We start from the raw sequence: 72089 nt of genomic DNA on the forward strand, positions 1-72089 counted from the left end.
GGGGCCTTCTTAGTTCTGGAGGCTAAACATCACATAAGAAAGTAAACACACAGTGATCCAACTCCTGACAGACTTCTGCTTCCTCTAAAACTTGCAGATTTACATGCAGACTTTGCATATTGTTTGTCCCCTCTGGGCTACTTTCCCTACATGCAAGTCAGCATCCACCATTTTGCATCTAATTTCCTTCTTCTCCTGTAAGGTGAACCTAATGAGCTTCAGCAAACTAACATGTCGTCTGGGCAACTGCAGCCTGTTGCAGACCTGCATGAGGTTTTTGCATGGGAGGATGTTTGTGTGAGGGTAATCTCTGTGGGAGATAGGAGCTGCTGTGTCAGGATCCTGAATGGTACATGACCTCAGCATTAACAAGCTTGACTACGCCACAAATAGCCTGTTAATGAGGCTCTGACGGAGGACATCCATTGATCCTCCTCGGTCAGGTAACTAAGAGCTGCAAACCAACTGGCCCACTTGGTCTGTGAAAAACAGTCCATCTGACACTTGAAAAAAGGGTTAGTGATGCTTTTAGTGAATTTCATTCCCAGACTGATCAGTTTGTTGCAGACAAGGTGTCAGATCTCACCGTATTAGTCTCAAACTTGTCTAAGAAGGAATTTTATGCTACAAACCAAGTGATTGGGAAGAATGATGAGAAATGGTTTAGGATACATCCAATTATATGGACTGAATTTTGTTCCATTATTTTTACAAGCAAAGAACATTTTTTGTAAATGGAAACTAACTTTAAACTTTTAAAAACATTGAAACCCAGAAAAGTTGATTTCTCAATTTTCTTTGTTTACAGATTTTATATTTTCAAATTTTTTTTTTAACAACTTTATATTTTAGAAAAACAAAAATTTCAAACTACAAATACATTTTTTTTCCTCATTTTGTTTTCCAGATCATACTCTCTTCACTTCAGGGGGTGGGCTTCGCCTTTGGAGTGAAGACCAAAGACGTGTTTCTATTGGTCTGAAGGACATAAGCAACTATTTCATTGGTAGGGATTTAAGTACATAGAATGTGAACAACAAAATACAATTTGTAGAACTGCTTTTATAAAAACAATTTGGGGAAAAAAAAAATCTGAGCAAACAGCTTAGTCCATTCATCCATTATTGTAACCTTTTATTCCATAATGGGGTCGCAGGAGTGGGACTGGAACATATCCCAGTAGTCAATGGGTGCGAGGCGGTGTACACCCTGGATGGTCGACCAGTAACGTTACTCTCGAAATCTTTTAAAATGAGTTCAAAGCCTTGTTTCTGAATTACATTTTATTTGAATTTCTATTTACAGAAGGCATCCTTTACTGAAACATGATGGAGCAAAATTCACTCCGTATCTGTAAAGCCTAACGATTCGATTCTTTTTACATAATTTTTGCTGAAGGCCTTTTAAAGTCCATCTTTAAATGTTTTGCCTCTTTCTCAGACTGGATAGAGAAATTTGACTTAAGGCTTTTCATGATATTCCTCATTGGAATAAGATTAACTTCTGCTTGTTAACCCCTCAGCATGACACTGCCACCACTATTTATGTATGGTTATGAAAAATGAACTTTCTTGTTAAAGTTGGTCTATTTGAGGCTTTCCTTCTGCTTTCACTCATGATACAGTTTATGAAAGCAGCTTCCTGAATGCAGATAGTCGCCACGAGCAGCATGATTCATCAGTGATAGTAATTGGAAAACAGCCATAAATGCACCGCCTCTGCTGCAGAGCGTGTCCTTATATGGAAGCGAGGAGCATTCCAATCATAGAGGGGAAAAAAGGGAAAAGATTGACTGGAAATTCTCCCCACGTGATTTTATTGTACCAACAAATGCAAAAATTAACTGTACAACAATCATGTGCACATCCATTCAAGACTACATAAATATAAATAAAATTAACAAAAAAGGAACATTTCAAGTATCTCAAACAAACAGAAGAGCATCGGCTTATTTCCAGTCTCAAACACTTTAGTATAAAAGAAAAATCCCCCCATGACTCTAATAACATCCCAGTCCAGTTCCACCATATGTACACCAACATTTACAGAATATTAACAGTAGTGTAACAAAAATAGGTGCTTCTTTTTGTGCATAGCAGTCAATGACGGCGAATAATGAAATCAATCATATTTTCCACAAAAAAAGGTTAGAGAAACTACACACAATTTAAAAGACTAAAGAAAAAGTAGCGCATTGAAATCATATGTAGAGTTATTAGGGGAAATGTTGAAATTCTGAGAGTCCAGACGGCGAGAGGAGCAGCGTCTGAATTACAAAGCGAGCGCTACAGGCACTATACGGCGAAATAAAATAAAATATGTGCAAAATGTTGCTTGGTTTGTAACATGTCAGCATACAGAGGATTATGCCATGATTTATAAACACGGCCTTTATGACGTTAAATAGGTTATTAACTGAACCGCAAGGTCGTAAAGAAGGGGGGGAAAAAAACAAAAAAATGGATTTAAAACTATTAGTTTAGTCTTTGGTCTGAAACCATCATCCAGTTGGTCAGTCAGTAATAAAGACTAAAGGAGCCACAGAGTCTGCAGGGTTGAGCAAAGTCTGACAATGAGGCAAAAAAAAAAAAAAAAAAAAAAAAAAAAAAACCAAACATCCAAGTTGTGTTGATAAAGATGAAGCAGGTGGTTTCACTGGTTCCGCCTCAGGATCCCAGCGGTCCGCTCCCGGCGCTAGCAGGGCTGCAGGATGTCGTGGCAAACGGACGAGCCTCTCAGGTTCTGCAGAAACAAACGGAGAGTTCAGCTTCCCGCGGCAGAGACGCCCTGAGGCCAGATCACACCTCAAACCAACTTTATGGGCGTGCCCGCAGGTTTCTATTCTACAAGCTCATTCTTTCCCAGTGCGCCACCAGAACCAGCTCAAACTGGTTAGCTCCGGTAGCTACTGAAGCAGGCAGCTTAAAGAAACAGAAACTGGAATATTTAGAGGGGTTTTCTTTAAGCACGAGGTTGAGGCCATGCATTAGTATTCACACCCCATTAAATCAGCAAGAAAAAGGGTTGAATTTGGGGAGAAAAAAAATTAAATCTGATCTTAAATGAAAATTTAGCATTTTTAGTTTTTCTCCAAGTTAGATTCCTTCTATCAATAATCTGATTAGCTGATCGTTTTAATCAGTCATCTGGTTTGATTATGGAGGGTGTGAATACTTGAACCAAGCGGATGCAGATCCACATTTACCTTTGACAGCTAAGATGGAAAACCACCTTTAGATAGTGGAGGATGGTGCGTCTATGAGGAGCAGAGGTGAACCAGAGACAGAGAGACGGACAGTGACGACACAGCAGAGGAATGACAGGAATGTGATGCTGGGAAGTCTCATTTCCATATGAATCTGCTCTGGTTTTCACTTCCACAACAGCAGATTGCATCATTTCCCCCCCAATGATTCAGCTCTGAGTTATGAATGAGCTTCATCTGATACTTACAGGCAGACTTGGCCCAGCCAGCGCTGCGAGGCGTAAAGGAGGGCGACAAAGGAATGAGAGAGAGCGGACATGCAGAGAATGACGGTGAGGGAATGCATGCAGGAGGAGTTTGGAGGCATACCTGTCCAGCCAGAGCGAGGGGGAATTGTGAGGAGGCGCAGAGGGCGAGCGACGCCACCGAGCTGGGCAGCTCCTGGATGGGAGCCTCGTCCAGGTCCTCAATGCGCGGCTTCTTGATGTTGGACTCTGGGCTGGTCAGAGGGGTGACGCTGTTCCTCCTGATCAGCGTGCCGGGGCCCCTCCTCACCTCCTGTAGGGCGGAGGAGGCCGTAGCGTCAGATAATCCAGGTTTAAAGCCTTAATCTAAACTGGCGGCGGTGGGAGGTCGTACCTCGGGTCTGTCCCTGTGGGTGTTCACCGCCTCCACGTTCAGACTGATGGACTCCACCTTGCAGCCGTAGGCCACCGGGGTCAGCTTCAGCACCGTGTGGAGCGGACACTTCAGGTACGGCATCTCATCTGGAAGCAGCACAACGTTAGAAAGCAGGAAAGGATCCGGATTAATGCAGATGCCGGCGCTGGTTCCTACCTGCACTCTTATCCAGGAAGTAGGCGAGCAGGCAGCGCATCACGGCCTGATGACAGATCACCAGGACGTTCTCCTGCCTCTCCAGCTCCATAATCACCGGCTCCACCCGCTGGACCAGGTCCTGGTAGGACTGGAATCGAGAGCGGACAGTTAAAACTCCTCGTCCTGCTCACATGTCACCAAGCCAACCCTTTAGGGCTGCCGTACCTCTCCGGCTGGGTAGCGGTAGTAGTATTTGTCTTCGTCTCTCAGGGCGAACTCCTCCGGAAATTTCTCCTTCACTTCGTCATACGTCATCTCCTCACACATCCCCTAAAAACACAGATCATCTCCATCAGACGAAGAATGGCGGCGATTGGAAGGCGTTTCTAGGGGCGACACTCACCGCGTCAATCTCATTCAGCGCCTTCCACTGCTCGTAGGGGACACCCAGGTGCTCCGCCGTCTGGATGCTGCGGCACAGCTGGCTGGTCCACACCTTCAGGTCCTTCAGCTGCTGCTCCTGGACGAACCGAGCCAAGGCGGCCGAGAACTGCAAGAAGGAAGCAGACGGATGTCAAACACTGGGTTTCATCGGTTAGAGAACCGCTGGGCAGCGGGTCGTACCTGTCGGCCCCGCGGCGAGAGCCCGGCGTCGCCTCCCAGACGTCCCTCCAGGTTGTCGGTGCTCTCTCCATGTCGACACAGGTAGATGGTGCGCGGCTGGACGTGGATGTTCATCAGGTAGTAGACGATCTTACTCTGAATGTGATCCTGGATCTTGTTGACCAGGAAACGCCGCCCCACATCTATCACCTTGATGAAGGAGTTATCCCTGCAGAGAGGAGAGGGTGAGCGGTCGGACCGGGAGGATGCATCCGAATCAGCAGGCGGAGCTAAACTCCATACCTGTCGTAGTGATCCGGGTCCAGCGGCTGGTAGCTGGTTCTGTAGCATTCGATCCTCTTCTGGAAATCCATCATGGCCTCCGTCTTGTTGCAGTCCTTGTAGTCCGGACAGGACACCTTCACTTCCTGTACGGGGAGGAAAACTGTCAGACGGCAAACGACGCGCCCGGTTCCAGACAGAAACAAAGACGTGATGAACTATTTCATTGATCAGCGGGCTTTTAAATGACGCAGCCCTTCATGCTGAACAAAAACAGGCAGAAGTCATGAGGTTTAACTCACCATGATGTTTGATGCGATGACGCTGGGATCTTCACATACGGACTCGATGAAGAAGATCTGGAGATTAGAAACAAATTCAGATTTAATCAAACGTTTGAGAGACCATTGACCCAAATATAGAGAGAATTCAGTTCCAACATTGATGCAAAGAACAGATTTTGTAATTGGAAAATCCAGAAATGACACTCGTCCATTAAAAAAAATAAATAAAACACACACACACCACAACATATTTTTTTGTTTATATCAAATTTTACTAAATGCAGCCCAGGTGCATTTCTATTGGTCTGTTAGCTACAACATGTTTATTGGTCAATGGATTTTTTTGAAATATGATCTGGAAAGCAAATTTTGAAAAAGAATACACACTGTAAAAACAAAACAAAAAGTTTGGATCAGAAAAAAAAAAAAAATCTAAGAAAAATATACTCAACTTCATTTTACATTTCATTTCTGGATCGCATTTTGTTTTTCCCCCCAAACCATGTTCTTTGCAACAATAATGGAACAAAATTCACTCCATACCTAAACCAGTACCTTAAAGTCGTTCTCGATGCCAAACTGGAGGATCAGATCCCGCCGATCTCTCGTAGTGTTTGTGGCGTCAAAAACCTGGAAGAATCATAAGAGTTCATTTAAATTATGTTCTGGTTTAACGTCGTCTTTCTGAAAGCGGCAAGCAAACTCACCGCCGCCTGGCCTCCCTCATCCTTCAGGTAGGATTTGACGTCCCTCAAAGCTGCTAAGGCACACTGCCTGAAAATAAAAATATTTAATGATTATTAAAGGGAGAGAACCATATAGGAAGTAAAGCAATGTGACTAAAGGAGAGACTTACTGTCTGATTTTCACGGCGGACTCGTTATCAGGCTTGAAGAAGTCATAGGAGCTGTAATTCTTTACAGCCTCCCTGCGGTACTCTCCAACGTTAAAAACTGCAGAGGACACAGGAAGAGGGGAGACGAACCATGAACGCTATGTCCCTGACAGAAACATGACTCCAAGGGGGGGGGGGTCGCTATGTACCTTTGGTGGGTATGCCGATCCAGTTGAGGTAGCGGGTGAGCTTCTTGGAAATGTACGTCTTTCCTCGAGCAGGAAGCCCCACCATCACAATGACGGTCGGGGGGTTGGCGAAGTGGGGGGCTCCAGTTCCTGCAGAGAGGGAAGGAGTCATGAATAGTTATCCTTCAATTCCACCTCACTACATTTGACCCACTTCAGGAAATAAATAATTATGCACAATTCAAACAAACTGATGGCAAATATGCAAAAATCAGACAAGAAGTGCACATTTGGCACCATTCCTGCTGCTCCCTGATGTTCTCCCAAGAGGCTCGTTTACACTTCGTCACCGCTTTGGTTAATCTTGTTTCCATAACATTAGACCTCAACGTGGAAAAACAAACCAAACTCTGAACTCATTCATTTGAATCAGATATTCCAGCTGGAAATGTCAGTTCCCATCAAATAATAACAAAACAGCAAAAATGGGTTTAAGTCTAAAATAATTGACTAGCAGAATTCTGTAAAAGACAATTTGTCATTTCCCCCTAGTTAATATAGTAAATGCATCAATCCTTAAATGAGTCAATTTATGAGGATTCACCAATAAATTATTAAAACAAGTGTTACTACTGATTCTGTTATGCAAGTGTATAATTTAGCCATTTCTTTACACATTACACCAGAAACATGCATATATCATACAGTATTAAAATGTAAACATATTTCCTACTTTTTCCTCCCTCAACTTTTCACGTTTTTTTTTCAAAAGGTTTTAAACTAAAAAGCAGATAAAAATCGGGCTCCCATAGCTTGAAGCTAACACAGATCTGTCACTTCCTGTTTTATTCACTTAATTTAGCATCCGCCCGCTACGTCACTGGTTGAATAACTCATGGTTTTGTCTTTCATTTGTTTGCTTTTCGTAAAATATATATCTATATATAATATAATAATAAATAAAATACAAAATAACAGACTCATTTTATTTAACTGCGTAGTTTCGAAACAGTTCGTCAGAAATTCAGAAACCCGGGCTGACCAATAGCAAAACTTCTCCGTCGTCATGTCCAGGAATCTGAAAGCAGGGGGTTACCGTTGCCATGGTAACAGGCGCTTCCTCCAGCGGCACAGTTCACCGGGTGCACGGTGACGTACACAATGTGCCGATAGGGGCCACCAATCACCAGGCTGCAAATTTAAAAATGCCGGTGGTTTGCGTATAAAAAAAGAAAAAAAAAAAAAAAAAAAAAACGAGGTACGCTTGCTACGGCACCAAATTTTAAGGCCGCCATCATACATGAAAAAGGACAAAGCTGACATAATGTGAAAAAAAACGCATAGTTCCGCGGGATGAGCATCACCTTGAGAGATTTTCTTACCTCTTCGCTTGTCATCCTTGGTGGGAACCCAGATCTTTTGGATCCTGTTCTGAGTGAGCTCTCTTGGCATTCCTTTAGGAGCTGAATAAAAAGCACACAGTTACGACGGAAGTAGGTCGTTTTAATCCCGAGGATTGAATAAAAATGATTCAAGAGAAGCGGGAAGTAGTCTGAGCCGAAGCTTGACTGGCCTTGTCCTTCACTGCTCACTGAGCTAATCTGCCGGTCTGCGGCACACATCCGCTATTTAACCCGGCAAAGCAACGCGATGGCTGTGACGAAGCCAGCCGTAATTCACGCATGCGTAAACAAACATACGAGACAACTGATGCAAGAGGGTTCAGGTTTCAACTAGGACATCACAGCGCCACCTAGCGGTGAATATATTAATAGCCAAGCTGCTTTATTTAAAAAATAAAACCTGTTTTATAAACTTTTTATTTTTATTTCAACCTTTAATTCTTAAAGTATGTTTTTTAAACAATACTATTAGATTTTTTTAGGAAAAAAAAAACCTTTATAAAACAAAGCTTAGTTTTAATTTTTAATTATGACCCATTTTTATCATATAATCATATTTCTTTTATTTTTAATTTTTTTTATATTTGACGTTTATTTAAAAAAAAAATATTGCTTTTTTCATTGTGGTAAATGCAAAAGCCTTTTAAAACGTCCCCTCCTTCGCAATATTTTGTAATTTAATCGTTACATAAGGTTATATATATATGAAACACTTTAGGATTATAATTAAGAAATAATTTAAATTGAAGTATTTTAATATATATATTTGTTTTTATGGGTTTTTTTTCAAACGTTTTGTAAAAAAAAAATACAATTCCTTGATTTTTATTTGAAATTAATCAGTATTGTAAAATGACCTTAATATATATTTCTATATTTTTCATTTAAATGCTTTTATTTGTGAGGTAACTTTCTGTCTTTACCGAGGAATCACCGCTGGTGGCATTTTTGGGTTTATTGTTAGACCTTGCAGACGTGCAGAGCCGCACGTCCCTCACACATTGGCCCCTGAGTCATGATGGGCATAATTAAAACTATAAGGTTCATCTGCAAGCGTTGCTGATATAAAGGCTTGAAATTTTGTGAAAATTATGAATTGCATGTTGTTGATTTTTTTTTTTTTTTATACTACGATAAATAATGGACTTTGCACCTAATAAATGTGGAGTCATGATTCAGAAAATAATTTATGACCTGTTGCTTTAATAGAAATAATATCCTCAAAGCTTTATGGGATTTTAAATTGTCTTTCATGCGTGCTTTTTATGGTTTTTCTTTTTTTCTTTTCTTGCATGCTCTTCCCATTCAGACAAGCAGCTGGCTGGGGATGAAAAAGAGAGAGAAAAAAACGGGGGTCAAAAAAGGGGATGTGCTGCGTGCCGCTGCAGAAGTCTGCAATGGAGATCTGCGCTGCAAACGCTCCTGCACCGACTAGGCAATGCCTTTAACCCTTTAATGCCTGGACCATTAAATAGCTTTCATGAAATTCGATTTTTTTAAATTAATTTTTTTCAGAATTGGCATTGAACTTTCTGAAAAATGAAAAAAAAAAAAAATGCATTTGGTATTATTATTACATGTGTGTGAAAGAGGATTAGGGCCACTGAAAAAACAAAAAAAGTTAACTGATTTTTAAATTTTATTCCAGTGTATTATGAGAGAAAAGTCAGAATTTTGACTTTAATCTCAGAATTTTGGATCTTAATGTAGATGGGAATCATGAAGGAAGAGACGTGGGAGCACTCAGCTTTACTGACAAAGATGTGAGTTGTTTGAGAGGGCCAGCGACACATTGGGGGAAAATGATGGAATTATGTGACTTTTTACATGTCTGAGGGGTCCCCAGTGATGCTATTTCATTAATGGAAGAGCAGAAGGTGATTAAAACAAGAGAGCTAGCTAGTCTCTTAAACAGACATGGCTGCAGCTTGATACTAACATGTTTGTTAGCTGTCAGAATTCAGTCAGAATTCTGAGATTAAAGTCAGAATTCTAAGAAAAAAGTCAGAATTCTAAGATTAAAGTCGGAATTCGGAGAAAAAAAGTCAGAATTCTGAGATTAAAGTCAGAATTCTAAGAAAAAAGTCAGTATTCTGAGAAATAAGTAAGAATTTTGACTTTTTTCCCATATTAAACTGAAATAATATTTAAAAATCAGTTAACTTTTTTTTTTCAGTGGCCCTAATCCTCTTTCGTACATTTGGATAGTTTTCTTGCATCACTTCTCATTCAGTAGGCATTTCTCTATGATCTTTTATAGATGTTTTGTTCACTTTGTATATCTGTTTGTATAAATCTGGGTTTTCAACTAAAGAAATATCACACTGATGCAATTGGTTTTAAACGGCTAAATTACTTATTATTATTAGAAAAATTTTTTTATTATTATTTCCTTTTTTGTTGTTGATTCCTTAATTTTCATATATTAGATAATTTTCAGCGATCACAGCTTTGGCCTAATTCATTTTTAACTTTTTTATATTGATGCTGGATTTGATATAAATAATATTTTATACACTAAAACAACATAAACGTGTTTTGTTATTTTACAAACATAAATGTTTTATTGTCTTGTAGGAATAGAATCATTTAGTTAGGAGTTTTTCAGTCTATGTCAGATTTTAAAGTCGAGATGATTCCCAGTCCTCAATAAAAATTTTATTTTTGTATTATATTTATCTATGTGGTGTTAATTAAAGCACTACATGGCAAAAGTTTTGTACAGACTTTAAATTCCTATGCAAATAGCAGAGTTTCTGGTGTTCTCTTTTCAAAAGCTAATACCCCATCCTTTTTTTCCAACATGTCTAGACCATAAATTCAGGCTTTGAGCCAAACAGGGAATCACTTCCTTCTGTAAAATAAAAAAATGACATTTAATAAATTTCAGGGATCTATGCAAGATTTATGAGATTAGAAGAGGAGATTTTTTTCAAAGTTTTTTTAGCAGGGAAATGATGACCCCTGACTTAGTGTTAAATCCAGGGATAATGCAGGTCTTTATGGATGCACACACTGGTACAAATACAAAAGGCATCATTGGCAAGATTTATCGAAATTTCCCAACTAAGAATAAGAGGTTAACAGATTATATCAGACAGTGGTGGGAAAAGGAAGCCAACATTACAATCTCAGAGGAAGTTTGGTCTCAACTGTGGAAAAACACATTTATTTAGCTACTAACTCTACAGAATGGCTGGATTTTGCCTTATCAGTTTTATTTATTACACCAAAGCAGAATTCGAGGTTAAGTGGTGCCCTGCTGGAGAGAGTGTGGGGTGGTTTCTGCAGATTATGTGCATATTTACTGGTCCTGTCCTAAATTAAAGGTCTTTTGGCACAACGTTAAGCAGATAATATCTGAAACAGTGTTGGACTTTTCTTTCACCTCCTTGTACCTTGGTAAACTCCCTGAAGGTCTAAGTTCAAATGACACATATTTACTAAATCATTTCTTGATTGCAAGCAGAAAGAAAATCACCAAATGCTGGATCCAGTCAACACACACACCTTGAGATTCTTCATAAACATTACACACACCGGATCCACAAAAAGGAAACATTGACTTTCTCCCTGTGTCTCCGGAAGGAGAAAGGAGAGAGACTCTGGGAAAAATGGAACAGTTACTGAACTGAAAAACTCATAACAAATTGCTTTTGTGAATTGGAAAATATATCTGCCTCTTCTGATTCTTATTTTTTTAAATCTTTATTATATTGTATAGTTGGATGTGTGTATATATTATATAAAACTGTAACTGGAGCGTGTAACAAAAGTAATTTCCCTCTGGGATTATTAAAGTATTTATGATTCTGATCATCAGTTGTATACCCTGCTCCTTTATTGTGATCTATATGTGTTATTTATCTTTTTATTCTTATGATTCAGACCAGTAATGCAGTGTAAAATACACTGATCTATATACAGAGATGGGAAGTAACGAAGTACAAATACTTCGTTACTGTACTCAAGTAGATTTTTCTGATATTTTTACTTTACTTTGCTACTTATTTTTATGGCGACTTTTTACTTCTACTCCTTACATTTTTACACAAATATCTCTACTTTCTACTCCTTACATTTTAAAAAAATTGGCTCGTTACTTTAGTTTTGAATCATTTCAATGGAGTTACCGTTATTATTTTTCACGTCATCAATACCAAATTCAATCTAATTGGATGGGAATCTACGTTGCATTTGACGCACCACTACAAGATGAATCGACAGATTCGGCGGTATTCATTGGCGGCAAATCATTGCAGCTTGGTGGCGGCGGCGTTAGCATAGTAGCATGGACGACGAGATGATTGAAAATGAACACAACGGAGATCTAGTCCTATTTGCAGACATCCATTTAAAATGTAGGCAACGGCATGAAAAAAGTGGTTTCTACTTTTACTTTTATACTTTAAGTAATTTTACAAGCCTGTACTTTGTTACTTTTACTTGAGTAAAGAAGTTTAATCAGTACTTCCACTTTTACCAGAGTATTTTTTAACACAAGTATCTGTACTTTTACTCAAGTACGGAAAGTGAGTACTTTTGCCATCTCTGTCTATATACTGTATGTGTGCTCTAGCCCTCACCTGTTTAAAAAAAAAAAGCTAATGCCATGCCAGGAAAAAAAATCACTCCTGGTGATGAGCCTTTTCGGTCCAAAAAAAAAAAACACTAACCAACCTTATCATCATTATCATGAATAGTGTCTTGTACACAAGATTTGGCCCCTCTATTAAACAGAAAAGTAAAAAAGGCAACAAAAAACATAATCCTGGCAAATGATGCATAACTGTTTTTGTAACCCCCCTCCTGGCTATGCTGCCCTGCTGGGTAAAGAGCCATACTACATCCTGTGTTAAAACAACACTTTAAGGCATGACTTTTTGCACTTCTACTCACAGAAATTCTAGCATTGCATCAGCTTGAACTTTGAAACCTCCAGGACTCTCATCAGCCTCTTCTGAGAAATGACTCATGCCCATTTATTCCCACTCCATAGAGTTTATGGGTGACACACTTTTTCCCTTCGACCACCTGAACAAAGGCTGGATGAGTCAGAAAAAGGACAAACAATGCAGCACAGATTGAGTCAGTCAGGCATGTGAGGAAGAATGTAAACATTAACTAACTGAAAAAGAGGAATTCCAGAGTTGATCCGTTACTAAATCTGTATATTTAATAATTTCCACACACTGATTTCGTCAAGTTGTTTCTCAATATATTACTATCCAAAGTGTTTATTCTTGAAGATTAACATAGATGTATTTTACAATCATGGCGATTCGCATCCTGATGTATATCTGGCCAAAATATATATTAAAATACATGAATATTAATGTTAAATAAAATAAGTAGATACAACTTCTCAATAAATTTTCAACTTTTAAGGGTTAATTTTAACATTAAGCAATTAGCAGAGTTTCTCCTAGAATGTAAACCTATCTGTGACCCTATAAGTTTAATAACGGTGTCAGGGGACCAGAATTTTTTAGAAGTTCTTCCTACAACTAGGGTGTCACGAGTTCAAATCCTGACCCTGTCATTGTTTCATTGTGTTTTGGTAAAGTCCTGATGGTGTTCAGAGAGAATCCGGTAGCAGCTCTGTACAGCAGCAAATAGGCAGCTGTGGCTACTATGTATCCAACAGCATTGGATTATAACCAGCTATGCTGATGACGCTCAGCGATATTCGTCCAAAAATCCTCCGTTGTTAACACTGCTGTGTGGTGTTAAGTTTTAACACTATAGTGTTAAATACATTCAACATATTTAAATTAACCCTCTCAGGCTCAAATTAAGTTGTAGTTGCAGGAAAAATCTGATATTTGGAGAAAATGATCATAATGGTTAGTAATATACAGTTCAGACTTTGTTTTGAGAGAGACATTCACATGCAATGAATTCTGGGATGTTGCAGATTTGCAACAGTGGCCTGGAGTGGTAAATTAACACTGAAGACTGAATTTGATATGAACGTTAACTTTATTTGAACGTCACAAACTAAAAATTTTCTCTTACAAAATTAGAGACAACTATTCTTCAAACCTTTTCTCCACCGACATCTCAAAACCTCTTGAGGAGGCCGTTTCTGTGAAACTGTTTTTTTTAAATATAGGCAAACTAGTAGATAAAGCATGTAGCATCCATTGGTCCCTTTTTGGACACACGTTGCGAATCCACAACATTGAAATTGAGATGCCTCTGGTGAAAAACCCAGAGGAGATAAAATCTACTAATTGGCATGTGTCATATCTATACACATTCATGATTGATTTTATGTAGTATTGATTTCAAAATAGTGGAAATTGGTAGTGATACTGTGTGTTTCCTGGACGGGGCCGCCTTTTACAGCTGCTTTTTGTATCTCTGCTTCTGTCTCCTTGAACCCCAGTCGGCCTCGGCAGATGGCCGCTCACACTGAGCCTGGTTCTGCTGGAGGTTTCTTTCTGTTAAAAGGGAGTTTTTCCTCTCCACTGTCACTACAAGCATGCTTAGTGTGAGGGATTGTATTTGAGTCAATGAGTCAATGCAATCACTTGGTTTTCCTTGGATGGAAAAGTTTGAATCAGTTTGACTGTATGATCTGGTTGAAATGTAAAGTGCCTTGAGATGACGTGTGTTGTGAATTGGCGCTATATAAATAAACTGAATTGAATTGAATACTTACATGAAATTGGTGCTTAGAAAATCTGTTTCAGTGACACCAAGGACTCAGCCATGTTGAAAGTGAGTCAGCAGTGCAATCTGGTGAGCTGGAGAAAAACAGTTTGTTGCAAATGCACAACTAAGTCCTTCTGAGTAACAAAAGCTATTAAAATATGCATGTGGAGTAATTAGCTAAGTGGCATTTAGCTGTTGCAAATCTGCAACATCTGCCTGGAGAGGGTTAAACTATGAAGAGTGTTGTTTCAATTTTCCCACAGTTGTTCAAAAGTGTTATTTTAACTCAATCCAGTACGGACCAATATGGGCACTTTGAAAGTGTTGAATTTAACTTCATAGGAGTTAAAATAACACTTCCAAATTTGCTGTGTATGTAGGGTCTACAAAGGCCGGGTCAGGTAATTATCATTGCCATCACTGCAACTGTACTAACACAGTTATTAAATGGTAGAGTGGATTGAGACAAATATTGGTGCATAAATACAGCGATTGAGAGGTTAAACCAGGCCCCATCACACCAGTTCTCCAAACATAACTTTTTTTAATGAATGGGTTTAAAAGTCACGTCTACATAATGAGGCTTTAAAGTCAGGTCTATAAAAACAGATATACAGGTGCTGGTCATAAAATTAGAATATCATGAAAAAGTAGATTGATTTCAGTAATTCCATTTAAAAAGTGAAACTTGTATATTATATTCATACATTACATACAAACTCATATATTTCAGATGTTTATTTTGTTTAATTTTGATGATTACAAATGACAACAAATGAAAATCTCAAATTCATCATATCAGAAAATTAGAATATTGTGAAAAGGTTCAAAATTGATGGCCCCTGGTGCCACACTCTAATCAGCTAATTAACTCAAACCACCTGCAAAAGCCTTTAAATGGTCTTTCAGTCTAGTTCTATAGGCTACACAATCATGGGGAAGACTGCTGACTTGACAGTTGTCCAAAAGACGACCATCGACACCTTGCACAAGGAGGGCAAGACACAAAAGGTCATCGCTAAAGAGGCTGGCTGTTCACAGAGCTCAGTGTCCAAGCACATTAATAGAGAGGCGAAGGGAAGGAAAAGATGTGGTCGAAAAAAGTGTACAAGCAAGAGAGATAACCGCACCCTGGAGAGGATTGTAAAACAAAACCCATTCAAAAATGTGGGGGAGATTCACAAAGAGTGGACTGCAGCTGGAGTGAGTGCTTCAAGAACCACCACACACAGACGTATGAAAGACATGGGTTTCTGCTGTCGCATTCCTTGTGTCAAGCCACTCTTGAACCACAGACAGCGTCAGAAGCGTCTTGCCTGGGCTAAAGAGAAACAGGACTGGACTGCTGGTGAGTGGTCCAAAGTCATGTTCTCTGATGAAAGTAAATTTTGCATTTCCTTTGGAAATCAAGGTCCCAGAGTCTGGAGGAAAAGAAGAGAGGCACTTCATCCACGTTGCTTGAAGTCCAGTGTAAAGTTTCCACAGTCAGTGATGGTTTGGGGTGCCATGTCATCTGCTGGTGTTGGTCCATTGTGTTTTCTGAGGTCCAGGGTCAACGCAGCCACATACCAGGAAGTTTTAGAGCACTTCATGCTTCCTGCAGCTGACCAACTTTTTGGAGATGCAGATTTCATTTTCCAACAGGACTTGGCACCTGCACACAGTGCCAAAGCTACCAGTACCTGGTTGAAGGACCATGGTATCCCTGTTCTTAATTGGCCAGCAAACTCTCCTGACCTTAACCCCATAGAAAATCTATGGGGTATTGTGAAGAAGAAGATGCAATACACCAGACCCAACAATTCAGAAGAGCTAAAAGCCACTATTAGAGCAACCTGGGCTATCATAACACCTGAGCAGTGCCACAGACTGATCGACTCCATGCCACGCCGCATTGCTGCAGTAATACAGGCCAAAGGAGGCCCAACTAAATACTGAGTGCTGTACATGCTCATACTTTTCATGTTCATACTTTTCAGTTGGCCAACATTTCTATAAATCCTTTGTTTTTATTGGTCTTCAGTAATATTCTAATTTTCTGATATGATGAATTTGAGATTTTCATTTGTTGTCATTTGTAATCATCAAAATTAAACAAAATAAACATCTGAAATATATGAGTTTGTATGTAATGTATGAATATAATATACAAGTTTCACTTTTTAAATGGAATTACTGAAATCAATCTACTTTTTCATGATATTCTAATTTTATGACCAGCACCTGTACAAGTGAGCAGCTTTTGCAAAAAAAAAAATACGCCTTTTAGCTGACTAATTGCCACCTGAAACAGCAGCATTCCTTCCAGTTAGCTGGTTGAAAGTCATATGTGTCAATATGTAGGTCAGGTCCCATTTTCTAGAATCCATAAAACTATGACTATTTCACTAATCAGTCAATCTCTTGGTTATGGTTTTGATTAATAATCATAGTCACAGGTGCCATAAAGGAGTTTATATACACAATTTAATCCATGTGAGGCTGGAACTGCCTCCTGAGCCGTTCTGGAAAGAGGATTTTTAAAGATAAAAAGAGATTTTCATCTTCCGATTAATTGGTTAGGGCTTACTTTAATATTTAATTAATCATGATTAATCTGATTGTTTCAGCCATAACTGTAGGTAGACCTGTTTAAAGTTCAAGTCCTGCTTTAATGTTTGCTCCTATTGGTGCTTCCAAGAATCTTCCATCTTAGCTTCTGCTTTAGTTCATTCTTCTTCCTGAAAGATTTTTTATTTAGACACAGAGGATTTTCAAACATGAGGTCCGGGATCTGTAGTCTTGTTTTTTAGGAATGGAAATTGACCTTTTAGGAAACTTTAAGCATAGCTTTGACTAAAAATGATGATGAAAATACTGTGAAATGGTTAAATATTCTCTGCTGCTCTTTTCAGAGAGTTAAACTTAAAACTTACTAATTCATAAAGCAAAAAGTGAACATTATTTCACTTTATGTTAAACTATAGTTGATATAATGAAAACCAAATATTCACTCTCTGTAAATTAAAATACATTAGACTCAGTGCAAGAGGTGGGAAAAAAAAAGATCCTAACTAAATGAAGATCTCTGTTGGATAATGTCTCCAACCCCGTGCAGGAAGCTGTTGCAGAACTGGAGACCTCCTTCAGCCACACACCGCTGCCCCCTAAATGCACCAGGGAGCGTCATCACAGATCCTTCCTCCCAGCAGCTGGAAGAATCTATAACCACCACTGTTCCCAACAACCTCAATAAGTTGTTACATTCATGCTGATTTTGCAGTTTCTACTTTAGTCAGTTAAATAACATGCTGCTGTCATTTTGCACATCTCAGATGTTGCTATTTTCAAATATCCATTACTGTAAAATGTTCACAGCTGTATATTGGTTATTTATTCTCCAGGTGCAAAGTATTTATATTGTTAAAACACTTTACAAAACAGTATTTTATAATTTATCTTTTAACTCTTCACTATTATGTTATTCTTATACATTTTTCCACATTGGTGTGACCATTTCTTTCTATAATCTTTTTTACTGCTGTAACACTAGAATTTCCACATCTTGGGACAATAAAGGGATTTTCTATTGAATTCTATTCAGTAACATCTCTAATAAAGTTGATTTCTATGCACTCAGTTCATGGTTGAGGATAATTTTGTATGAATCACAGCATCATTGTAGCATAGAGGCAACCAGCATGTTTTTTTTTCTTTCCAGTAAACTTTCTATGAATATGTCTGAATTGAGTAAAACCAGGTCAACCATAACCTTTAGTGGAGGATGTCGGCGTCCAACCAGCAGTCTGATACAGAATGAGGCCATTTAGAGGCCTTTGCAGGTTTTTATTAAGCGGATGAGGGTTTAACACGAGTTTCTAAAACCCTAACATTATTCTAATTTTCTAAGACATTGAAAACTATTGGGCGAATTTTGTTCCATTACTGTTGAAAGCAAATAAAACATTTCGAAAATGGAAACTTTGAAAAAAGAAAAAAAAATTTGTGGATTAGAATCTGAAAATTTTGATCCAGAAAAAGTTATAATCCATTATCCATTAACGGTTCAGAAAGTAACTTTGCTTATTTATGTTTGTCCAATATAAAAATAGATTTCGTGACAAAGCAATCCTTTCTGTCCTGACCTTTGACCTACGCTGTTAGTACTCTAAGATGAGAGCTTTTAAATGGGTCTTCCATCCTTTGTTTCCCTGATCTGAATTAAGCCGGCTCCAGAGGGAAGCCTTCCGACGCTGCAAACCAGAACCTCCAGGGTCCCTCTGGCTCACTTACATAAGCTCTGAATGAGGCTGGGGCTGCGTTCGCCGTCCCAGTCCCCTTCCTCCGCTCCAGTGAGGCTAAGTTAGGACTCCTGGATCCCAGAGGCATGTTATCAAACAATTTGGTATTATGTCAGAAATCCATCCAGAGATGCTGGTTTTCTAGGAAATAAAGTCTTTTGCCCTTACTTGATGTAAACAATGATAAAGGAACACAAACTCTGTTCTGTCGGACTGTTTATCCTGTGTTGACATACAGGTGTTTAATCATCACAGAAAGAGAGAGAAAAACAATATTACAACATATGCACTGTTGCTCATTAAAAAAACCAATATATGTACAAGAGAGAAGCATTGGAGGGGGTTGCTGGTGTTCGGTCAGCTTCTCTGGGTCCACGTCACACCTGCTCCCCGAGATTCAAAACCCGAAACTTGTCCAGATTATAGAAGCAGGCCTTGACGACCCGACCTCCAAAATAACGTCCGTTTAGATCCACGACGGCTGCAGGGAGAAAGGAGACGAAAGGTCACTCTGGGTTTCTACTAAAACGGCCTCTTTTCAGATATATTAACACCCTAACCCTGCTTCTACACTCTGTATCCTGTTAGATCTGTGGGCCATGGTACACCCGACACCTTCCTTCACCGTCCTGATAATGTCTGTTTACTAACGTTCTCCAGAAATATTAACAGACCTTCACAGAACATCTGGATTAAAAGCGAGATTAAATGACTCACAGCATAATTTAATCTGCTTACTAATTATTTGACTTTTAAAGGCATCACGTTTTTGATTAGCATTTCTAAAAACAGAACCCAAAGAATGCATCTTTTTACAGCCACTTCCAGTTGTGATCTACTTTTTGCAGATCTACATAAAGAAATAATCCAAGGACCTCTCCTTGACAATCACCCACCCAGAGACGAGTGCAAAGACACATAGAGCAGCATCGTGTGGCACAGGTCCTTCGATTAACGACTGATCATCAGCTCGGTAAGATTACCGTAAAAAAAAAACCCTGAAGCAAACGTATGAGTTTACAAATACAAAAAACAAATTTACAAGCAGAAAACACATATCTACAAATACAAGGCACATTTTTGAAAACCAATTATAAATCTACTAGTATGAAAAACTAAATTACAAGTAGAAATCACAATTTTACAAATAAAAAAAATCACAAATTCAAGAATACAAATACGATTTGTATTTGCTAATTTATACATTTGGGGTTTGTAGTTGTATTGCTCCAAAGATGTAACTTTCTAACTTGTATTCCCATAAATGAAGATCTGATGCCATATGTATCTATGAACTAAAAACAAAGAACAAATCCTTTCATTTACATTCATACGTTTCGGGGACATTTCTATTAATCTATGGTCGCAAAAAAAGACTTCCTCTGAGTTATCTGTAAATTTAAACTCTTTCTGATGAATCAAAAGTATGTTCAGACTTCCCAGGAAGTTCTCTACAAAAATGGTAAACTGGTTATTAGCTTTACTTTGCTGCTCTTAGCTCTCATTTATCCATCAGACGGCTTCAATTGCAGAAGAAGGAAAAGTTCAAGAAACAGTGACTCACTGTCCAGTTAGTTTCGTTATAACACTGTAAGCCCGATTCTCTTAAAGTAGACAAAACCCAACACTCTTCAGTAAGGAAGTCATTGCTGCAGGAAGACGACTCAGTCCATTATCACAGATTTTACAGAGGAAGTGTAGGGTAAGGGTGAATGCCCTACAAGTTTTTTTTTAGTAACTCAGCTCCAAATAGCTCAGAAAGACTTAAACTAGTTGGGCTCAAAACTATTCATACAGCTGGCTTGTTTAGGTTTAAAGTTTGCCCAACTTGTTTCTTCTGACCAGCCACAAATTGACCTTTCTGGAGTGATGCTTTAAACTTTCAAGGAGTTATGGCAAAAAGATTTTCCAAACTCTAAAATCTTAATCTAACCGAGGACAGATTGAAACATACCAGTATAAAGAGAAAAACAAAAACTTGGTTGAAAACTAAAGGGGGCCTAACAGGAACAGGTTAGGAACCACTAAGCTGAGCAGACAAAGTCTCCCTTTGAGAGGAAAGCCGCTCAACAGCATGATGCTGCAAACCTCCATCTGAACACTTGGACTTGTCCCCAGATATAACTTTAAACTCATTACTGTGACTTATGGACATCAACTTTTGAAATTTCAGCAGTTTTTATATGATCACATGTATTACAGTTAAGCAGAGACCAACAGTTTTATATATATATTTTTTTTTAAGGTCATTGCTGATAGATTATTTTGACATCAGTCTAACCAATTCCTGATGTGTACTGTGATTTAAACCCTGTTTACTTTTGTTCCTCCATTTACATGATAATAATAATAATAATAAATGTTACACCAGTTTCAATTTAAACAAAAATACTTTCTGATTAAGTTTATAGTTGGAGTGACTCAGGTTATTCTGAACTAACCTGTAGTAATGCTGTTATAGGCTTAGGCTGCTGGAGGACATAGTGACTACTTTTCCTCTCTCGGCTATTTTTTACTTCTCTCTCTAATTTTGCAATTAAGTCAAACAACAAATCAATAACGCATGTGCTTCGTTTCATCTTTGAACATGGCTGCTGAATGCACTGATGAATTAGTGAATGCATGCATGCATCGGTTAATACCAATACAAGAAAAAAAAAAAAAAAACGAAATCCGATATCAGCCAAAACATTTATGTCTGAATATCGGCCTGCCTACCTGTCCAGGCAATGGAAAACTCATACACTTTGCTTCCATCTGCCTTTGTTCCAAATGTACAGGTGCTGGTCATAAAATTAGAATATCATGAAAAAATAGATTGATTTCAGTAATTCCATTTAAAAAGTGAAACTTGTATATTATATTCATACATTACATACAAACTCATATATTTCAGATGTTTATTTTGTTTAATTTTGATGATTACAAATGACAACAAATGAAAATCTCAAATTCATCATATCAGAAAATTAGAATATTACTGAAGACCAATAAAAACAAAGGATTTATAGAAATGTTGGCCAACTGAAAAGTATGAACATGAAAAGTATGAGCATGTACAGCACTCAGTATTTAGCTGGGCCTCCTTTGGCCTGTATTACTGCAGCAATGCGGCGTGGCATGGAGTCGATCAGTCTGTGGCACTGCTCAGGTGTTATGATAGCCCAGGTTGCTCTAATAGTGGCTTTTAGCTCTTCTGAATTGTTGGGTCTGGTGTATTGCATCTTCTTCTTCACAATACCCCATAGATTTTCTATGGGGTTAAGGTCAGGAGAGTTTGCTGGCCAATTAAGAACAGGGATACCATGGTCCTTCAACCAGGTACTGGTAGCTTTGGCACTGTGTGCAGGTGCCAAGTCCTGTTGGAAAATGAAATCTGCATTTCCAAAAAGTTGGTCAGCTGCAGGAAGCATGAAGTGCTCTAAAACTTCCTGGTATGTGGCTGCGTTGACCCTGGACCTCAGAAAACACAATGGACCAACACCAGCAGATGACATGGCACCCCAAACCATCACTGACTGTGGAAACTTTACACTGGACTTCAAGCAACGTGGATGAAGTGCCTCTCTTCTTTTCCTCCAGACTCTGGGACCTTGATTTCCAAAGGAAATGCAAAATTTACTTTCATCAGAGAACATGACTTTGGACCACTCACCAGCAGTCCAGTCCTGTTTCTCTTTAGCCCAGGCAAGACGCTTCTGACGCTGTCTGTGGTTCAAGAGTGGCTTGACACAAGGAATGCGACAGCAGAAACCCATGTCTTTCATACGTCTGTGTGTGGTGGTTCTTGAAGCACTCACTCCAGCTGCAGTCCACTCTTTGTGAATCTCCCCCACATTTTTGAATGGGTTTTGTTTCACAATCCTCTCCAGGGTGCGGTTATCTCTCTTGCTTGTACACTTTTTTCGACCACATCTTTTCCTTCCCTTCGCCTCTCTATTAATGTGCTTGGACACTGAGCTCTGTGAACAGCCAGCCTCTTTAGCGATGACCTTTTGTGTCTTGCCCTCCTTGTGCAAGGTGTCGATGGTCGTCTTTTGGACAACTGTCAAGTCAGCAGTCTTCCCCATGATTGTGTAGCCTATAGAACTAGACTGAAAGACCATTTAAAGGCTTTTGCAGGTGGTTTGAGTTAATTAGCTGATTAGAGTGTGGCACCAGGGGCCATCAATTTTGAACCTTTTCACAATATTCTAATTTTCTGATATGATGAATTTGAGATTTTCATTTGTTGTCATTTGTAATCATCAAAATTAAACAAAATAAACATCTGAAATATATGAGTTTGTATGTAATGTATGAATATAATATACAAGTTTAACTTTTTAAATGGAATTACTGAAATCAATCTACTTTTTCATGATATTCTAATTTTATGACCAGCACCTGTATGTATTTTCATTGATAGCTGATTAACGGGCTTTTTGCTGAGCTGCAATTATCAGAATCAACTGCGCTAAAGCAGGGAAGCCTCTAAATCCTGCAAAGGACTGACAATTGGACATGCCTGCATTAGGGACTATGAATTAGCAAGAATTTAGCAATACAATGCGTATTGCAATAGATGTGTCACAATATGATTTATCTCGATATTCGCCGTACATTACCAAAGATGATTTGATTTTATAATAATTTAGCTCTGAAAACCTCATGAGATCTTGTTGCTCTGCTTGGGTGGTGCAGATCAACTGAATAAATGGTTCTTGGGCGGTGCACTGCCAACTAGTGGCTGGAGGATTGAGAGTGATAAAAAGTGAGACAATAAAAAAAGGCTGTTGCCTAAAAATATTTTTCACATTTGCGCTATATTTTTAAATCAATATCAATAGTGTTTCATATCGCAAAAAAAGAAAAAATTATAATTAATTCTTGCATCCCTAAAAACCAAAGATAATTTTTTTAAAGGATGCATTTTCTATTGTCCTTGCAGTCACTATTAACTACCATGGCTGGATAATTGGCTGTAGAATGTTAATATAAAACTAGCATCAATATGTTGCATAACTACACAGTCATTTAATAGCAGTCCTAGTAAAGATTAGCTGGGATCGAAAATAATTGATACCCAGCCTTCATTGACTCTTAGATCCAAATCACTTTTTTTTTTTAAGAGATCCGTTTTAAACTGGTGCTACAATAACATGAACTCAAAAGTCACCCCCTCTTGAGCTAAGGATAATTCAATTCTTTGTGAGCGTGTCCCGCTTTCTCAGCTGTGTGATGTAAGCGCGGTTGTGTCGGTCCCGTAGGGAGGCCACTTATGATATAACGCCGCAGGGAGCAGCGTCTCACCTTAATTCTGATCTGGGCCGACTCATTTAGAAATGGGACACACTTTCAGCGGCCTTATTAGAGCCGATACACAACAGCAGAAAGAAGGTGAAGCGATTATGTAAAGTTCATCTCCTGTTGAAAAGCAAAACAAAAGGAAAAGGAAAGCAGGCGTAGAGGTAAACACTGACCTTTGATGGCGGACTCCACTCGTTCAAACTCTAAGAATATCCTGACAGCTTCATCATCAGGGACCTCAGCGATCTGCGTTGGGAAAAATTAATATTTATCTTTGTTTTTCATCCCTTTGGTTTGATTGTCTCTGGCTTATTATATTAACCATACCTCAAAAATGACACATTTGACCACTTTGCCGTATTTCTCACACTCTTCTTTTGTCTCCCCCTCCAAGTCTTCGTCCACCTCTCCTCGACCTACCATGTTCTGCAAAAACAACCAGAAACTTCAGATTTCATTTAGTCAACAATCTGGCATTCAATCTTATTTAATGGAAGAACGATACAAGACGACAAACTTACCCTCAGGAGAACCACTTTGGTCGGGTTTTTCAGGATCTCTGTCAGCGGATTGGCGTCCGACTTCTTGGAAGGGTCTGTCATTAACCAGAAACGGAGAACAAAACAACATTTACTGAGTGATAGAGATATTTACTCAACACCTGAGATGGATGAAGCCACTCAGATCATGTTTAGTGATAGCTGCGCTGAAACAAGGTGAACTTTTGTGAAATAACACTAAATTGAATAACAGAACTGCTTTTATTGTCTAACATCACGGCTGGATTTGGACTCTATTATAGTGCTGAAAGTGTGTGTGTGTGACTTTAAACTACAGAAAACAGAGAAGTTGGATCTGTAAGGAGAAACTTCAGAAGCCCGGAAAATAAAAACAATATTCAAGCAAGTTAAGAAACTTTCATCTAGACGTCATATTAAGGTCTTTTTTTTTTCTCCAATGAACATCAGGGCAGGTTTCCGGCAGTGAATCTGGTATACTGCTTCAAGTCTTAAGCTTTAGATTTTCTCTTGCTTTACATACAGATATAAATGTTCCAAAAAGAGATGCACAAAAATGGGCCATGAAAGCTGATAAAAACATTGTACGAATAGAATGACTGAATTGACCCTGAATATAAAGGCTGATTGTGTCGGAGCAAAGTTGTCCTGTTTACAAACAACTTTTTAACTGTCAGGGAACAGGCAGGATATGGAAATGTCAGTTTTAGACATTCTTTCAATTAAAGCAGCACTCAGTAATTTATCGAGCAGCATTCCCCCTACAGGCCATTTTGAAAATAAAAACTGACTGCCCCATTTGCTGTGGACCCCACCGCTCTGGCAAGCTGTCAAACTCTCAAAGCGAATGCATGTCACCCCGACATGTCTGAAGTGTCGGGTTGTGTTGTTATAGTTAGAGTGGCTCAGGTTATCCTGAGTTATACCTAAAGTTATGCTGCTATAGGCTTAGACTGCTGGAGGACATAGGGACCTCTTTTTCTCTCTTCTATATTATTTGTTAGTTTGAGCTCTAACTGCTTTTCTTGCCACATTAGGTGCATTCATGGTTGCCACATAAGTGCTTTATGAACAGTGCTGCCAGTTAGGAAGGAGCCAGGGTCAGTAAACAGTATGCTACCTAGCGCCAATGCAGTTAGCATAGAGACCTACTGCTGGTAAGAGCTATACGGCTGCCCATGAGGAAGTATGGGTCCCACCTCACGGATTTTAGAAAAACATTATTTTGTGAGATATACTGTGTGTGACACATGATAATGTACACACTTTCCTATTAGCTAATCGCTAACACAGACCAATTGCACTTTCACACACACAGTAAAACGTCTAACGTCATTAAGTAGTTTATCACCCCTGGAAGGCTAAGACCCTTTTTTCCTACTATTAATGAAAGGCCCCTAAAGCTATATAAAATGTTTAGTATTGCTTAGCTTAGTCAAAATGTTTCTCCAACAGTTCAACCTAAAAAATATGGCGTGGTGAAATATCAGCATCAAGTAACAGCTTGATTTCATTATGGATTGTAAAGGCTGCTTAATCCTTACAATAGAGTTTTTTTAAGATTTAATGTTTCTATTACAGAAAGATGATGAGAGGAACCTTTGGAGCAATGCAAGACAACCGAACGACAAGCAATGAGCTATAAAAGCCTGTTACTGTTAAATATTAACTTGATAACGGCCCTAAACCTTTAATACATACTTTGGTTATCTTTTTATCATTGACTATCTGCTTCAGTTATTTACTTAGACTTAATTAACTGACATTGCCTGTTATCAGCAGATATGAGATTTAGGGTTTTTCGGTCACCTTGACAATTTTTTTCAAAGCTGGTTATTTTAAAAAAAATAAAAAATCTCGGATTTGTGGTTTTCATGTTCCCAACCGAAGAGCTTCAGCATCGCTGAAATCAAAACAAATGTGGACAAAAATCACAACATTTGGCAGATAGAAAAATAAATCATCTGCAAGCAGAGATAGAATAAATGGCTCCAATAATATTATAACCTACCATATAATACGCTATGGGCAAGCTCACGTTGCAGACACCAAACCTGTAATGATCACTGTGGTTGGGCCTCTTTATTTGAAACTAACTTATCTTAGAATTTTTTTTTTTTTAAATAAAAGTCTGAGGTAAGACTTGAACCTGCAGGAGTTTCCTGGGGGAATGACCTGCACCTGTTCCGACTCACTGTGACCCGTGTTTTTCCACAAGTTTTATTTTTAGACCAAAAGACCCCATGTATGTAAAAAAAAAAAAAAAAGGCTCACGATTGAATACAGCATTCTAATATGGAGTACATTTTGTACCATTATTGTTAAAGGGGTCATAGAATGATTATATAGCGTATTTAGTGGTGGTCCTTAAGGCCTCTGAATAGAGTTTAACATTGGTTGGACTCAAAATGGCATATTTGCAGTTCTATGAGCCCTAATGCAAGCCTGGTTAAAAACCATAGAATGAAACGACTTCTTCGGTTTTCTTCCTTTTATGGTATGCTCATGAATATTTAGATGAGCTGTGTGCTGATTGGTTGGTTTACAACGATTAAAGCTGCTGAGCAAAGACGCATCATAGCAACAAGAACTCACTCACTGAAACATCAAATTGTTGATATGGTAGGGTGACCAGACGTCCTCTTTTTTTTCCGGACATGTCCTATTTTTCATAAATAAAAAATGTCAAAATCGTCATGGATTTTGGTCGATTACAGTGCAGCAGAACCGAGCCGCAAGCTCCAGGGCTAGTCCAGGAACCCCGGGGTACGGGGGGAGGGATCCAGCGGGGGGCAGAGCAGCTGAACCCGGCCAGATGACGGGTCAGAACCAAATAAGGCAACATCCTTGAATTGAGGTCAACTCTGTGCTTCGTTTGAATTCGCCCGTTTTATGGTGGAAGTTTCAAATTGTGAGATTTGCAGAGAAAGGAGGTGTTGATGGGGTTTGAACTTTTCTGTACGTCCATTTTACCCTCTGAACTATCGTTATTCATCTATGACATTGTAAACTTGGCTTTTCATTCTATGACCCCTTTAAATGAAATGTTTTATAATACAAAAGTGAAATTCTGAAAGTTTTTTTAATAAAAAAACATTTTGCTGAGAATATCTTTGCTCTTTTCTCACATTTTAATTCTAAGATTTTATTTATATACCGTATATATATATATATATATATATATATATATATATATATATATATATATATATATATATATATATATATATATATATATATATATATATATATAGTAAAAGCAAGTTTTATTAAAATGTTGTGCAACATTTAATGAATGTATCGATTTTTTTTTTTATTAACTGAATTTAATGTATTTTTTGCTTGCAAAAATAATGGAACGAAACTCCCTCCGTACTCTGATGGGATCCCCTCATGTCCTGACTCATGTTTCAGATCAAGAGGAGAATATTTTTAACATCCGACTCCTCTTCATATTTAAATCTGTGGATGAAGCTGATGTAACAACAAGTTTATAGAGTTCAGGATCACCTTCGACACACATGATATCTGCTGGCATAAACCCAACACCAAATCAGCACCCAGAGCTGCTCCTACAACAAAACTGCTGGGTCATGCTCCAAATATGTTTTCCATTTTGTTATTATTTCATTCAGATGCTTCACTGCCAGCAGTACATAGAAATAATTAGTAATAGTGAAAGTTTTAAATTGCTTGTATTAAATTTAAAGTCTTAAGCTTGCTAAGCAGTCAGACTCGTTGTTTGGAGGATTTTAATGCTAGTTTTAAAACAGCATTATCTTAGTGAGAGCGGTAGGTGGTGCTCTTGTATTATCGTCATGAAGATCTGGATTATTGCGTTTGCAACTGGTAATATTTCCAAAGCGATTAATCTGTTATTGTCTACGGAGAGAAAGGAGCAGCTGCCGTTTTTCAGCCATCTGTCCATCGGAGCAGAAGCTGCGACAACCAAAGGAAGGTCTGGTCTCTCCATGACTTCCTCTGACGTCTCTAAGGGCTCTTAATTAAGTTTTACCAATATAGACAAGTTTGACATCATTGGAAAGCTTAGATTCTCCATATTTCAAGCACCAAGATCATTTTATGGACACAGCGAGCACCAAAGCACAATTAAAACAGATATAGCAGCATGTCAAAATGTAAACTAGCCATTGCGTGCAGCTCCAAGCTGACACTAAAAGTTTAAAACCCCACAGCTCTGGACTTTTTGTAGCTAGAGGACTGAAATTTTCTGCATTTGAGGTTGACGTGATGTAGAAAAATTTTATATAATGAGACCTGCCTTTTCTTATGTCTTTATCACTGCTGTTCAAAAAGACCGATCATTTCCGAGAATAAAAAAACACCTTTGAGTCATGTTTAAACTGATGCAGATTGGTGTGTGTTCTACTCACCCAATTTTCAGAAACTAGAAGGTGTTCCCTTTCAAATAATGTACTGTACACGTAATTTGGGCTTACAGTTCCTAAGTTATTTGCTTTTCCATCTGGGTATGCAAAATAGGCGAGAATTTTCCAAAATGAGGTGAGTTTTAAACCCTTAATGTTTATGAGCTGGAAGGTTTCAGATGATTGGAAATGTTGTGTTTTCTAAACTTTTCTTTTTTTTTTTAAGTGTCATCATTAGCTGGGTTTCCTGAGAGCTATTTATGTATGGAGTGAATGTTATACCATTATTGTTGCAAGCAAAGAAAAGATTTAGAGAATGGGGAATAAAAGCAACCAAGAAAAACCTGGAAAAATGTCATGATTTTAAAAGGCTTTGAGGGTAAAATTGCTATTTCTTTGATTTTATGTTTTTCAGTTTTTTTCCAATTATTTTTATAGATTTTTTAAACAGATTTTTATTTTCAAATTTCTTTTCTTCACAAAAACTTTTAATGAATAGCATTCTTTTTAAATTAGGTTTAAAAGATCACATTCTTCACACTGCAAGCCCAATAAAAACGCTCACATTAACCAATAAAAATGTTGTTGCTAATGTCCAGCAGACCAATAAAAATGCATCTTTACTTCTCACTGTAAAGGTACATGCCCCCATAGGTAGAGAGAATATGATTTGTAAAACGAAACCTGAAAAAGAGACATTTGAAAAAATAAAATTTTTATATAAAATCTATTTTTAAATTTCCATTTACCAAACATGTCCTTTGCTTGTAATAATAATGGTACATAATTTACTCCATACTACCAAACAGGACAGCATATTATAATATAATATATTATAAGAGTAGAAAACAGGAGTGAAGGCCAACCTATAGCGGCTCCGCCTGAAGCATCAGCAGCGCCCGATTGGCTGGAACCTGCTGCTCCCACAGAAATAAAACACATGAACACAGAGTCACAGTTAGGAAGCTGTTTAAATCACTGCAAAATGTGCAGCAACAGAAAATAGGAAAAGCTGTTAAATGTTGATTATAGATCAAACATGATATGTAGTAAAAAGCAACACAAACCGCAGAAAACAACATACGTTTTTCTGCAGCGTCTCCGATGATGATCTTTCCGCCCCTCTTGCTGGTCTTCTCCACAGACAGCGCCGTGCTCAGGCCTTGCTCGTGCTTTCCCAGCCCCTGGCCTTCTTTGAAGCCGTACTTCTGCATGATCTTATGGGCCACCGTACCACTGTAAAAGGACCATTTATCAGGCCAATGCTCTATAGTCCACTATGAATAAATCTAAACAAAAAACCCAGATTAAATAAAGAAAGAATCCAGATCGACTAACCCCATGTTGGCTAAGAAGGAGCTGGTTGGTCCAGGCGGGGAACGTGGACGATCCGAATCCTCATAAATGGGAGGAGGAATGGCCGCCTTTCCACCTCTTGGTGGACGACCTTCATCTTCATAAGAGTATGAAGAGGGTCCTAAAGACAGCAATAAAAAAAAAAAAAAAACAGAAAACAATCAGCGCTGGGAGAATTGGTGGAAATTTAGGAACAATACTGCCCCCTGCTGGAATATTAAATGCATTTCATGACATTGTTTACTAGTGCAGTGCTTGCCAAATGTTCATACCCAATTAACTGACCAATTAGCTCACTTCTCCAGAATCGGGGAAAACATTTCTACAGGGACCAAGCTTCGGACCTTTCAAAATAAAACTTAACATTACATATTATTAAGGCTGCAACTTAAGATTATTTTTACTAATCGATTAATCTGTCAATTATTTTTTTGATTATTAGACTAATCTTAAATGCAAAATGTTTACATATTTGTTTTTGTTTTTTTACAATGTTGTTACAATCGCTGCTGAAGTTGGGTTTCTCTGTCAGCTAAAGACACATTTTAGAGTCTTTATACTCCAAGGATTAATCCTTTACTAAATTAGTCGACGCTTATGTCAATAATCAATTAATCACGAATAATCTGATTGTTTCAGCCCAACATATCATCATTGGTTATCACTCGTTTGGATGAAAAATTTAGTAAATTGTTGCAAGTAAAAAAAAAACATGGACATTTCCAATTAATAAGAAAGATTAATAAGGAAACGTTGCTGTTTTTTTTTTATTAAACTAATCAAAGTATGTTTCCTTTTCAGTTCTTTTTATTATATTTATTCTTACTTTAGATAAAAGCTAGATCAGTAAATAAAGGGGTGTGAAGCGGTTTGCAAGCCACTGTGCATCCATCAGTCAATGTTTCACCTGATGGCTCATCACATTTACCATCTCTGTCTACCAGTGATGAAGGAGGGGCGATAGCTGCTCCACCGATACCTGCAAACAAAGAAAAACAAACTCAGCTGTTTTATCACTTTAATGATTTCATTTTTAGCAACTTTCCCAATTATAATAAATAAACAGATTCTGTGTTTTTAGGGGTCAATTTGGTAGTTTGAGCAAACCTTCATAACTCTGATCATTTCTCTAGGTTTGAAAAGCTTTGATTAAATGGAGCTTAAAGACAAGAGATGTTAGTAAATCTAACAGCTGTCATTAAACATTGACCTAAACCCTCTTAAGTTTGTAGTGACATCTCTTGTCTGAAGTTATCTAGAAAACACATTATTAAGAATATCATGAACCAGTTTTTTTCATTCAGTTATTCATTGAAAGTGACACCTATTTATAAAACAGGGTTTTCTGCTTTTCATGGCAGTAGAATACAAGCCGCCACACATTCAAGATAAAAAGCAAAAAAACCACTAGTTTAAACAATGTTGACTTATGTATACAGTAGTTTTTAACTTATTCTAATTATAATCAAAGTTTAAAATGAATCTGAAATGTTCAAATTGACTTTATTTTGAAAAACCAGCCTGCCAGCTCCTGTCTGCGTCGCTTTGAAGCTGCTTAGTGTATGAAGCTAGCTGGTGGCTACAGTGAGCTGCACTAGAAAGGAAAACAGACAATGGTCTTTTGTTGCCAACTTTTTTGCTACATCTGGAGACTTTTCAGTTTTCACTTTTTAAAAACAACAAAAATAATTAGAGACAAATCTTAGAGCTTTTTTTCAGTTTTTTACTCCTTTAAAGACTTGACATGAAAGCAGCCACCATTCTACGGTTTCTGTCTCACAACATGAGCGAGAGCTGCTGTCGTCTCTTTCCTTCCCTCATCTGTCACCAGAGATGTCAAGTATCAAAGAACAAATACTTCTTTATCTTAGTTAAGTAGTAATTTTGGCTATATTTGATCAGATTAATTTATTTTTAGACAACATTCTACTTTCTACTTCTTACATTCTAAAAATAGACTCGTTAGTTTGGTTTTATTTAAGCTCATTTTTATTATGGACTGTTGGTATATATATATATAAAATAAAAAAAAGTAGTAATAAAAAACAACTAAATAATTAGTTTCATCCAGACAATTCATGTGTTTGTGATTGGAGTCGGTGCTGCCCCAACATACAAAAATAAATATTTTTTCCAAGATGATGCAAAGTTAAAATTGACCCTGTTAACATTAGTTATAAAACTAAGTATAAGAAAGTTTTCATCCAGAATTATTGAAAAAGGTTCCTTTAATTGGGTAGTGCAACAAAGCATCTGTCTTTAACATTTTTTCCAGCGTTATTTTTACTTTTATACTTTAAAAAAATGTATTTTTACAATTTTACTAGAATAAAATTCTTAATTTGATACTCTAACTTCTATAAAAGAGTTTTTAAACAGTAGGATTTATACTTCTACTTGAGTAATAAACATTAATAGCTTTGACACCTCTGGCTGTCATGTAAGAAAAGGCAGCTGCCATGAAGTTAAGTTCACACTGCAGCCTGAAGCGACTCAAATCCAATTTTTTTGCCCATATGTGACCTGGATCTAATCTTTTCATGACTTTCTGAACAACACAGATCTGATTTTTTCCAATGCAACCCAGGCCGCTTGGCTATGTGGTCCTGAATCCGATATGAATCTGATCTTTTCAAAAGCAACCTGTGTCTGAACGGCCAGGTCACATTCATCCGACCTGAACGCCATTAATACCCCACAGTGGTCACTATTCTGGGTCTTGCTAAGAAGAATCGGCAAGAAAAACAACAACAATGGCGAACGATGACGCGGAGAGCAGTATTTATGTTTAACCACCTTGAAAAGATTGTGTTTTTATGGTTGGGAAAGATCGCTAGTTGCACTCCGGCACTAGCATCCATGTTTACTTCCGTAAACACAGAGCACGCTGGCCTGTGACGTCATTGCGTCCTCTACTGCACATGTGGGACATTAGCGTTGTATGACTCCAGTTCACAAAGGAGATCACATACAAGTCGCATATATTTGGAAAAGTGAACGGCAACGCAAAAAAATCGGATTTCACAAATAAAAATCGGAATTGAGCATCAAGGCCTGCAGTGTGAACGTAGCCTTAGAGCAAAGAGACTAGAGAGGAGACCCGCTGCCTTTTCCCATAGCTAATGTATCACCAATGCACATAGCTAAAAACATACACATTAAATAATCCAGTAAATATAGTTTTTATATCATCTTTTTTATGTCTGACACACTTATAAAATTACTCCATTACAAAACAGTTGGAATAACTTCTTTACCTGAATTTAGTCTCTTTGGTTGAATGAAATGTAGGCAGATTGATTCAGGCAACGTATAAAAAAACTCATACATTGTTTAATGTGTTGCTTTTTTTTAACTATTAGAGCCCAGTTTCAGATAAGTGACTCTCTGTTAGCAAACAACCACAGTTACAAAATAATCCAGAATAAACCCTGTTCAGATTGATATATCTCAACCTCTAACCTGTTAATGTCAATAATTAGCCTTCTGACATTGAAAACCCAAAAATCAGCTTTAATGATTATTTCAATATCAAAGGAGACAAAGTGTCCAATCAAGCCGGGTGACATCATCCCTAATGAATCAGATATGGTGCCTCTGGCAGTGTGGGTTGGCACCAAATACTGTTGGGAAACAAAGGCTGAATCTCATCATGTTTTTTTAAGCAGAAGGAAACATTAAGTGCTCCTAAACTCCCTGGTAGATGGTCTAACAGCACTGAGCAACAGTCCAGTCCTGGTTCAGGAGAGGCTAAAGAAAAGAAATAAGACACTGATAGCCAACAGCTGTGTTCAGCTGGAATCTAAACCCCTTTAACCTGCACCACTCCCTTAAAAACATTTTTTTCCTTCCACTCAACTTTCCATTTTAATATCATCCATTCTTTAAATTACCACCTTTCCCAGTTACAGCAGACTAAAATATAATCATAGTCTCCATTACATTGTGATAATAATAAAAAAGACATTCTATGTTTTTTCACAGCCGTAAGATTCAATTAATGGAAGCTTATTGTTTCGTATTCCTAAATAAACAACACATCCTTGCGGTGAGAGGTACTTACTTCTCTTCCTCCACTCTTTCTCATACTCCTCTTCTTCATCAGAGTCTTCCTCTGTTGCCGGGAAACGGGAGAAACCACTCGGAGCGGCATTCTCATGTCTCTCTTTCCTCCTCCTGAAACACAGCAGCTCTATTCAGCTGATCCCCTTGTTTTAAGCAAGTGAGACAATATTTTATTTCATTCATTTACTTTTCTCTCTCTTCAATCTCCTTCAGCCGCTCCTGCTCCCTCTTTCGCTGCTGTTCTTCTCTGTGACGCTTGACCACCTTCTCATAGTCGTTGGGGAACATGGGGTCGTACTCGTCGGCCAGCGGGATCAGCACGTCTCCTGAGGAGAAACCGCTGGGAACGGCATCCTACGGGAGCCACAATGAGACGTCACGGATACGTGGGAAATGTTTGAATCCAGACTAATCACATCTAAAGGTGACAAAAATGAGGCTGACCTTTAGTCCAACAGCAGCGTGTGGAGGTGTGTCTGTGTTCAGTCGGTCGTCGCTGGAACCTCCTCTCTTCAGATCGATAACCGGCGCTAAAACGGTAGTCTGCTTCATACGCTGAGTCTGTCAGAGAACCACACCGTCACAGAAGTCAGCTGTACGACTTTAAAAGGTATAAATATTCTTCCAATGAGCTTTAAAATTAAACGCTCGTCCTCGTATAGATATAACTGGAACTTATGCATCAGTTCAGCACAACAGGGATATCTTTTCTCTATACCAAACACGACATGATCTACAATCTTCATGTTTTCTCTCCAAACATTACAGCTACTTTGCTTCAACTCCAAGGTGATTTTCCAGCAGCTGACAAATTCTTCCCTGTGGCTCATTTTGCAGAAGCTAATGGATACTTCCCTAAAGCTTAAATGTTACTTTCCACAAAAGTAATATGATAACTTAGGGAACCTTATTCAAGTCAATTCAGAAAAACAAATGAAAATTAAATATTACAATAATATTTTTTTTTAACCAGATGTTGAGGCTGTAGGCAGGAAGGATCTTCTGCAGCAGTCTGTCTTCCATCAGATCTGAAGAAGCCTCTGACTGAAGAGACTCTGTCGTTGCTTAATAATCTTCTGAAGAGAATGCCCATGTTGTCCATCATGTTCTTCATTTGAATTATTTGTAAAATAATCTCCAGTGGTTCTAGAAGTGTTACTAGATCAGAGCTCGTCTTCTGTTTTAGTTTGTTGAGCTTTTTAAAGTCATTAGCTCCGATACTGTTACCCTGGCAGAAGATGGAAGAAGAGATCAGTCTCCACAACAGACTAATAGAAGATATGAAGCTTTTGCAAACGCCAAACGGAAATACAGTCTGCTCTGTCCCTTATTATAGACGGCTACACAGTTGTGTCTCCAGTTGAGTTTGTTGTCCAATTTAACACCAAGGTATTTATAATCCTCAACCACCTCCACTTATTCTCCCATGATGTGAACATGGTTCAACTTGTTCCTGTTTCTTCTAAAATCTACAATCATATCCCTTGTTTTGTTGACATTCGGGATCAGATGATAGTTTCCACACCAGGCCACAAAGCTCTTCACCAGCTCTCTGTGATCAGCTTCTTGTCCATCTTTGATGCACCCAATGATTGCAGAGTCATCTGAGTATTTCTGCAGATGACAGGATTCTGCCTGGTATTGGAACTCAAGCGTGTACAGAGTAAAAATGAATAGAGAGAGTACCGTCCCCTGTGGTGCTGCTGTACTGCTGACTACTTAAAAAGACAGGTGACCCTTCAGTCCTGCAAACTGTGGTCTGTTTTTTCAGGTCGTCTTTGATCCAGACAATTGTTGATCTTCTAAGGTTCTCACAAAGTAAGTCAGGCTGAATTGTGTTACTGCACTGGAGAAATCAAAGAACGTGATCCTCACAGTGCTGCCTTGTCTAAATGACAGTGGGTTTGTTGAAGCAGATATATGATGGCATCATCAACTCCAAGGCGATAAGCAAACTGCAGGGGTCCCAATAGCTGCTTGTTTATTTTCTGAGATGAACCAACAGAAGTCTCTCTAGGACATGGGTGTCAAACTGGTTCCAGAAAGAGCCGTGTGGCTGCAGGTTTTCTTTCCAACCAAGCAACAGCACACCAGACTCTAGTCATCTCATCAAGTGAGTCCAATCTGAACATGATGACTTGAAAAAGTAAAACACTGACACAACTACTTAAAGGCAAGTTAAAAGTAAGGTTACCACGTGCTATTGCATCCACACATATCTAAAACATGTTTATAAATATGCATTCTGGGTAATGTGATGCACATATCTTCTTCGTAAATAAACCATCCGATCTATTACAATAATATAAACTCCTCTGTGCAGCGTGGTCGCCCACCTTGGCCTGAGTCAGGGCCGCTTTCTTCACTTTCAGCTGAGATTGGAGCAGCTTGAAGTTTTTGGACCAGCCTTCGGTCTTGGTGTCACTGGCACCGACCCCGAGATCATCGTACAGCGACATGCTGCCGACCGGTTTCCTGTAAAAAAACAAACACCGACTGAAGGCTTAATTCTGATTAAGTGGTCTTTAGTCTGATTTAAACTGTTAAGTTAGAAATAAAGGACATGAGAGCAGCAAGCTTGCTCCATTCAGCTCTGCAGAAAGCAGAGCTAACTGAATGGTTGTTATAGCTAGCTAACTGAAGCTAAAGCTAACGTCACTGGCGGATGTTTTTTTTTCCTAAAAGAAAATGCGGTAAAATAGTTAATATCCTAATTAGTTTTTTAAAGAACTTATATTACGCATATGGTCACATTAAGTCTGTTAAAAAGGTCTTAGGGGCAAATTTGATTTACCTCCTCCCCTCGCAACTGATGTCTGATGAAAACAGCGGAAGAACAACAGAAAATAAGACAGACGTTAATGGTTAGCGCCACCTACAGGCTGGAGTACTTAATTTATTTTTCAATAAATGTGCAAACTGATATATTCTTCACAGAATTATGCATATTTTGAAAATTTCTGAACGACATACTACATCTAGAGAGCTTAAACATATTTTTCCCAAATGTAATGTTTAAAAGCCCAAGCATTGAACTAGTTAATACTGTACGTAACCCCTCTGGTACATTTAATCTGTTATTTTAGAGTACTTTTTCTATTTTATTGATTTTGTTTACTCATTTACTTCCCTGCTAAGGGTTATATACTGAATGTTTGTTAATATATATATACAGCTTAACTGAGATACAGAGTAAAGATTCTGAACTTAGAGAATCTTGTATTTGAACATGAGATGATGATTAAAATCTCTGGAGAAAGTTTTGTCACATAAAACAACAGTTTAAAAATAAGGATGAAGATGATTTTTATAACCTTTGTTGTTATTATTTTTATATTAGCTTACTATTAAAGCAGAAATAAAGTTGATTGACTTACCTTGTAGCCCCAGCAGGTGGCATTTGGGTTTCATTTAACTGAAACCTTAACAGTTTTTTTTTAACCAAATAGAAAAACATGTTGTTTTTTTTGAATAGTCAGTATTTGATACACACACACACACAAACACACACACACACACATATATATATATATATATATATATATATATATATATATATATATATATATATATATATATATATATATATATATATATATATATAAATTATAAATAATACATTTTTATATATATATAGTTATATTTACTTCAGTAAACATAACTATTACCTGTGTAACATCCACTCAAGCTCTTATGAAAAGTCTAATTTTCATAATTTTTTCTATTTCCTTGAGAACAGCTTTATCATTTTTTCTTCAATTTTGCAATTTACTTATTAAGATAAAGTCTCTTTTTAATATATAAACCCTTAGAGTGGCTTATCGGGCGCATCATTGATAAATAACTAAAAGAACTACAAATATGGCGTTGTTTGGTTTCAAGCCCGTAAGTGATCTCGCTCTATGATCTCCCTGACATTTCCTTATGCGCAGATTAATTTTAGCGAAAGTGAAAGAGCAACAGACGGCAGGCCAAGCAGCGGCAGGAGGTCTCTCTCTGATCATGGTATTTACGGGTTTCTACGGGGAACATGCAGTAAACCATCTCAGAGCTGGCAGATGGATCCAGATCGATTCTTCACTCTCTGTGTCTTGATAGCCTGTGTTCTCGGAAAGACGCGTCTCAGCGGTGCAGGTAAAAACTCTTTCATCTAATGTCTATATTTTATTACAAAATAGAACGATTTCAAACCTACGTAGTATTCAGAATAAGAATATTTTTACTATACCCAAATGCAATATTTATCATAATTGGTTCAATCCTAATAATTTTCCTTACTTCCTATATGGTATGACATGTTTATTTCTTTCAGTGTATAACAATCAAATGACAAACTAGTTTTCCATACTTAAGCTGACTAATTTACTATCTTACTAACCATCAGTGATTGGTTTCCTTTTTGTTGTTGAACTAAGTGAATGGTAAATTGTTTTGTTTTAGATTTTCCTTAAAAGTTGCTTTTTTTCTTTCCTTCAAGGTTATTAAAAATGTGCTTTGAAATTATAGGGCTGAAAAAAATGAATTGTGATTAAATTAATTGAAAAATTCATTAACTAATAGGTAAACAAATCTAATTATAACGTAAACAGGCTCTGAAACATGTAATCGGCTGAAAGAATAACCTTCTTACAGCAGTAATAAGTAAAACGTACAATTATAAACTATAGACATTTATAATTTATAAGAATTTGGTGAGTACAATACGTATCACGATGTGATTTATCCAGATATATCCAGATAGATGTTAAAAAGAGGATTTATTGCGATCATGTAGGGCTGCTATAAATATATTATATTTTAACTGATTTTAGCAAATTTGAATCAATACCAATATAGTATGATGAAATATGGTAATATTAATCATTTGAATCAATAGGTATTTCATCTAGTGAAATTATATTAGAACCACTTTTCTGAATATGAGCATCTGCAGCAGTGCTTAGTGCCATTTAAAGCTCCACATATTCTCTGTAACTGCACTCTACCTGCTTTCTGTCTAGCAGCAGCACCTGTGCTCTTCCTCCTCTATCCTCATCATCAATGCGCTGTATGCCCAACTTCACTGCTTCCTGAACTTTTGCCAGCTCCTCTGCTTCCTTTCTTTCAGGAAACAGTTGTTGTTTAACCTTTAGTGTTTAACTGGCTTGTCAAGTTGCAGCAAATTCCCACTGTTTACCCACAAATATAATTTTTCATGTTTTGGATCTTTGTGGCGCTAAAATAACTCCTGAACGGGATATCTCTCCAGCTCCCCTGCAAGCTGTCAATCATGTTTCCCCGCCCACTCCCATTGGGGGTCAAAATCTGAAGGTTAAAAAACTGATTTGAAAGTGTAAAAAAAAAAAAAAAAATCCTGAAACTGAAAAAGGAATGTGAAACTAAAAAAAACAAACAAAGAGAAACTGACAGAAAGGGATTTGAATTTGAAAATCTAAAATCTAAAACTGCAATAAAAAAGAAATATAAAAAGAAAAACTGTAATAAAATACTAACCTGAATCTAGATTCAATTCTAATAGTTTTATGTTGGCTTTTTTTTTTCAGTTTCAAAAATTTGATAGTACCGGTAAATATCAACTTCTATTTTAGAAGTTTACAAATATTTTGACCCATTTCTGACTCCATACTCTGTGATGGACTGACCAGTTAGGACAGTCAGGCACAGGTGTGTGTAAAAAAAAACAAACAAACAAAGAGAAACAGGGTTTTTTTTATTTAACCCAAAAAATATAAGATGTAACAAGTACAAAAATGGATCCAGAAAAGAGGTCAAAGGAACCATAATTACGGTACTCAAAATATCTGTAACAGAACAAGACTTACTCAAACAAACTGACCTTTAATAAGACAAAGGGGAACTTAAATAGCAGCTGATCAGTCCATGAAAGAAACACATGGGGAAAAACATACAAAAATGTAACTAAAACAAATAAAGTAAAACCCCATTTCCCCCCATAGCATTGACATGGTACGATCCAGTAAAAATCAGCTGGGTCCGAATAAAAAAAATAAAAAACCAGTAAAGGCCCGGAGACATTTTTAATTATAATCTGTAACTTAAACAGAATTTAACACTGAAATAAAATACGTTTTTTATGCATCCATGTTATGCATTGAATTTTTAAATAAAAAATATATGTTAAAAAACTAGAACATTTTTCCATTTTAAAATCTAAAGTATTTTTGAAGTAGAGAACAACAATCATTCAGTTTGGTAGATAGACAATTTCCTGATTCACACATTTTACCAAATATACTCAAAATGTGCAGGGTCATCTCTGAGCACCATTTCACTTTTCTGTCTCCAGTTCACCACAGTTCTTCCAGCAGTCCACTCTTTCTCTGCTCTCTTTTTCTCATCATCTTCTCCTTCTTTCCCATCGCCCGGCTTGCCACAGGTTTGCCTGCTGTTTCTAAAAGTAGCAGCAGCAGCAACCCAGACTGACAGCAGCTTATTGGCTAATTTGTATCACGTGTAGCCTGGTGCCAGACGCATCGGAGGGCTTTACCATATTAACAGGAAAAGCAGCGCAAATGAAATTAGACACTGTCGTCAGACAGCATGTGGTAATTTATAAATGTTTTACATCAGGTTGGGTCCAGATTAGCCAGCAGGTGGGTCCGGATCCAGACCGTGGTCCACTAATCCGTGACCTCTGGTCTTAACTACTTCTAAATAATCATGTTTTATTTACACTATTTCTAACTATGGCCATTGGGTGCCACGAAGATGCCACGATAACATCAGGGTGTCAGGATGCAACCAAGATGCCAAACTGGCTGCAAATGCATTTAGAAAATTTAATGCTGCATTTGTTACTTGACACCCACTTTGTGGTCGTGGCAAGTCATGGAAATAAGTGACCGGTGCCCTGGCAGGTCATGGAAAATTAGTGGCAGGCCGTCTGGCACCTCCTCCCACTGCCATGATTTGTGCCTGCGGTCTCTCCAGGAGACAGTGAGGAAGACATTAGAGACATTTGGGGAGATTAAAGAGCAGAAGAAAGGAGGAAGAGTTTAAAAAGTGGGTTAAAAATATCACTCTGTACTCATGTTCTTAAGAAACAGCTATAGTAAACTAACCTAGGAAAAAATAACAAGTTACAAGAATATTGATACTTTTTTAGCATCTCCCTTAAATTTGCTCAGTCTGACATAATGAACAATTTGTAGTTTCGTTAAATGTCTTCCTTTAGAGTTTATTTTCTTTCTTAGTCCCCAATCCATCCCACTTAACAGTTCCTATGACAAAGATATGTTGTGGTTCATTCTTAGAAGCTTTTCAAGCCTAAATCCTGCTGCCATTTTCCTTTTAGGAAGGAAAGCCTCGTCATTACTCTTCCAAATAACCAAAATGTTGCAAATTTTCCTGAACTTTAACATTTAACAAGCTAACTTAGAACCGGACAGTCTGAAATATTAATTTCTACATCCTGGGGTGAATCTGCAAGTGATTTAATGTATTTTTCTTAAAAAGTTGTATTTTTTTCATTTTTCTTTCAGGAAATTGTTTTTGTCCAAAAATTCCTGAAAAGGCCTTTACTTTACCTGGAAATGGCTGCTTCGGGAAAGACAGCAGATATCGCTACACCTGCATTGAAGGTTATGTGAGAAAGGCTGGAACGTCCAATCTCATCAAGTGCCAGGAGGAAAAGGGTCGCTTTAACTGGACTGTATCTAAACTCGTGTGTATACGTAAGATCTATTTGTTCTCTTTCTGTTTAAGACAAAAATATATCCATCGAACATCTGAAGTTGTTTTAAAATCGCTCAAAGCAATTTGGATCGTGGCTAAAAATCCAACTAGGATATTTTTATTAAAAGATTTTAAGTGATTGAACCTGTTTGCTTCTATCTACATTTATGCTTCAACTGATACACCGGAACTTCCCCATCCTGTTCTATTCTATTCTATTCTATTCTATTCTATTCTATTCTATTCTATTCTATTTAGCAATTTTTTGACTTTCTTACCCTTTACTTAATCAGGTAATATTTTACAAATTTTTAAGCTGAGAGCCAATTTTGAAAGCTTGAAGAACTATTCTGAACTAAAAAAGAGGGAAAAGAAAAACATGTCATCACATGGTAGTAATCTGATGCTCCTTTCTCATGATGTTTTCATAATAATGTGCAACACAAGTCCACAGTCTCTGTGGAGAGTTGTGTCATTCAGGTTGCTTGAAAAAAGAATCAGGCACGCATTGTTAAAAAACACTGATTATCTTGGTAACCTTAAAAAATATTGAAGAGGAATTTATAGTCTGAAATAAGTAAGTTAAAAAGGAAAATCTATTGTGTGAGGGGGCTGAGCTACAGTAAAGCCAAGGAATTTAAATCAAACGTCATACAAAGTAAAACCAAAACCACATCAACGTAAATAAACTGAATGACACTTTTAAGAAGGCTTTCGAAACATAAGCTGTTGATAAGCCACAATAAAATACCAAATACGGTTTATAAACATTCATTGTAAACATTATTACAAACATTATGAAGTAATCCGATGGAATAAATTTTAGTCTAAAAAGCTATCAGCAACAAATCATTTTTAGGTTATTCTTTGTTTACAGCCCTAGGAGCAGCCGGAAAATGTTGAAAGGGCAATATCACAATAGAAATTTTACACATTCAGTAATAAAATGTCACAGGGGATGGTATGGGGGGGGATTTAAGAAGGGGGATGCCAGGAGAAAAATTGGATGCAAACTATTGGTACTCCAACATGCAGGGTAGTACCAATACATTTAGGGGAGTGGCGGCCTGGTGGTTAGGGCATAGAGCTTGGAATCCTGAGGTTCGGAGATCGAGCCCCACTCTGGCAGACAGCCACTCTGGGTCTCTGAGCAAAAACTCTTAAACTCCTGATTATTCCCCCATGCCCAAGGATGGCAGCCCACTACTCCCCAAGGGGATGGGTTAAATGCAGAGGTAAATTTCCCCAATGTGAGATAAATAAAGTTCAGTTATTATTAGGGAAGCACATATGTCTTTGCTATAAAATATTTATTTTATGTTGAAAGGCTTAAAAGTCTTGTCATATCCACTCCAAGAGCGTATCTCATCTCTTCTAAATAAATTTCTTTTCACAGGCATGGATGAAGAAACGCCATTTTTGGAACTAGAGAACAAACCAGGAGTCTGAATGAACAATGCGTCAGAGTCTGGATGATAATGTGTAACTCGGATAAAACGTGACGTGACAGGCTACAGATGCTCTAAAAAGTCATATCTGATTAATACCACATATGGAAGTGGCACAATAGCGATATTTTTGAGATGGGTCACATATGGTTTGGTCGCCTTTGGGTTTTGGTCCTTGCTAGTAGTGCTGTTGTTTTTAGCAATGCTTTTAAGCCTGATATGTGTCGGAGATCAGTTCTTGATAAATTATGCATCAGTTATGCACAAGTTACTCATAGATTTTGGATAAGCTAGATGCCACGACTCATGAGTCACTTACACTTAACGTATGTCAACGATCAGATAACATCCCTGTAACCTATGCTCCATGTATGAGCAGACGCTGGGGTACGTCAGGAAATATGAAGCATCCTCAACATTTTTCGACATGTACCAGCGTGCTTCAGCATACTTCAGCGTGCTCGTAACTAATACAAAATGAACCTATAATTTATCCAACGTATGCAAGGGTTTTTGCAAGATTTTCCGTACGTCAGACATGCACTGGTCTAAATTGTCAAGGCGTGACAGGGGCATTATTACCTGTGTTAATGGCCACCTTTTGGATATTTGGTGGATCAGTGGTTCTGCCAGCAAATGACGCAGCAAAGTAATTTCCCTCTGGGATTATTAAAGTATTTCTGATTCTGATCTGTTAATGTTAGCTCATTGCACGGATGCTGCGGTTCTATTTAGGCTCAAAAAGGACACTCTCAGGAACGAAGCTTGGGATATTGTTAGGATAATTATCATTGAAGATGTGTGAGTTTATCACATCCTGGTATAGGCTGCCTGTTGCGTGTCAGAACTGACATTTTGATCTAATTAGGGGGTGTAAGCTGCCGTTTTGAAACCCTAAGAAATTTCTCTGATCTGAGTAAGATTACAATTACTATCTGAATCTGTTGTCATGTCTCCTGGCTATTTAATACATAAAAGTTATGAAGTTTTATTTAAAGAGTTTGTCCCAAGTGATCTCTTTTCAGGGAAAAGAACCAGAGATATAGAGCATCAGGGTGCACACACAGAGCCTATCTTTAATAATATATGGCCTTAATTTATCATAATCAATTGGATTTTGGTCTTTTTGGTAAAGGCATATAATCTGATAATGCACCTTTTAAGTTGATGAAGACACTCTCCTCTTTGCTTTTTTTTAGGAGACCCAAAGCTTCCACCAATGGACTCAGGTATGAAATGGTTTTGTTTTGTGGATGGGTGGGGTAGTGGGGGTACATTTGTCTTTCTAACAAAATGTACCCTCTTCTGTCAAGGCAGTTATATGCATTATATATATGTTTACAGACAATGCAAACTACTTATAATTCTTTTTTTAAACTGTCTTCAATTTTGAATTTATAAAAAGGAAAAAAAATACATCAACAACCAAACAGAACAAAAGGACATGCACAAAATATAAGAGCTGTTATCTGCCTCGTGCAGAATATGAGTGCATTTTGTTTACATTAACTTGCAAGGGCTGTGTAAATATCATATGCTCATACCGAAGGGTCAAAGATATGTCAGAACAGGGTCCCTGTGCAGTCTGGGATAGTCTCATGACATTTAGGAATTTCACTATCGTTTTCAAAGTCTGGATGTATTTAAGGAAAATTAAAGTACTACAAAAAAGACAAAAGGGATGGGAGACCGACAGATTAGGACTTATGGATTATTGGGAAACTATTACTTCAAAGCTTAAAAGGCCTGTTTGAACCTTTAGTTCTTAAATGAATGGTAAATTACCAAACAAAGCATTTAACCCTACATTTTTTTATTTATATTTTTTCAAGAATTGTCGTGAGAATCTAGATTTAAAAAAATGCTTGTTGTAAAATCAAGAGATGGCAGATCTAAGTTGGTTCAGCTGACAAACATATCAGTAGCTAATGTTGTACCAGTTCATAGTTAAAAGAATGAGCTCAATGTTCAGTTCACATAGATGAAAACTTTTATAGTTTTTTTTTTTATTAACAAAGTTCACGAACCTATAAATGAACTAGTTCAAGGTCATTTGGTAAATTAGGCCACATTCCTACACAATAGAACCTCATATTTCACCCTTTAAATGTGTGATCAAAATATATAGAAAGAAATGGAAAATACTTGATGCAGACAAGGTATGCTAGCCTTTATTTAACCCAAATTACACAAAACTTCAGAAATATACAGGAACAATCAGGTTCTGCTGAAAAGATCTGGATCAAAAATGATTTCTTACGAAAAAACTTCCTAATATGGTGACTTTTTAAAATATATTTTGGAACTGTGAATAAAGAGAGTAAAATCACCGACCCATCAAGGAGGTGAATATGAACGCGTTTATGATAACAATACTAAAACTCACAAAATTAGAGCATTTGAGTGAGTGAGTGATGCTTCTTTCTCATGGTGTTTTCATAATAATGTGCGGCACAAGTCCACAGTCTCTGTGCAGAGTTGTGTCATTCAGGTTGCTTGAAAAAAGAATCGGGCACGCATTGTTAAAAAACACTGATTATCTTGGTAACCTTAAAAAAATAATGAAGAGGAATTTAAAGTCTGAAATAAGTAAGTTAAAAAGGAAAATCTATTGGGGGGCTGAGTTACAGTAAAGCCAAGGAATTTAAATCAAATGCCATACAAAGTAAAACCAAAACCACATCACTGTAAATAAACAAATGGTAATCAAAAGGTCTTAAAACTAAATTTATAAACCATGATAGGACCCACCAGAAATAGATATTGGTGTCAGAGGGTCTATTAAAGTCCCTTTTAAACTGAGTTTTTATTTTTTTATGTTTAAAGGTCATAGTTGATACCTCAGCAGTGTTTAGTGGCAGCTTACTGTCTGAATTTAAACACTTTAAAGAAGGCTTTCGAAACATAAGCTGTTGATAAGCCACCATAAAAGACCAAACACGGTTTATAAACATTCATTGTAAACATTATTACATTATTACAAACATTATGAAGTAATCCGATGGAATAAATTTTTGTCTAAAAAGCTATTAGCAACAAATCATTTTTAGGTTATTCTTTGTTTACACATTCAGTAATAAAATGTCACATTTATTACTGAATGCCACGAAGATGCCACGAAGAAGGGGGGGGAGTCATTTAATAGGGATGATTTTTAAGATTGTTTTTAAGAAGGGGGATGCCAGGAGAAATATTGGACGCAAACTATTGGTACTCCAACATGCAGGGGAGTACCAATACATTTAGGGGAGTGGCGGCCTGGTGGTTAGGGCATAGAGCTTGGATTCCTGAAGTTGGGAGATCGAGCCCCACTCCGACAGACCAAAAACTCTTAACCCCTGATTGCCTCCCGGGTGCCCAAGTGGGCTGCCCAAGGATGGCATGCCAAGTGCCATGCCACTTGGCATGGTAGCCATGAAGACACTCTCCTCTTTGCTTTTTTTAGGAAGGGGTGCACACACAGAGCCTATCTTTAGTAATATATAGCCTTAATTTATCATAATCAATTGGATTTTGGTCTTTTTGGTAAAGGCATATAATCTGATAATGCACCTTTTAAGTTGATGAAGACACTCTCCTCTTTGCTTTTTTTTAGGAGACCCAAAGCGTCCGACAATGGACTCAGGTATGAAATGGTTTTGTTTTGTGGATGGGTGGGGTAGTGGGGGTACATTTGTCTTTCTAACAAAATGTACCCTCTTCTGTCAAGCAGTTATATGCATTATATTTATGTTTACAGACAATGCAAAATACTTATAATTCTTTCTTTAAACTGTCTTCAATTTGAATTTATAAAAAGGAAAAAAAATACTTCAACAACCAAACAGAACAAAAGGACATGCACAAAATATAAGAGCTGTTATCTGCCTCATGCAGAATAGGAGTGCATTTTGTTTACATTAACTTGCAAGGGCTGTGTAAATATCATATGTTCATATCAAAAATGATTTCTTACGTTCCTCATTCAGTAGCAGATATTTCCCAAGATAGCTCTGATGCTTTACCTCAATATGTCGCTTTAAATTTGAAGTGAGTGTGGCTGAAGTGCAGACTTGTTTATTAACTCACAGTTTGCACAAAAATGTGAGGTTTTTTTTGTTTGTTTTTTGTCCAAGTCTTCCTTTCTTTATTCATAAAGTTCCAATGAAAAACATTGTTATCAACAGGGCCGTAACCAGGATTTTTGAAATATTGCGATAAATCATACTTGGCGAAAAAACTTCCTAATATGGTGACTTTTTAAAATATATTTTGGAATGGTGAATAAAGAGAGTAAAATCACCAACCCATCAAGAAGGTAATTATGACTGTGTTTATGATAGCAATTCCAAAACTCACAAAATAAGAGTGAGTGAGTGTGAGTGTGAGAATGAATGTTAGTGAGTGAGTGTTATTATTTTTCATATATTATTATCATCATTATACTATATTATTATTGTTGTTGCTGTTATTAATATTGAATTATTATTACTACTACTATTATTATTGTTACATTCATCACCATGCATTGACATGTCCCACTAAATGAATCAAATGACTTTCAATGTGGACTTTATTTTTTTTTAAACAAATGAGAATGCATGCTGATATTTACACCAATCAAAGCATATAGTTTTGACATTTCTCTGAATTAAAAAAAAATAATAATAATAATAAAAAACGGGGCTGTTTATCAACTGATCGCGAATGTGAGCTGCGTGTGCCGTTCATTATTCTCAATTATCTCTCACTTTCACGTCCTTTTAAGTCCTTACCTCATACCAAATAAAAAAAGCTTTGAATTTGGACTTTTGCATTAATAACAATGCATCATCAACATACAGTGTAATTTAGCGGTTAGGATTTATTTCCTGCAGATTTTTATGCTGTTTTACATTGAAATAACTGTGAAGTTGATGGATAAATTGTCTTATCGTTTTGCTGTTGATCAGGTTCTACAACTCAGGCAACAGCCCTACTAGGTAAGAAACAATCTATAAAATCTTGTCATATAAAACCTGTGATTGCTTTAAATGACTATTTCCTAACTTACAGAGAAAAGCTGTTGTTTAATAACTAATTTACTTCTACAGTCATTTTGTTCTACATCTGAATGAATGTTACCAACTTTATGAGAAATAAAAGCAGACAGAAATAACGTGTTCTGAGATATATTTTAATTAATAACATAAAAGAAGATTTCTGAATGAGTCAAAGCTAAGACAATGTTCTTTAAAATCAATTTCGCTCTAGTTGTGAGAATTTGTAATTTTAACAGAAAATATGAATGTTTTTTTAAACAAATATTTTAAATAATAGTCATTGTACCTAAAACCAAATAAGCTGTTTTATATTTAATTAAAATTTAGCCTTTTATTTTCCCTTAATTTTTAGTCAAGTTCTGTCAACTAAATCTTTCTGCAAGTAAATTTAAACTTGAAGAAAATATTACGCTTATAGACGTATTTCAAAAAGTGTCCTGGCTATTTAACTTTAAAAAGTGGTACACAGGAGCACAGGAATGTAAGTTTCTTCACCAGTATTTACATCCTTTTCTGTGATTATTATTTCAGTAGAACTGAGTGGAAAGTTGTTTTGGTTTATTTAAAAAAAAGGAAGTGGAACAAATTTGTGATTAAAACACCTTGAACCACAAGTATGCTTAAAATATCACTTAGAAAAGACAAGTTTGAGGAGCCTCGGTTGCCACAAAGGAAAAAAGCTGAACCACCAAAATGTTGTCATCCTTTCAAGTCCATGTACATATTTTGGTTTGTTTTGGAAGTCATGATATTTAAAGTCCTCTGTATCATTGATGGATGAAGTACTCAACAGTAGTACTAGAGTGAAAGTATTAATACTCATGGTCAAATCTTACTCAACTACGAGTAAAAGCTACTCAGTCAAACATCTACTCAAGTTCAATTATTGAAACACTAGCTTTGGAAAATACTTAAATATTCAAAAGTACATTGATTTAAAAGTACTTAAGTACTCAACAATACAAATTAAATGTTGTAATATCAGTACATTTCTTTATAGTTTTACAAGTAACTTTAAAGAACCTTGTAACTTTCAGAAACCACCTGATGTATTGATGCGTAGAACCATAAATTCTTTCCAGACCACCTGGAAAGAACTTCAGCATAAAAACGGCACAAAAAACAAGGACAGCTACCTAAATTATTATTATTATTATTTAGAAACAAACAAAAAAAGAAAACAGGAGAGTCTCGATTCTCCTCACTATTCATAAACTACTAATTATATCAGCCCTGAGTTTCGCACATTTGTGGAATTTCATGTCGCGTCCAAATTCAGCCCTGAGGGCAGCTATCCCACATGATGAAATTGCATCTCAAGAAAGAGAAACAGCAACAGCGGTTTACAAACCTAAGCTGAGCCAAAAGAAATAAATAGAAGCTTCCTCAAAACATAGTGGAGTAAAAAGTACAATACTTGACTTTGAAATGTATTGGAGTGAAAGTCATAAAGTGCCCACCCAAAAACTGGCTCAAGTAAAGTAAGGATACAAAAAAAAGTACTTAATTATAGTAATAAAGTAAATTTTCTCCATTATTTTCCACCACTGCTCCGTATTTATAGAACTTGGTAAATTTAAAGCAGTATTCTGTTAGGGAAATTAAGCTTTTGGAGTTTTGCAGTAAAACACAATAGGGTATTTTTGGCTACAAGCATATTACTAAAAGTGTGACAGTGTAGTTTCAGTCTGTGCAAAAACACGCATTTTTTATTCCACATAGAGGGAAATTGCGTCTTTGTATCAGCCTGATCTTTTCCCTATATTTGATATAAACATGTTGGTCTGTATGGTAAATAAAGTTTGTTTATTCTTTTAAACAAGTTTACCTTGACCTCTTGCCTTATCAGATCGTTTCTGCTCAATCTTTTTTTTTTTTTTTTTTGCTGTTGTTTGGTTGAGCTGGGTTCAGTTTGGACATAACTTTAATATATTTATCTTTTCCATCCAAAACTGAATCATCGGCCTGGATAAATAATCTAGGGCCATATGGCAATTGGATCCCCATGATCAAACATACACTATCATACATTTTGTTCCTGTATTTTTGGACTTTATCACATGATCATAAAACCTGAACTAAATTACCTTCTTCAGATTTGCATTGCCAACAACCTGATGTGGGTGTTGGCGCAGTTTTTACCAGCAGATGATGAATATGTCATTACCTGGAACTGGAAGTTATAGCTAATGATCAATGTCATTCTAATCAAGGGTAAAACCAGGTAATGATCTTTAGTTAAATGATTATAACTGACATTTTGCTCAATTGCTAGGTGTTATTAACTGCTTACCTTTGCGGCTGAACGTTTCTGTTAAATCCAACATGTCTTCACCATGAGTAAATGCCGGTAACTTGGTTTATAATTCAAGCACACTTAGTAATCATTAACCACAAGGCATATATGTATTTCTGTCTATTCAATTTGTCACTGAAAGGAAGTAGGCTCTGCTCTTTTTATAAAACCAGTCACTGCTGTATAAATAACCACACACTACAACAATTAAAACAGAATGGGTGCTTTATTTATTGAACATAATCCCTTTTTCATCCACTAGACGTTCAGAAACTCATTTAACATGGCGTAACCACTATATAGTGCCCTATATACTGATTAGGGTGGACATTCGGATGTGACAGAAATAAGATGTTTATAAAAACGATGGGTACCATGGCAACTGATTTTATCGGCAAACACAGCTAATCCACATCTAATCTAACAGGCCAAAACACACTACTGCAATCGGGCTAACCCTGATAGATCAGCAGCAATGGTAGGATAATAACCACAGGAAAGGAACTACAAGATGTCGGACTGTCCCAAAATCGTCATAAATATCAGCTACACTGCAAAAAATGGAAATCTAAGTAATTTTTTCTTAAAATAAGTGCATCTTTTCTCAAATTGAGGACAAAAGTGAGACACTTTGCCAATGGGACAAGAAAATTTACATTTAAAATAAGGAAAAAACAATTGCATTGTCTTATTTCAAGTTCATCTTATCTAAGTATCTTATTTTATGAGTAAAGATACTAATTTCATTGGCAAATCATCGTATTTACCTACTCAAATTAAGGGTAAACACACTTAATTTGAGAAATTTTTTACTTAATTCTTGATAGTTTTTGCAGTGTATAAACCAAGCTGACTTTCACCAGATGGCCGACAGACTCACACGCATTCGAGTGGCAGCGTGTGTAACAATGTGCATTCGGACTGGGAGAAAAGTAAACAGAGACAAACGACAGAAAACACAGACAAGAAGATGACAAAAGAAAGATTAGGACTGGAATGGCGGCTGTAAAATCAAAAACACATCATTTGAATGTTTGCCATAAACATCAGCAAAAATAATTCAGGAGATCCTTTTAATAAACTTATCAGCATTTAACTATTATTTTTACTTGCCCAGGCAAGGTACCCATTGAATTGTAAAGATTCTTAACTTTCTGCTACACTATGGGAGAGGAGAGGATGGGTTATGTATTGAGTAGCTGTTTCTGCCAAATTTCAGCACACAGCTGTTTCGAAGAGGGATGTAGTCCTTTTGGCAGCAAAAATGGACTACGCCTCCTGAGATTGCACCACGTGTAACGTGATGTCCAGCTGGAAGTTCAGGTTTCTCCATTACATCCAGACTGAGGTCCAGGGAAAGGGGTTGTCTCTGTGGATTTAAAGAGGCTGCAGGGCACAATTCAGGATGTGATGTCAGAGGGACAGGTTGCATCAAAACACAGCCGTAATCTGACACCCACAGTGAAAATGTTCTGATCCGTAACATATTAGTAGCCCTAATCTCGATAATCTGGAAGGAGTCCAATAATAACGATGTATAATTTTAATCTGAATGTCAAGAATCCTCTCATTAACGTTTTAGACACCAAACTAGGGATACAGTTGCTGCACTTGCTCAGCCAGTGTGCTGCAAATAAATTTCAAGAAATTTTCTAAGTTTTATTCAACCGATGTTTAGCAATAAGTCTGACTTTAGAGTAAGAAAATCCAGGAAGAATTAGTATTTTCTTTCTCATCAAGAAGCAGCCAATCAGACGTTAGGTTTTCTATGGAAGTGGGTCCAGTCCCGCCCACTGACGGTAATGGGTGACGTTCTGTAGTGAAAATAATGTTAATAAATTAACTTAACAAAGAAAAAAAATAAATAAATAAATTTAATCAATTATTGTCATAATTTAAAATGCATATAAAATTATTTAATGGCATATTACATTATTCACCTCTATATTTCATTTAATAGTACATTTAGCTTTTTAATCCTGTATAAAGTAAATAAAACATATATTTAATTATTATTTAATTGTTTATTTATTTCATTTAACATTGATTATTTCATGATACATTTATTTATCTTATTTTTATTTTATGATAAATGCATTTATTAATCAATTAAATGTTGTCTCTTTTTACCCTCCATAGGTCTATGATAGTAGAAGTATTGCAATTTCTAATTTACTGCAGTTGACTTATTTTGTAAAGCAAGAAAGCCCCAGTAATAAAGTTAGGGAACCGCTGCCTTAGGACACAAATTGTAGGCAAACATTTTTGGGAAGGTTTATGTTTCATTTTAATTTGACACGTCCAGGCTTCCTTTGTTTGTTTGTCAGTCATTTCTTCATATTTGAAGTAAAAACAGAATCAATGCTGAAATACAATCAATAATACAAGCTGAGCTAAAATAAATCTGGAGCTAATTATAAGGCTATTTTTCATTGGGATGCGGTTGATCCAGATGTGACCGAAAACTATTTAACTGCATTGTATGTTTCTTGCCAAATGCTTATGAATTACCACTGATTGTAACAAAAATAAATATTGTTGAGTTTGTTTTGTTTATTTTTTGCTTAAAATGAGCTTCAGATGGTTAAAGAATCAGGAATGCAGAGAAATAGTTACATTTTTTCTTTGCAGAAACGTCTACAAGCCATCAGTCTACAAGAAACTCCACTTCTAAGGCTAACATGCACCAAAGCACATCAGGTAAGAGGCAATAAATCCAGTGTGTGTTGTCATCTGCAGCTGTCTGTGTTTACATTTTATTGTCATGGTTTTTTCATATCAGTGCCATATTTTGTTTTGAGTTTCTCAGAAGTTTTCCTTCTCGGTGCATTCTGGTTTAAACTCTTATAGAGGTGTCAGTCCTTATCTTTTGCTCAGTCAGATCCTTCTGTTCACATGCCCCAAATCCTGCATCCTCTCACAACCTTGTTTAGATTCCCCCTGTCAAACTCTGCTGGTTTTCTCACGTACAGAGATTTATCTGTGTTTTTCCTTATTTTCTGTAAGTTTATCAGATCCCACATATGTCTGCCTCTGACCTATTTCCATGTGTGTCCCTACCACCTAACTACATACATGATATCTAATGTAAAAACAAAACAATGGTGAAGGACATTAGTATGTTTCCTAAATCTTTATAAATATGGGTATTTTGACCTTGTGAGTGGAAATGTATATAGGAAATGTATATTTTAATGTATCAGCAAATTCCACTGTATTGGACATTGTAGTTAAAAAAAATCATGTTTTGGGCCTAAAACTTTTTTCATTTGGATTTTTCTGAAAAACTAAGAGTTACATATAGGGACAAAAATTTAAGTCAGCATAGCTAATTGTAATCTTTATCTTCATTAATTGGTTTGCCAGAATTTTTGTGTTTTTCTTGAGAAATGGGGGAAGACTGAGTTTTAGAGTTAGCTTTTCAGTTAGAGGCTCAATGTTCTGTGAATGTTCAAGTTAAAGAATAAAAAAAAACACTAATAAAGAGTAGATGTGGGCGATACCGGGAATTTTGTATTGATACGATTCCAAGTAAATACAGGCTCAGGATCACCGATATCGATACGATGCCGATACTTTTTACATTTAAACTAACTGTTGACCTTTCAGTGTTTTTGTAATTTTGACTTTTTTCTCAGAATTCTGACTGAATTCTGACAATAAAAAAAGTCAGAATTCTGAGATTAAAGTGAAAATTCTGACTTTTTTCCCATACTATACTGAAATAAAATAAAAAAAATCTCTTAACTTTTTTTTTTTTTTTTTCAGTGGCCCTAATCCTCTTCCGTAGAAATTAGTTAGACTGATGTCAAAATAATCAGTATCGATATCAGCCCTAGCAGTACTGCATCAGTCAGTCTCTAGTTCTGACCTCCTGGATGGTCGACCTGCTTCTAGAGTAATTTTGGTGAGCTGGCCACCAGTGCTACATATTTTCTCCATTTGTAGTTATAAACTTTTCCTAAATCCTTACCAAATCGTTTGTCTACAGTCTTAATATCACCTGACTTAATACATTAAGTTTAATTTTAAAAAGTCCCAAAAAGCCTTTTAGGAATGACGCATAAAATGTTGGTTTCTGCTGCTTCTTATTCTCAGGTGTGGCAGTTTGTTAATAAACATTACAAAATCTTTTCTTTTTCGCATGCAGGAACTGGAAGTACGACAACAGGGCAGCCCTGTACAAATTCAAGCTCTACACACTCACCAATGGAAAGGAATAATAAAACCATCTCAACCATAACTGCAGGTAATCCTATATTCCAGCTTTCTGAATGGAATCCAGTTTGATTTGGCTAAACGTTGTTGCCACCATTAATAGTGATCTACAAAGAATTTTGAAATAAATTCATATTTTACTTGCATATTGTTTTACAATCTTCCACCGTGCTTAACAGTAATCATGACAGGATTCTCCGTGTTTTTTTTCTGTTGCTATACAGCAAAAAGTTCTGCATTAAGTTACTGTCACAATGTTATCTATCTTGCCCTGTACTGTGGGTTATTAATGCATATACTACATATTATGTGGTCTAAATATGTGTCCACCCTATGGCCCATTATCGCTTGTAACCTACTGCTTAATGACTGTGGGCCAATGGTATGGAGTGAATTTTGTTCCAATATTCTTGCAAACACTTTGGTAAATAGATATTTTTGATAAAATGCCATTCAGAAATGAAACTGTAAAAGATTTTAATTTAAGAACGGATTCTTTTAAAATATTTTGTGTTAGCTAGATTTTCTTTCAAATTTTAATTTCTCTAAATGTTTTTAACATTGTTTTTTTTCCATTTAATTTCTGAAATTGTTTTACAATTCATCTTCTCTTCCCTTCTTGGGGTGGACTTTCCTCTGGAGTGAGGAGTGAAGGCACATCTCTATTGGTCTGTTGGACATTCCAATTACAAAACAGGTTCTTTGCTGCTGCAACAAATATGGAACAAAATTCACTCCATATAAACAGAAAAGTTATCGATTAAAGAAAAAAAATAAAACAATGCCCTTTATGATTTAAAATGGCAGACAAGCTCTGGCAGTAACATTTAATTAGTTATGGAGCTTGTGTCTAATACCATGAAAATGATTAGCTGTGGTGTGAACAGATGCCTGGCAGTGTTTCCCACAGGATTTTAGGAGACTGGTGGGAGAGTCTCTGACCCTCGGGGGTTTTCATGTGTGCACATTTTTAAGCATGGTGTATCCCACTTAAAGGGGAACGCCAGATTTTTTACATTGGGCCCTTGATTTTACGTTGTTACATCATGTTCTACTCACCCATATGAGTTTTGTGTCATTTGGAGCTGTTCTGAAGATATTCCGTTATTCCGGTTATATCCAAGTGATGTCTTCCTATGGGCAAACGACTTAAAAGCACAAACTAAACTGTTCATAATTTATTCTTTATGGTACACCAGCATTTAAAACATGTAAGCGAATCACTGTCCCCCAGACATCCACGGTTATATTTTTATATTTATATTTTTTTAAAACAAAGCGGAGTGTGTATGACATCATTCGCAAAAGACCATCAGTGCTTCCCATTAATGGGAAACACTGCCTGGTGTTGACCTTCTTGGTGGTCAATATTAGCATGGTGCTCCATGAAGGCTTCAAAGGCCTTTTCTGTTTAGGCTGTGGATAGAGAATGACTGTCGGTTGGTATGTTGGTCTCTTCAGGCTTCTACCTCTTTTTCCCCTTTAGGACTTTAAGTGAAACATGTCAAACTCATTTGTTTTCTTTCCGTCTAACTTATTTCTGGCAGTTAATGGAGTTAATTTTATATGAGCCTGAGGACTCTGGCTCTGTTCCTTTCCACATTTTTTCGCCGCATTTCTTCATGTGAACAAGAAGTTTTATCATCATTGGCAGTGTACTCAGCATTCCTATTCTTCTTTTTAAGCCTCTTGGCATATGTGCCTTTCTGTGAGTTTTATGAGTTTCATCTGCTTTTTTATTGCAAAATCCATGGTTTCTAGTTTTCTCAGATTAAAAAAAATCCATCAGCTAAAATTAAAAGTGGAGTTGAGTCACATTTCATGTTATTAGAAAGAAACAGAATACTTGTAGATTTATGCTGACTTGGTTTTAAATGGCTATACTTTAATCCACTTCCTCTATAGAGGTCAGACTATGGGCCTATTGATTAACTTCTGATGTTTCAGGTCCATGCCAACCAGTAACCAGACAGAGGACACCTCTCACTGCAGCTACAGCTTATCGACATTACAAAATGTGCCTCAGTCGTAATAACAGTACATTTATTTCCTATAACGGATATACAGCAGAGGATTAGGGGCATAAAGAACTCACACACAAAAACAGGATACTGAATCTTAACTTTAATCTCAGAATTCTATTTATTTTACCTCAGAATTCCTTTATGCTCAGAATTCAGCGTATTCTCAGAATTATGGCTTTAATCTGATCATTTCAACTTTAATGTCAGATTTCTGGCCTTGATCTCAGAATTCTTACTTTTATCTCACAATTGTGACTTTTAATCTCAGAATAAAATTTTAAATTCCTTAAGACTCTGTTGTAAAAATCCAGGATTACCAGTTTGAGTAGGAATACTACTAGACAATTTTTTGAGAATGTTTCTCAGATTAAAGCAAGAATTCTGAGAATAAAATCAAAAATCAATATCCTTTTATATCTCTATCTAAACTCTATGCTATGTTTTAATTATGCATCTAATCGATAACTTAAATCTTAGACTTAAACATCTGGAAGATTTGCCAAATAAACAGGTTTAACACACTGATACCCACTCATTACTGCATCCATACAGTGTCTGGCCTGCGGTCAAAATCAAATAATTTACAAAATAATCCTAAACGAGCATTATCTAAAATTATAATCTAATTACAATTAAAATAACTCCAATTGGGGAAAAATTAAAAAGTATTAAATGTGTTTTTTTTAACATACCATCTCTTTCTTCAAAAAGTCTTTTAGTTAATGACTTAATTTGTGATAATCAAGTTGGTTTATGTTGCCTTATAGAAACTTGGCTGCAGCAAGAGGATTATGTGAAATTCTCACTTACCCAAAAATTCTATGCGACGAAGAGTAGCAACAATATTTCAGTCTGACTTACTAATCACTCCTAAGTCAGTTAATAATTACAACTCTTTTGAAAATGTAACGCTTAGTTTCCCTCATCCAAACTGCAAAGTCTTCTTTTTTCTACTTTGTATGGTCCGCCAGGTCCTTACTCCGAATTTTGGGATTCCTATTTGATTTAGTGTTGAATACTGACATGGTCATCATCGTGGGTGATTTTAACATCCATTCTGACATTGAAGGTGATAGCTTAAGATCAGCCTTTAATACTATCTTAGATACTATTGGCTTTGTTTAAAATGTGAATAGACCCAAACATTCTTATCTTCATACTTTGGACCTTGTAGTGATGTATGGCATTTAATGTGAAGAAATAAGAGTATTTCCTGACAACCCTGTCCTCTCTGACCATTTTTTTAAATAACTTTCAGGATTACTTTGGCAGAAAGTATTCTCCTCCCCAAAAGAAGGTTTCACTTTAGCAGATCATTATCAGATAATGCAGTTATAAATTTTAAACAATCTGTTTCACTTTCTCTCTCCTCTGTGTCACTGAGCAGTGCTGCAGAGGGTAAAAGTTTAGTTTATTTCCCTTCAAAGGTTGATGATGTTGTTGATGGGGTTGCTAGTTCTCTGCGTACTGCCTTAGACAACATGGATTATGGCATCTCCATTTTTACTTCTTCGTTAAGTTTTGCAAGAAAATCATCTCTGCCTCTACAGGATTGGATTTTGGTTGTAACAAGTATCCACAAATCCTGACAACACCCAAGCAGTTTTAATGACTCCAGGTAGCAGTCGTTTAAATGTATCCAATAAAACAAGCAAAAAAAAAACACTTATGCAAAGTAAAGCCTCTCATTCCGAGTTAAAATGTGCATCAGAATCCCTCCTATAGCAAAGAACAACAGCGTTTAGTTTGTCTTTTTCACAGAAACAATTCTGAGAGCAAATAACTGATATTATAGAAGCTAACAAGAGGAAGAACTGTATCTGAGCATGTTTTTCTTTTTTCTGTTTGAAGCAGCCCAGAACACCATTGGTATCACTGTATCCATGGTGGTCCTACTTGCTGCTGTTAGTGGTGTTGTCTTCTTAATATATCGAAGGTAAGATGAGCTTAAGAGCACATTTAGCAAATATAAAAGTTTAAATATCTGAGCTGACAAAAATTGTCTTTCGGTTTTTGTTTTCTAGGAGGAATCGACCAACTTCTACACACCACATAGAGATAGAGGAAATGCAACCAATGAATACTGTTTGATCTGAAATCTTGAATTTGTATAGAAGAATGTTAATGGAGGAAGGAAGAATAGGAAACTTTTATTTAATTGTTGACTTAAAATACTGTTAATTCATCTTATTGTGAAATGACTTTTTGAAATCTAGTGTGAAATTTACCATTGTGTTTGCTTATTTAAGAAATGACATGGACAGAAAAAAAGTTTACAAGATGTTAAGTCGTGGCCATGCGTTACTAAGGTGTGGGTACAAGATAGTCAAATTGTTTGCAAGGGTAGCGTAGCATACATTCAAGAAACATGCAGAACTGACATAATTTCATTTTAATTAAACCTTAGAATGAACTATAATGACATCCTGTGATCTCTTGCAATTAAACATTAAGTGATCATTACTAAGATACACTTAATTCAGGTGCTGAAGGCATACGGATTGAGACGTAAAGATAATGCAGACATTGGCCACATTATTGACTTGATCCAGAAGGAGCTGGAAGGACCCAGGAGACTGCATGGTTATAGGTGGAGGCCCGAAAAATGGCAGATGAACATCATCGGGGCAAAAAAGGAGGATGTAAGTGTAGCAAGTGTGCAAAAAATGTTTATATTTCACTCCAAATCCGTTTTGATAATTTATTTTATATTTGTTTTTAAATTGTATTTTATTTTGGCGGAGAAGCTTTTATTTTCTTGTTTCCTGTTTTCGCGTCATATCCTGTGTGTTCCCGCTGCTTTCCTCAGTTCGCGCCGAGCCGCGCTGGGGAGAGGTAAGCATACAGTGTGGTCTTCTATTTGTTTCTTAAAAATATCAAAAATGTATGTTTTATAAACTCACGTTGTTATATACCTTTGGTTAAATGTTATATGTTTAGTGCAGCGCTGTTTTGGGTTTTTAATTCCTACACTGGTGACATTTATTGGGTCTACTGTGCCAATGTGGTTCTTTTCGTTCTTCTCATTTGTTAAGGTGTATGTGTGGGGAAGCCCGAACCCAAGAACTGCTGTCCTGAATTTTCTTTTGTTTTAAACAGGTATGTGAGTTGTTTAATTAATGTATTCAGTATATTTTTATGGAAAGTTCTTTTTATTATTAATTCAATTTGGCCTGAAAGAATTGCAAATATTGGGCAGATTATTTCCGTTTGCATTTTATTTAATTGTTTTGAATGAATGAATGTATTATTTTATTATTTTTGAACCTCTGAGAGGAGTTTAGTTGTTTTGAACACATTCCTGTCTGAGTTCGCGCCGAGCCGCGCTGGGGAGAGGTGTATGTGTGGGGAAGCCCGAACCCAAGAACTGCTGTCCTGAATTTTCTTTTGTTTTAAACAGAATAAACCTGCCCTACTGCTGCAATACACCTATGGTCCTCGTCTGCTGATTCCTTTGACTGTTATACACAACGCAGAGTTCAGATTAGGGCGGCTACAGTGGTGCCGTGACCCGGATCCACACTGCTTCGGACAAGTTCATCGTGGTTCGTGAAGAGTGGATCAACGTCAGCTGGTCACCTGAGGTTGCTTGTTACATTAACACATTTACACAGACTGAATAGTATGACAGAGTTGAACGTGGAATAGTGTTTTGCTCTAGCAAAAAAAAAAAAAAAAAAAAAAAAAGAAAAAAATTGTTTTTATGTAGAGAATAGTGAGAAAAAAAAAAAGCTGAAAATGACTTATGTTAAAGATAAAGCAGACGAGGATAAATGTTCATTGAGTGGTGTTAACTTTACATTTGGGAGAGGGAGAATGATTGAGGCTTTGCCCTTTACCCCAGCTCGAAACACTAATGTTGCAGGCTCTCCAGCCCTTTGTTCTACACGTGTGGTTGAGAATGTATCCTCTAGTAATGTGCACGATGGTGTGGCCCTGGACAATCCCGTTAGTGCTGACCCGCCATTAAGTGACCTTATTACAAGCATTGCACAGCAAGTTGGACAATCTATAATGGATCGTCTTAAGGGTGAATATAGAGAAGGGAATGATATGGGTCTGCAATCTCAGGACGGGGTTGGTCAATCACAGAGTGAACCAACTTACCTCAACTTGACTGGGGCAAAGCTAGTACTGCAGTCAGACGTCAAAGAACCCCCCACATTTAGGGGAGATGGATCTGACAAAAACACTGTTGGTGAGTGGGAAGAGTTAATGAAAATCTACTTCAGAAAACGAGGCACACCCACTAATGAACAGTATTCTGAGATCCTCTCTAAGTTGATGGGAAAGGCTAAGGATATTGTGAGGATAACACTGCGAAGCAGTCCTTCACTAAAGCCTCAGGAAAAGCCGGATATTGTCTACAGCATCCTCAGACAACATTTTAGTGATGTGCCCTATTCATGTATGCCGATGGCCGACTTTTACAACACTGTGCCATTTGCAAGAGAATCGCCTCTTGATTACTGGGTACGCTTGAATAAGGCAGTTGATGCAGCAGAAGAGGGCTTGAAGAGATTAGGGCGGCATGTAGATAACCCTTGCCAAGAAGCAACTATGATGTTTGTGAAACATTGTCCAGACCCAGCTCTTGCTGCTATTTTGAAGTTCAAAGCACCAGACAAATGGACAGCGAGTGAAATTCAGGAGCACATTGATCGTTACCAAATTGAAACCAGAGAGCAGGCATTTTCCAGGTCGAGATATCCTAAATTAGCTACAGTTCATACTCAAGCTCCTGTTCCTGAACCACCATCCTACCATTTAAGAGACATTCCATCACACCAAGAGACTGGTGCAGCAGCCCCGTTACAGTGTAATGACAGCTGCATGAGGACTTTAATCAGTCTTTTTGAACGTACACTCTCACAGAACAGTCAGATTGCAGGCAGGCAAGACTCACCTAGCCAAGTACATCACAAAGCATGCAGGGTTTGTCAGTCTCGAGATCATTCCACCGTCTCACACTGCAAACAGAAACGCTTGTGTTTAGCATGCTTTGAACCAAATCATATCAAGCGAGACTGTCCCAACCGCTCATCTGTCAGAAGCGAGCATGGTCTTCAGTCACAAGACCCTCAGCATTTAAACTAGCTGGCCTGCATGGGATGAGGGGTGGTGTGGGCTCACAAGAAAAGACCCTCAACAATGACATTGAACAGCAATATGAAAAGGCATGTGCAGCAGCACCAGTCGGTGCCAGAGTGATAGCTCAAAACACACAACGAGTTGAGCCATTTGATGAACTGTTTTATACACCTGTGACTTTAAATAACAAGTTTCAGCTACAGGGGATGCTTGACTCAGGTTCCATGGCCTGCACACTGAGTGAGAAGGTGGAACAAATGATGCTGAGTCAGAACTCACTTTCAGAACCAATTCCCCTTTCTCAAGAAATTGTTCTCATTGGTTGTGGTGGGACACTAAGCAAACCCCGCTGTATGTATGAAGTGGAAATGAAACTTTATGGTGAGACATGTGTTGTCCCTGTGTTAGTAGTGCCAGGTCAAAGGGACGATTTAATCATTGGCACGAATGTCATAAGATTTCTCATGCATCAGCTGAAAATTAACAACGATTATTGGCGTCTAGTGTCTAGTCCCAGTCTTCTCCCAGAATGTGAGCAGTTTCTAGACATGATGGCAAGTACTTCTCGATGGAGAGGTGAAGAACTTCCAGAGAAGATTGGCACAGTCAAACTACAACAGTCTGTTACTCTGCTGGCAAGGACTGAACACCTGCTGTGGGGTAAGCTGCCACATAATATCCCCATGTCTCCAGGGAGTACTGTAATCACTGAACCAACTTCATCTAAGTCGATGCCACGTAACATTATGGTTGCTCGCATTATCACTCCTTTATGGGGAGATAGGTGGGTCCCTTTAAAAGTCGCTAACCTGTCAGACAAGCCCATCACACTGAAAAGAAACAGCAAATTGGCAGATGTGTCTCCTTGTCTGGCGGTTGAAGATTTTGAGGTCCTTCAAGGTATCAGCCAGGTTGAAACCACTGCTCCAGAAAAGGGACATGTCGAAGACAGGCCCACAGATCTGAAACTGCGATTACAACAGGTTGGGCTTGGTGATCTTGACATTGACTTATGCCACACTGATGATGCAGGAAAAACAAGGTTGGTCGAGCTGCTTGAGAAATATAACGATGTTTTTTCTAAGCATGCTCTAGATTGTGGCAAGGCAGAAGGCTTTGTGCATCGCATCCGGCTTGTTGATGATAGACCGTTCCGTCTTCCATACCGCCGAATCCCACCAGCCCATTATCACAAGCTGCGTCAAGTCTTATCTGACATGGAGGAACAAGAGATAATAAAGAAATCTGTGAGCGAATATGCCTCTCCGCTTGTGCTAGTCTGGAAGAAGGATGGCAGTCTGAGGATATGCACAGACTTCAGGTGGTTAAATGCAAGGACACTCAAGGACGCACACCCACTTCCACACCAGTCCGACTGTTTAGCTGCTCTTGGAGGCAACACTTATTTCAGCACTATGGATTTGACATCAGGATTCTACAACATTCCTATGGCGGAGGAGGACAAGAAATTCACAGCATTCACAACTCCAATGGGGTTATACGAATATAATAGAATGCCTCAAGGCCTGTGTAACAGCCCTGCCTCTTTCATGAGGATGATGCTCAGCATATTTGGAGATCTGAACTTTAGTAGCTTGTTGTGCTACCTGGACGATCTCCTTGTTTTTGCTTCGAGTGAAAAAGAGTCTCTGGAGAGGTTAGAGGTTGTGTTCCAACGCCTTCGCTTGCACAATCTCAAGTTGAGTCCCAAGAAATGTCACTTTATGAGATCATCAGTGAAATTTCTGGGGCACATCATAGATGGCTATGGAGTGTCTGTCGATCCTGGAAAAGTTGAGATCATTACAAAGATGGCAACGACTGACCTGATGGAGGATGATGGACGCACACCTTCAGCCAAGAGGATAAAGTCCTTCCTCGGTATGGTGTTTTATTACCAGCATTTCATTCCGAGCTGCTCGTCTGTGGCCAAGCCACTGTTTGCTCTAACTGCTGGACAGAAGAGGAAGGGCAAAACCAAAATGACAACGAATGCGGGTTCTTACAGAAAACTGAAACCATCTGACTGGACAAAGGAGTGTGAAACAGCCTTTCTGAGTCTTAAAGAAAAGTTGTTGAATTGTGTTGTCCTTGCACATCCAGATTTTTCACAGTCTCTGATTTTGTCTATTGATGCTTCACTGGATGGACTTGGAGCTGTCCTGTCTCAAGTACCATCTGGAGAGGAGAAGGCTCGCCCCATCGCATTTGCCAGCAAGACGCTGAGTAACTCTCAAAAGAAATATCCAGCTCACAGGCTCGAATTTTTGGCTCTGAAATGGAGTATATGTGAGAAGTTCAGTCACTGGTTAAGAGGTCAGACATTCACGGTGTGGACTGATAACAACCCGCTCACCTACATCATGACAAAGCCAAAACTTGATGCTTGTGAGCAGCGTTGGGTTGCGAAATTGGCACCCTTCTCTTTTGATCTGAAACACATACCTGGGTCCAAGAACACAGTGGCTGACGCACTCAGTAGGGATCCATTTGCAACAACTGTCAGTCATAGGATCATCACTGAGGGCTACTCTCGTCTTCTCATCGAAGCTGATAGCATCAGCCAAGATGGGGTCCAGGATGCGTTCCACCTAAAGGTCCAGAGCCAAAAAGTGGAGAGACCATCTTGTGTCGGTCCAGAACCTCATTGTAGTTTGCAACCTTCACAGAGTGATGCAGTCAAGGCTCTTCTGGAGATGCATGACGAGTGGGATTTGGTTACTGAGACTCGTGCGATAGCACTAATTCAGTCTGTTCAAGATGTGGGCATACCAGGACAAGATCCGCTCCCTGTGTTCACTTTGGATGAACTACAACATGCCCAAAAGCTTGACCCTGATGTCTCCAAAATCTTGCCATTCATAATCCGAGAGAGGCGACCATCAAGACGTGAAAGAGCAAGACTCGGTTTAGGAGCAATGGTGATCCTTAAACAATGGGAGAGACTTAAAATTAAGAATGGGATCCTTTATAGAGTCACTCGAGACCCTCTCAGCAAACAGAAAAGGCACCAGTTTGTTCTTCCTGATAGCCTCAAGGACAGAGCTTTGCAAGGCATTCATGACATGGCTGGACATCAGGGGCAGGCACGGACACTTCACCTGGCAAGACAAAGATTCTTTTGGTCAAAGATGGATACTGATGTGAAGGAGTACGTCAAGTGTTGTCAGAGGTGCATTCTCGCCAAAACACCAGAACCTTGTGCTCGAGCCCCTCTTAAAAGCATAAGAACGTTCGCCCCGATGGAGTTGGTGTGTTTAGACTTCTGGAGCGCGGAGGATAAAAAGCAAAACTCAGTGGATGTGCTTGTCCTGACCGACCATTTCACAAAACTAGCCCACGCATTCCCTTGCACCAATCAAACAGCAAAGCAGGTTGCAAAAAAGTTGTGGGACCGCGTGTTTTGTGTGTATGGGTTTCCTGAACGGATCCATTCGGATCAGGGAGCAAACTTTGAAAGTGAGCTAATTGCTGAACTGCTTCGACTGGCGGGAGTATCAAAGTCTCACACCACTGCATATCATCCCATGGGAAACGGAGGCACCGAGAGGTTCAATCGCACACTTGGCAGCATGCTCAGATCATTGCCACTCAGAGAGAAGAACAAATGGCCTGAACAGATACAAACATTGACTTTTGCATATAATGCTACAGTTCATGAGACTACAGGATTTGCTCCATTCCAACTCATGTTTGGTCGGGTTCCGAGGCTCCCAGTGGATGTGATCTTCAAACAGGTGTTGTGTGATCCAGTGACTACTGATTATAAGACCTATGCCAAAACTCTCATGTCACATCTGTATGAGGCAGCTAGGATAGCTCAAACACATGCTGTGGAAGAACAAGACAAACAGGCAGAAGGATACAACAGGAAAGTTAAAGGTACTCACCTGAACATTGGCGACAGAGTTTTGCTAGCAAACAAGGGTGAAAGAGGGAAGAAAAAGTTATCTGACAAGTGGAATGCCACAGTTTACACAATTGTCGACAGAAATCTCCAAACTCACACATACAAGTTGGAGGACAAAGAGGGTAACAAAAAAGTTGTGCACCGAAACCTGATACTGGACATCAGTTTTCTACCTGTGAGGACAGGCCAGGATGAGATCTCTGTTGTCGGGGTAGAGGAGGCACAAGCCCTGTCGGACTCCTTTGACGCTTTGGAAGAGGGAAGTTTGGGTGATGGAGATAATGCATGGGAGATGAGTAAAACGATGAACTGTGACAGCAATGTCTCTCTGGATCAAGAAGTGTCAGAACCAGGCTTATCCAACCAGAGTCTTGCGACCCCTCACAGTGTAATGGTACTCTCAGGTGAACATACTGATGGCCATTCGGCAGAAGAAGAGTTACATACAGTGAGTCAAGCGCATTCTATGGATACAGAGGTTCTTGTAAATTCAGATGCAAACATGGACATGGGTCATCCTCTAGAGAATACTGACCAAGTTGTTAGGACTCGGGTGGGTCGGGTCAGCAAAAGGGTGAACAGACTCATTGAATCTATGGTTCAAAGACCTTTTGATTTTAGGGATTTGGCAAATTCTGTGAGCCAAAAATCCCAGACCATTCTTACTTGGTTTTGAGTTAATCTGTTTAGAGTTCTGTTCATGGACAGTTCAGCAATGTAATTTTAATGGGATATTGTTTTCCTCTAATTTGTATCTTGTGTTTATGGGTGTAAAGTTGGCACAGAATTGTATGGTGTAAATGGCATCATATTGATCTGAGAAGGGCAGAGGCCTGATCAACCGTATGTCCCTTCGAAACCTGTTTTGTAGGTGGCTCTCAAGCCGAGTGTTATACTAGGGTATAGCAACCCTGTGCTAAATGTTCATCAAGTTTGTCAGTTTTCCATGTATTGGGATCGTAAAATTTAGACTGACTTGGATTTTGGTGAAATATAGGAGGGGTGGATGTAGCAAGTGTGCAAAAAATGTTTATATTTCACTCCAAATCCGTTTTGATAATTTATTTTATATTTGTTTTTAAATTGTATTTTATTTTGGCGGAGAAGCTTTTATTTTCTTGTTTCCTGTTTTCGCGTCATATCCTGTGTGTTCCCGCTGCTTTCCTCAGTTCGCGCCGAGCCGCGCTGGGGAGAGGTAAGCATACAGTGTGGTCTTCTATTTGTTTCTTAAAAATATCAAAAATGTATGTTTTATAAACTCACGTTGTTATATACCTTTGGTTAAATGTTATATGTTTAGTGCAGCGCTGTTTTGGGTTTTTAATTCCTACACTGGTGACATTTATTGGGTCTACTGTGCCAATGTGGTTCTTTTCGTTCTTCTCATTTGTTAAGGTGTATGTGTGGGGAAGCCCGAACCCAAGAACTGCTGTCCTGAATTTTCTTTTGTTTTAAACAGGTATGTGAGTTGTTTAATTAATGTATTCAGTATATTTTTATGGAAAGTTCTTTTTATTATTAATTCAATTTGGCCTGAAAGAATTGCAAATATTGGGCAGATTATTTCCGTTTGCATTTTATTTAATTGTTTTGAATGAATGAATGTATTATTTTATTATTTTTGAACCTCTGAGAGGAGTTTAGTTGTTTTGAACACATTCCTGTCTGAGTTCGCGCCGAGCCGCGCTGGGGAGAGGTGTATGTGTGGGGAAGCCCGAACCCAAGAACTGCTGTCCTGAATTTTCTTTTGTTTTAAACAGAATAAACCTGCCCTACTGCTGCAATACACCTATGGTCCTCGTCTGCTGATTCCTTTGACTGTTATACACAACGCAGAGTTCAGATTAGGGCGGCTACATAAGGTTAATCATTGCACGCTGGCCACAACTTATCTATCTCGTACCCACGCATCAATAATGCGTCCTGTAAACTTTTTTTCTGTCCATGTCACCAGACAGGTTCTGTGATTTAAAAGAAAAGAAAGGGAACATTCTCTGTTTTCTATGGTGGCTTCATTTAAGATTTATCCTCTTTTTTTGTTTTCTGAATTCCGCTGCATGTTAGGTGAAAAGGACATCCAATAAACAAATCTAAACAGTAATTATCCATTAGGAATGTACTACTCTTCTTATGGGAGTGAAAGGTTAAAATACATTTTATGACTGTAGGTAAAAGGTTTAGGTCATATTCTTTTTATGATTGCAAGAGAGTGTCTTGTTATAGTATTTGTTTAAGCACCATTGTTTTTCTTCTTGTTTATTCACTTCAATCAATAAAAACTACTACGCTGGCAATCCCTCCTGCCAACCAAGGCCAACCATAGATTTTTTTAGGGCCCTGTGCAGAGTTTAATTTGGAGCCCTACTTCCAGATAGGCACAATCAAAGTACTGGTTTAACAATAAAAAAATTATTAATATAAAGTGTAACTTGGATAGTGGGTTTTTCAGTTCTGTTCGGTTTATTTATATTAGAGAAAAATAATATTTTGACTATATTTTTTTTAATATAATTACTGGTTGCGTTAAAAGTGAAGAACATAAACTTTGCATAAAATGAATTGCTCTGCCAGCATTTCAGCTTTGGGCATTTAATTAGCATGCTGAAAGCTTCCGCAGCATGTTGCCGTCAACATCTTGTTTTCCCCACCAATTTTAAATTTACCTTTATTCTGGCCTTTTTATCTGTTATTGTGTACTCACATACATAAAATTTAGTATAAAATTCCAATTTACATTTTAAGTTTGACGTTTTCTTCTACAGCGGAGCTTAACACTATGAACATGCTCCTGTAACATTTTTAAAAACTCGTTTTGAAATTTTACTAGTAGCTCTGTTTAATCGCAACTGCTAAAGATTTTTTAAGAAAAATGCCTACATTTCACGATGTAACTGAACATTATATTTAGATTTGACAACTCAATTGTTTGTGAGTTTTTGAATGTTCCTTGGTGCCCCCTGCTGGTTTGGAGGCACAGGCAGCAGCTTAAACTTATCTGCTGAAGTGTATCAAAGAGAGGCCCATTCTTTTTGTTTAGTCTGTACATACTTTTAGCTAGACATAGTAAGATCAAAATATTCATAACATATCAGACAGTTACCACTCGTATTCCCTGTATGTATGTGAATGAACTGAAGTGTTTTTATTGTGAATATCGTCACTTATATTTTTATATAAAAATCCATGCGTGTGAAATGATCCAGATTTAATAAAGAGAACAAAAGAGTTTGTATGAATCTGTCATTATTTTTTGCAAAATTCTTTTCACACGACATCTGTTCAACTCTAGTCCTTTAGGATACTGCAATATATACACAGGGTGACAAGATTTGGGTTTCTGAGGAGGAGAACCAGCACCAGAGCTCTGGGGCTGGTCCGGGTCTGGAGTCAGCGGGGGAAGGAGCGACAGAACCCGACCCTGTGACGCTAGCCCCGACTACTGTCACCAGTCGGGTTCTGTCGCTCCTTCCCCCGCTGGCTCCCTCCCCCCGTCTGGCGGAGTTCTGAGCTCACGGCTCGGTTCTGCTGCACTGTTATCGACCAAAATCCCGGATGATTTTGAAATTCCCCCCGGACATTTTTTTATATATGAAAAGTAGGACATGTCTGGAAAAAGAGGACATCTGGTCACCCTAATTTAGATTTCTCTTTCCAGACACCTGTACGTAACAAATAACAAATGCTAGGTGTTTGAGCTATTTGCTATATTTACCAGCTAGCTCCTAACACCTGTAAACCTTATTTGAAATATGTTGAGGTGATCCAGCCTTTTGATTTAGATGTAGACGCATTTGAAATTTGCAGGACACTACCCTCGGGTACTAGGTGTGTAAGCATTGAACTAAACAAGCTTTGCAAACTTAACAAATTTGGCTCCACATTTATCACCTTTTCAGACTATTTGGGTTTTTTTAAGTGACCAACAACAAGCAAAGTTTAAGTGGTTTATTAAATGAAGATGAAAAACAGAAGTTGGTTCTGGAACTCCGTGGACTGGTGAACCAGAACTAGAAAGTCTGAAGGGGATATCACAGTGATCAGTTCAGGGACCGTAGGAAATTTGACTGAGGCTTGAATTATACTGGAGAGGGACTCACGTTTGAGGGGGCTCTTGTCAATCCTTGAATCCAGCTTGTGGGGGTTAATCCAGAGAAGAGGGAACTCGTAGGAGGGCAGACAGATAAACAAGCGTTGGACCCAGAGAAGTAAAAGAGCGGACTTGGATGAGGACTTGAACGGATCATGTGGAGGTTTTCCCCTGCTCAGTGTGTACTCAGTTAATCCTTCCAGGAGGAGAAGGTCCAGGTATCCAGTTACTCAGGAAGGCTTCCTGCCGAAGAGCAAAGACAAAAAATATATAGGCTAAGACTCAGAGAAAAAAAGCTTCAGTTAGCCTCTGCTAATCTCAGCTTGGCAAGAGTACCCAAAACTGGCAAACACTCTGGCGTCGAGCTAGTGACAGCCCACTGCTCAAATACTCCTCCAGTAATGATCCAATGAGCCACAGGTGAGCAGGGAGGCCCAACGAGGACAGGGCGCCACCTGGTGGTGGAGAGAGAAAAACACACAAACAACCCACACAAACTGGATTCATAACAGTTTGTTGATGAAGTCAGCAAGCAATCAAAGCATGATCAAATATGCAAATAAGGATTTGTCTTCTTCATCAACATATAGAAATTGCAAAAAATTTTAGGACAGCCGAAACCAACTTTCCTTGCTGGCTTTTCTGCCTTTTGTTAGCTACAGTGCTTTGAATTGGTTCTCACAGGACAAGGATAGACGTAAAACCAGATATTTATACATAACAGCCTAATGAAGGTAGAGCAGCAAAGCCGTATACCCATGTCTTTGTTTTATTTATTCTTTTCTTTTTTTCAAAGAGCTCTGTCAAGTGCTAGAGGGCATAACAGTAGCTGTTTTCATCCAAGTATGCACATTTTTAGTAAACCTTTAAAATATGGAATTAAAAGTGTGTCAACCAAGCAATGTAAAACATAATTTTATGCTATGTTGACATTATGCTAATTTATGCTAATTTTATGCTTTGGTTACGTCACGCTAATAAATAGGAAATAGAGGTAGCAAACTAGACCACAGCTCAGTAATGGACCGAGGTTTTAATAAAATTGTTGCAATCAGGTAACTTTTAGGTACTTTGTCAAATCACCTCAAAACAGAACTTTTTTTGTTAAATTTAAGAAGTTGATTTGAGTTTTGGTGTTTCCATCAAACTCTTTCAATGTGATATTTCTTATTCTTATCCAGTGTTTGTCTTCAAAACCTCTTGTATTTAGCACTCAAGAATCAAAGCAAGATATTCTTGGGTTCTTATTGTTGTGATGGTCTCTGTATAAAGTTTGTTCTCCAAGTACATTTTAAGTAGGATAGACAAGGCTTTCCAAGATCCTGTATCAGTAGGCGTCGGCCTTTTGCTTTTTGGGGTAAGTTTGGGGCCCCTCACACCTGCTGTTGAGCAAATTCCCCTGCTGAAGAAGCTTCTAAATGATATTCTTTCATCATACGTTTAGCTCAATGCTTGTATCGCTCGTTCATGGCATACTCCCTCCTCTGTTGGGGTTGGTGTGACATATGTTTTTGTTTTATTTTTCTTCTTTTCCTTCTCCTTTCTTGCAGATGTGGAAGCAGACTTCTGGGAGTTATTATTAATTTCATCCCCACCCTCTCTCTTCCACTTAATTCTTATCCCCTCTCCCTTCCTCCCTTCCACATCTAATAAAGTTTCATATCAAGTGGAACCGTAAGACAGCAGCCACGATGGTCCACTTCTAACATAAAATCTGTTGGGCTATTATCCACCACCATGACATTGGCAGTTTTTCTCATTTCACAGGAACGCAAATATAGACTTGTTTTCTTGTCAAGTACATTCTTGACAAGAACATTAGAAAGTATGCACTTGGGGAGTATGGGAGCATGCAGAACAAGTCTGTGTCAATTGTAGCAGAAACATACTCATTACATACCCAGAGGCTCGGGTTGTCTGGACCTGCTTTTCACCTCCTTTTATTAATAGTCTATAAATAAAAATAATTCCTTACCTTTTCATTTAGTGGGGGAATAATGGTTAACACAGTCAGATAAACACAAATCAAATGAAAATTTTGCAAAATAAAACAAAAAAATGCCATCAGAGCCAGCGGTACTTTACACACCGCTATGCCAAGAGAGGGCTTGTGCAAAGGGGCTA

At 37.7% G+C, this 72089-nt stretch overlaps 3 protein-coding genes across 6 annotated transcripts; 1 reads left to right on the top strand and 2 right to left on the bottom strand.

The window, feature by feature from the left end:
- Positions 1-1788: 1788 nt before the first annotated feature.
- pfkfb3 (6-phosphofructo-2-kinase/fructose-2,6-biphosphatase 3) lies at positions 1789-7838 on the bottom strand. 3 transcript variants are annotated; one of them, XM_038302057.1, is made up of 15 exons: positions 7599-7837; positions 6238-6366; positions 6050-6146; positions 5901-5967; positions 5749-5823; positions 5212-5268; positions 4931-5055; positions 4649-4856; positions 4428-4574; positions 4250-4354; positions 4043-4172; positions 3845-3972; positions 3575-3763; positions 3454-3476; positions 1789-2742 (listed from the first exon to the last, which is right to left on the bottom strand). In XM_038302057.1, exons 1-15 carry the CDS (start codon positions 7666-7668, stop codon positions 2736-2738), a joined length of 1557 nt encoding a protein of 518 aa, XP_038157985.1. In that variant the 5' UTR covers positions 7669-7837; the 3' UTR covers positions 1789-2735. The 3 variants fall into 3 exon arrangements, with proteins under 3 accessions (XP_038157985.1, XP_038157984.1, XP_038157982.1); XM_038302054.1 differs by lacking the exon at positions 1789-2742 and adding an exon at positions 3075-3256 and having other exon boundaries at positions 7599-7838; XM_038302056.1 differs by lacking the exon at positions 3454-3476 and having other exon boundaries at positions 7599-7836.
- Positions 7839-18758: 10920 nt separating this feature from the next.
- Positions 18759-37031, bottom strand: rbm17 (RNA binding motif protein 17). Of its 2 annotated transcripts, none has more exons than XM_038302068.1 (13): positions 36970-37031; positions 36512-36650; positions 34620-34736; positions 34363-34529; positions 34174-34286; positions 31039-31089; positions 30093-30231; positions 29839-29990; positions 29621-29671; positions 24370-24443; positions 24176-24274; positions 24022-24094; positions 18759-19040 (listed from the first exon to the last, which is right to left on the bottom strand). In XM_038302068.1, exons 2-13 carry the CDS (start codon positions 36632-36634, stop codon positions 18937-18939), a joined length of 1263 nt encoding a protein of 420 aa, XP_038157996.1. In that variant the 5' UTR covers positions 36635-36650; positions 36970-37031; the 3' UTR covers positions 18759-18936. The 2 variants fall into 2 exon arrangements, with proteins under 2 accessions (XP_038157996.1, XP_038157995.1); XM_038302067.1 differs by having other exon boundaries at positions 31018-31089.
- A 1006-nt stretch (positions 37032-38037) lies between these two features.
- il15ra (interleukin 15 receptor subunit alpha) lies at positions 38038-58817 on the top strand. Its single transcript, XM_038302043.1, has 7 exons — positions 38038-38309; positions 41678-41869; positions 44518-44547; positions 48250-48279; positions 53267-53335; positions 54786-54884; positions 58732-58817. Exons 1-7 carry the CDS (start codon positions 38078-38080, stop codon positions 58815-58817), a joined length of 738 nt encoding a protein of 245 aa, XP_038157971.1. The 5' UTR covers positions 38038-38077.
- Positions 58818-72089: the final 13272 nt, after the last annotated feature.

The sequence above is a fragment of the Cyprinodon tularosa genome, unplaced genomic scaffold (assembly GCF_016077235.1).
Source record: "Cyprinodon tularosa strain WSP-4 unplaced genomic scaffold, ASM1607723v1 ctg480, whole genome shotgun sequence".
In the NCBI taxonomy this organism is placed as follows: domain Eukaryota; kingdom Metazoa; phylum Chordata; class Actinopteri; order Cyprinodontiformes; family Cyprinodontidae; genus Cyprinodon; species Cyprinodon tularosa.

Excerpts from the sequence above, each read along its gene's own strand:
- pfkfb3 (XM_038302054.1), bottom strand. The coding sequence starts at position 7,668 with ATGCCAAGAGAGCTCACTCAGAACAGGATCCAAAAGATCTGGGTTCCC. Across the intron at positions 6,367-7,598 it reads CAAGGATGACAAGCGAAGAG|GAACTGGAGCCCCCCACTTC; the intron begins GTAAGAAAATCT and ends CCCTCTCTGCAG. Across the intron at positions 5,824-5,900 it reads ATGAGGGAGGCCAGGCGGCG|GTTTTTGACGCCACAAACAC; the intron begins GTGAGTTTGCTT and ends TGATTCTTCCAG.
- rbm17 (XM_038302067.1), bottom strand. The coding sequence starts at position 36,634 with ATGTCGCTGTACGATGATCTCGGGGTCGGTGCCAGTGACACCAAGACC. Across the intron at positions 31,090-34,173 it reads GAAAGAGTGGAGGAAGAGAA|GTATCGGTGGAGCAGCTATC; the intron begins GTAAGTACCTCT and ends CTTTGTTTGCAG. Across the intron at positions 29,672-29,838 it reads CGGAGACGCTGCAGAAAAAC|CAGGTTCCAGCCAATCGGGC; the intron begins GTATGTTGTTTT and ends CTGTGGGAGCAG.
- il15ra (XM_038302043.1), top strand. The coding sequence starts at position 38,078 with ATGATCTCCCTGACATTTCCTTATGCGCAGATTAATTTTAGCGAAAGT. Across the intron at positions 44,548-48,249 it reads GCTTCCACCAATGGACTCAG|GTTCTACAACTCAGGCAACA; the intron begins GTATGAAATGGT and ends GCTGTTGATCAG. Across the intron at positions 53,336-54,785 it reads CATGCACCAAAGCACATCAG|GAACTGGAAGTACGACAACA; the intron begins GTAAGAGGCAAT and ends TTTCGCATGCAG.